Below are 72,089 nucleotides of genomic sequence, written 5' to 3'. Positions count from 1 at the left end.
AACACAGATGTCGGATCTGTGAATAATGAAGTTCTACTGTATACAAATTGTGTACCTACCTGAGGCAATACCATAAGAGATCCACCCACTTAATAAAGTTGGGGGGGGATCTGCAGCCATCCAAGAGGGAAAGGAAAACAATAACAAATATGGTAATTGCTTTCATGTGGATTCCCTATGGATGATGCAAAGCCACCTATGTTCTATTTCTTCATAAGGCCTGCTTCAACTATTCTGCTATGATAGGCTGTTGTAGAATAATAGCAGTTAGAGTAATAAAAGCCTTCCTTATATGTGTGAACAATTCTGTTTTCAAAAGGTGCTTGAGAAGCAGCTCATCTCTTAATGAGCCTCCCTACGGGCTATTAACTGACATCAGGAACCTTCTCCAGTTTGCTTCTTTTGCAGAAGAATCGATTTGAAAGGCTAAAGTCAGCTGTCAGGTATTGAAGAAAGCAGAGCGCCTCATGTTTGGCAACATTAGAAGCTGAACATAATGAAAGCATATTGCAAGTTCATACCGCAAAATCGCTGAAAGAAATATTTTTCATATGGGGGGGGGGTCACTCTATACTTTGCCAAATCCCATATTATATTTTTCATATTTTCATGCACTGAAATATTTATTCTAAATCCAGCTATAAGTTTACACATATTGAAGCCACAAGGAGGCTCTGGAGATGTTACATTTTACTATTAGGTTTACTGTGAACAAAATAGAACTCTCTTGCAGCACAGGATGAACAGGCTAGTTTGAATGAAGAGCAGCATGCCAAATTTAGGTCGTCAGTAGAGCATTTCAGGATAAATTTGTAGAGATATTATAAACATATTTCTAGGTTTTTTTCTTCATGTTTGATCACATGCACTGTAGAAACCATACAGCTGCTATTCTACTGAACACCTTCAACCCGTCACTCAGTCATGGCACTACAAGAGAACACTCACCGAATGAAAGAGATGGAGACCAAACTTTTGTAGTGAAAATGGATGCTTATGAAAATGTCATGTTGGACTAATTCATACAACCAAATCAGTGTGTTATATGAATTAGAGCACCTGGGAGCAGTGTAAGGCACTGTTTGGGAGACCTGCTTTCCCAGGTCTCCCAAAAATGAAATGTAGTCTGCATGGTAACAAAGCTGCCAGTAGCATAGTAAATGTGAACTGAATAGCTGTGAAAGCTATTCTGTGGTCTTTAAGAAAGCTATCATGCTGTTATGGCTGGCCAGTCATTCATTTATCAGGGAGATCAATTGTTAATGGCCCAAGATGGTTGGCTGATGTTTCCTTTATAGGACCTAATTGTTTAAAGATGGTTTCTTGACACAGAGATCCCTCCGGAACATTTGGAATGGAAAAGTCATCAGAGTTTGAAGAAAGTGACACATCCCATTGCCTCCAGCTAAGGGCAGTGGGCAGGTGTATATGTTTGTAGAAGCAGGTTAGGTTCAGACAGAGACAGAAGCATTGAGCTGAAGGAGTGCAAAGGGATCACTTTATGAGGATCTGATGTGAAGCAGTGAGTCTGATGCCTGGTAGGCATGCACATCCTAGTGTCTTCTATTGCATATTTGTAAATAAAACTAATATTACCCCAGCCCCACAAAACCCATAAAAACCAGGTAGTATTAGCCTGGAAGTTCTCACCACTTAGGGAACTGAGCAACCAACAATGTGACTTCAATAAATATGGAATACCACATGAATTCTCATCAGTTGGGTCATGTGAATGGTCTTTGAAACTATGATCACCATTCGTCTGTTCTGCAGCAGATCGACCTGAATCTTTGAAGGCAAGCAGTGGGTAGGGGAAAAGGTGCAGACAGAGAAATCAATCAAGAAGTTATATGAAGTTGATGATGGAAATAAAGGACAGATGCTCTGAGAGAGCAATTGTTTTGAAGTGGTAGTGTGGGAGCATCTGAATGTTACAAACAATTGCAGCTTGGCCTAGTAGTTCTGAGGTTCTACTCTATAAAATGCCAATTGCCGATATATATTTGGGACCCAACAAAACAGGGAGAGTAAAAGGAAATGGAAGGCCAACCATTTATAGGGTCAAACAAATCTCCTCATGGCCAGACATTGCAATTGGCTGCTATCACTCATCCAGAGAGAAGATCCCTTTCAGATTTATGGTTCTCTCTTTAGCCCTATTCAGTCATCCTAGACGAGTAGAGTATCCAAAGCAAGTCCAGACGTACTGCCCAGTATATTACCCACCCCTTTCCCATGCTGCTCACGGTTATAGCAGCATTCATCGGAAGAAGCAAATGCCATAACCACAATAGTGGGTGCTTCTGTGATCAGGTTGGGGTGCCCCAGGGTGCCAATCATGGAAGTGCCCACCATCACGGTTATGGCGTTTGCCTCTTCAGATGAATGCTGCCATAATCATAAACACCACAGACGAATGGTGAGTGACATGCTGGGCAGGACCTCTGGACCCACTTTGGATGCTCTACTCATGTAGAGTGGCTTTTGTTTGAATTACTGAATATGTCTTCTGTCTAACCCCCAACTGTTTCTGCAAACAGTTTGCAAACATTCCCCTTCCCTTAGCTGCAGGTGATGGGATGTGTCAACTTTTCCAAACTCTGGTGGCTTTCACATTCCAAACATTCCTGAATGATCTTTGTATCAAGATACCATCTTTTAACAATTAGTTCCCATAAAGGAAACAACAACCAATGCCCTGGGCCATTAACAAGAGATTTGCCAGAGAAATGAATGACTAGCCAGTTCTAACCATGCAATTTCCTCTTCAGAAGTCCACTTACCACAGTGTTCTTAACCAGTAGTGGCCCCCATCAACTCTAAGTGCAGCTTCCGAATTGTGTTTTGTATGGGTGTGCATGGAACTGGCTGGTCTGGTCCAGTTCGAGTCTGAACTGAACCTGAACCGGACCTGGCCAGTTTGGTCTGGCACCTGCTTGAACCCTCTTCCCAGTTCAGTCCAGTCTGGGGGGGGGGGAGGTCACAAGGGTTTTTTAAAAAAACATTTTCTTAACAACTTACCCCCTCCAGGGAAGTTGTCTGATGCAATGGGAGTGTGTGGTCCTCCATCCCCCCACCGGCCTCCCTTATGCCATAAATTGGCTGTTTGGCCACTCTTCATCCACTCTTCGGCTTTCCCCCCTTGGTGTGGTGGCCATTTTGGAGGCTGCTGTGCCTGTTCAATAGGCCTCTGCATGGCCTGGCATGATTTATGGCACAAGGAGGCCAGCAGGGGGAGGGGGAACCTCTGTGAAACCCCACCACCACCACCTTGGACAACTCCCTCAGAGGGGGTAAGGTTTTTAAAAAATAAACTTAATTTTTTTAAAAACTCGCAACTCTCCAGTGGGGGATTCGGTCCGGGGTCAGACCGAACAGGGAGTGGTTCGGTTTGACCCCAAATAGCCGAACCAAACTGGTTCGATGTTGAACACATTCAACATCAAACTTGTTCTCACATCCCTAATGTTTTGGGCCTGTATGAAGCTTTGGCGGAAGCTAAATGTTTCCCTGGCAGATGAGCATTCTCACTGTGCTTTGCCCAGAGCAAAGAGGCTCCTTTAATGGAAATGGGTCCCTAGACCATCTTGGAAGGTGTGCACAGAGTGCTGGGAAATATAGCCCTTGCTTTCCTTCTAGATCGCTTCTTCCTAGAGTGCTTTCCTCCCAGAGCTCTTAAGAGGGGGCTCTATCTTTCTTAAAGGGCCTCCTAGCACTGAGAAAAGTACAGTACTGTGTAGAGATGTGTGAACCAGCTCAAGGTCGAGCTTACCTGCTCAGCATGCAGTGCACTTCATGACCCTGAGTCTAGCACTCTGATAACTTTATTTTATTTATTTTAACCTCTTTATTTCCAACCATGAAGAAGCATTAACTCTTGAAGAGCTCCATTAGAAACATGGAGGAAGTGAGAAAACCCCCACCAGTGTTCTCTGTTACAGGGATTCCCGTATGTTGTTTACAATGCCCATCATCCCCAGCTGCAATGGCCTTTGGCTGGGGTTTATGGGAGTTGTAGTCAACAGCATCTGGGAATCCTTGTTACAGAGAACACTGGACACCATCCACATAAACCTCAAAGGGAAAAAGGAAACTTGCCAGCTCACTTAAAGCTATACACATACATACACTCTGCTTCCTCAGCTGCCATATACTGAATCAGAGCATTGGTCTATCTAGTTCATTATTGTCTTCACAGACTGGTAGCAGCTTCTCCAAGGTTGCAGGCAGGAATCTCTCTCAACCCTATCTTGGAGAAGCCAGGGAAGGAACTTGAAACCTTCTGCTCTTCCCAGAGTGGCTCCATCCCCTGAGGGGAATATCTTTCAGTGTTTCAGTGCTCACACTTCTAGTCTCCCTTTCATATGCAACCAGTGCACACCCTGCTTAGCTAACGGGACAAATCATGCTTGCTACCATAAGACACATTTTCCCTAATCTTTTGCTTCCTGTTCCAAGAATCACCATGCTCATCTTGCTGTCTTCTGTGGGTGCTAGTGCCCAACCATCCTTTTCCCATTCATCTGAAACACATCAGACCTGATGCTCCAATGAAATGATGACCTCCCTGTCATCATAGCAGTTGCCCTGTTTTAAGTTTATAAGTAACTATGGGAAGGCAGTTGTTTGGACTCAGCCTCTAAACTGTAAAGAACAAAGGAAGGTGAACAAGAACAGGATTTTTCAAAGTCCCTTAAAAAACAATTTTGTGCTGCTCTTCAATATGTAAATCGATTTGCCGATCTTGACTGCTCTCATTTTTCAACAGCAATAGTGAAATGAATATTTTCCTGAGAAAGGAACATGTCTTCACAAGATAAAGTTAAAATTACTTTGGCTCCCAGTCGACAAGTGCCTAAAGCTGAGGGTACCACGCCATGGTGATCCTTGTATATTCCTCTAAGCACATTCAAATTCCTCTTCACTTTCATATCTCTGCCCAGAAAGTATAACTAATAAGACAGTTGCATTTTCCCTTGACATGGACATGCAGCACTGTTACATTAATGCTAGTTAGCTGTGTGACTCATAAAGGAATTGAGACTTAAAAAGCAGGGGGGGGGACGGGACACATAAACCAAAATGTTGTTTGTGTGTGATTCACTACCTCCCCCCTCATCAAATTAAAAGCTGTAATTGAAAGCTCACATATGGTGGTCACAATGCCAGCTTATACACACAATATTTGACTGTGTGAATAGTAGCTGGAAGAATTTGTTGATTTTCTCTTTCCCTCAAGCTAAACCCCATTAGCCCTATTAACACATTATGCTCAATGCATTTACAACCTGTGTACAATACATACACATACAGTATATACACATACAGATCTGCACACATGTACAGTTATTCACACAGTATGTTCAATACACACACACTGATAGAATTCCTATCTGTAACCTGCAATTGGGAAGACATAGTATCCAAATTCATTTTTAAAATAAGGGCGAGCATGCCCTTAACCCTGGGGCTGGCAGCCCAAACATACACAGAGCTGGGCGGACAGCAAGAGTGTCCGGCTGAGGGAGCATCCCTCAATGCACCACACTCCTGACATCGGTCATGAGGGATGCTGGAGGACAATAAATAATAAATGAATAAATCACCAGGAAAACAAAAGGGGAATGAGAAGCAAAGTTTGTTAGGGCTGGTGATTTTCTAGAGTTTGATTTCTGGCTGGCTGGAAGTGTTTATGTCTTTGTCAGAGTTGTTAGCCTGAGTGGTGGATTCATTCCAGATGAGTGACATTCCAGCTTGTGAGAGGGTTCACATCCCTGACGAGAGTCAGTTTGCTTGCTGATCTTGAATTCCAAACTCAGACCAGAGGAGATTTGCTCCCAGGAATTTTGCTAACAGGAGTTTGCAAACAGATATCACAGGAGTTTTGCAGGAGTTTATTTTATTCATTCATTCATTCATCCATTCATTCGATTTATATACTGCCCTTCCAAAAATGTCCCAGGGAAGCTTACATCAAAATAAAAATAATTAAAATCAATTAACAATTAAAATCAAACCTATACAAACAGCACAAACCAATTAACAGTTAAAAACTTAAACAGTTAAAAACCCTGGAGAATCAGGCCGAACATTTACAACAGTTAAAAAACCCTGGAAGGTCAGGCTCTCTTGAAGCCAATAATGAGCTCAGATTATGGATTTCTGCCGGGAGTGTATTCCACAGCCCAGGAGCAGCTACAGAGAGTTGGCACCAGACAAACTGGTGGTAACTGGAGACAGACCTCCTCAGATGACCTTAATGTGCGGTGGGAATCATGCAGAAGAAGGTGCTCTCTAAGATAACTTGGAATTAAGCTGCTCAGGGCTTTAGATGTAATAACCAGCTCTTTGTATTTTGCCCGGAAACATATTGGCAGAGGAGACATCACAGAGGTATAAGTATAAGTCTCATCACAGAGGAGGCACCCAGTGCAAGTATAAAGTGAGTACTACATGGCTCAAAAATTTTAATTAGCTGACAACTGCACCTAGTACATAGCTTCAAGTGAACAAGCCTTATATACTCTAAATAGCCAATCAAACCAGTTATTAATGTAGAATCCTAGCAGGGGAGGTGGTGCTTCCCAGTGTATTACACAGAGTGTTGCATTTATGACTATTTGACCAAGGGGCAGAAATCCTGGGTGTGCGTTCAGCACAAAGTGCTCCTGGCCCTCAGGGAACAAGTTTGTTCCTTCAAAGCCAAGGTGGATAACCTGCAGAAGCTCAGGGAATCAGAGAGGTGTGTGGAATAGACCCTCAGGGATGTGATAGAAGCATCCCACACTCAGGCTGACAGTGCTTCTGCTGTCATGGAGAGTGAAGGTCTCAGGGAAGGAGGACATCAGCCTGAGGAAGAGGGAAAAACTCCCTTAGCAGGGACCCCCTTCCTTCAGTGATGCACCCATATCCTCTTGCACAGAGGATACTCCTCCAGGGGGTGGGGGCCTCCTAGTAGTGGGTGATTTGATCATTAGGAGCATGGAGTGATGGGTCTGTGAGCCGCATGTAGACCGCAAAGTGACTTGCCTGCCTGGTGCAAATATTGCAGACATCACGGTGCATCTACATAGGCAGTGCTGGGGAGGAGTCAGCTGTCGTGTGGCACCAAAGATGTTGGGAAATGAAGTTAACAGTTCCTGGAAGCCATATTTAGGCTTTTAGGTAGCATATTAAAGTTCAGGACCCCCAGGGTAGCATTCTCTGAAGTGCTATCTGATCCATGTGCAGGGACAGTGGGTCAGGCGGAGCTGAGGGGTTTCAATACATGGATGAGACGGTTGTGCCGGGAGGAGGGGTTTAGATTTGTTAGGCACTGGGATACATTTTGGAGCAAGTGAAGCCTGTTCCAAAGGGACGGGCTGCACTTGAATCAAGATGGAACCAGCAGCTTTTAAAATGATGCCTGGGGGATTGACAACAGAAACTAGGTGGTATCTCGTTCAGCCAGCAAAATCCCCTAAGGTGTGGGGGTGCACATGTTTCGGATAAACCAGAAGGGGACAGGAGCCAGGAGTTGAGCAGAAGGAAACACATGACAGCTTGCCCCCCAAAAGTCAAAGGCTGGTAAGGGGAATAGCACACACCAACACCAGGTGAGGGACTTGGCGTATAAATGTCTATATACCAATGCCATAAGCTTCCGAGCAAAGATGGGTGAGCTGGAGTGCTTGGTTACTAAATAAAACATAGATATAGTGGGTGTAACAGAAACCTGGTGGAACTCTGAGAACCAGTGGGACACGGTTATTCCTGGATATAAACTCTACAGAAGGGACAGGGATAGGGGGATTGGGGGAGGAGTAGCACTGTATATCAAAGAAGGGATAGATTCCACAGAAGCATAATGGGTAACATTATGAAGACTAAAAGGAAATGTGTTTTCTGAGAGTGACCTGGAGTTGGAGAAGCAAATAAGAGAGGTGTCAAAGAGGGACAGGGCAGTAATAATGGGTCACTTCAACTACTCACACATAGACTGGGTAAATTCACATCCAAGTAATGAAAGAGAGGCAAAATTTCTAGACATGCTAAATGACTGCCTTAGAACAGTCGTGAAACCAACCAGAGGGATGGCAGCTTTGGACTTAATCCTGAGTGGTGCCCAGGACCTGGTGCAAGATTTCAGAGTTGCAGAACTATTGGGTAGCAGTGGCCATAGTGTGATCCAGTTCAGCATATATGCAAGTGGAGAATTATCAAGGAAGTCCAACAGAAATGTGTTGGACTTCAGAAGAGGAAATTTCTCAAAAATGAGCAGACTAGTAAAAAGGTAGTTAAAAGGGGAAGTCAGGAGGGTCAATCACTCCAGAAAGCACGAAACTTATTTAAAACCACATTACTAGCTCAGTTGGCATGCACACCAAAAAGAAGGAAAGGTACCACCAAGTTCAGGAGGATGCCAGCATGGCTAACAAGTAGAGCCATGAAAGCTATAAAAGGGAAGAAGACTTCCTTCAGAAAATGGAAGTCCTGTCCAAATGAAGAGAACAGGAAGGAACATAAACTCTGGCAAAGGAAATGCAAGGAGACAATAAGGGATGCAAAAAGAGATTGTGAGGAGCATATACTGTAGATAGAAATCTCAAGGGGAATAACAAACACTTCTTTAAGTATATCAGAAGTAGAAAATTTGCCAGGGATGCGATTGACTCCTTAGATGATGAGGGCATGAAAGGGATTATTAAGGAGGATAAGGAGATTGCAGAGAAGCTGAATGAGTTCTTTGCACCTGTCTTCATGGCGGAGGATACTGACCATATACCACCTCTGGAATTGAGCTATTCAGGCATAGCAGCTGAAGAACTGGGCCAATCGAGGTGACCAGTGAAAATGTTCTAAACTGTCTTGAAAAACTAAAAATTAACAAATTGCCAGGGTCAGATGGCATCCACCTGAGAGTTCTGAGGGAACTCAAATGTGAAATTGCTGCTCTCCTAGCAAAACTATTTAATTTGTCCCTGCAGTCAGTCTCTGTCCCAGACGACTGGAAAGTAGCCAATGTGACTCCAAATTTTAAAAAGGGATCCAGGGAGAATCCGGGAAATTACAGGCCGGTCAGCTTAACTTTGGTGCCGGGTAAATTAAGAACAGCCCTGCTGGGTCAGGCCCAAGGCCCATCTAGTCCAGCATCCTGTTTCGCACAGTGAAATGGAAAGCATACTTAAGGACAAAATTGTTAAACGTGTAAAAGAAAAGGTCTTGATGAAGGAGGACCAGCATGGCTTCCATAAGGGCAAGTCTTGCCTCACAAACCTTTTGGAGTTCTCTGAGAGTGTCAACAGGCATGTGGATAAAAGTAGGGATGTGCAAACAGGTTTGACATTGAATGTATTTAACATCAAACTGGTTTGGTTTGATGGTTTGGGTCAAAACTGAATCACCCTCTGTTTGGTCCGACCTCTGTTTGGGACCGTACATCCCCCCGGCCCATTCAGGGGGTTTATGAGTTTTTGGGGGGCCATGCAGAGGACCATTGCGCAGGCATGGCAGCCTCCAAAATGGCCACCACACTAGGGGAAAGGCCCAAACGGGCTGAAGAATGTCCAAATGGGACAGTTTTGGACTGAAGGGAGGCTGGGGGGAGGGGGAACCCCTCTGCAGACCCACCCACTACCACCTCACAGAACACCCCTGGAGGGGGGGAAGACAGACAGACAGACAGATAGATAGATAAAAACTCCCTGTACTGGACTGAAACTGGGGAGAGGGGGTCCTGGACTGAACTGGCCTGGTACTGTCTGGGTCCAGTTCAGACTCAAACAAAACCAGCCAGTTCCATGCACACCCCTAGATAAAGATGATCTGTTTTACATAGTATACTTGGATTTCCAAAAAGCTTTTGACAAGGTTCCCCACCAAAGGCTCTTGAGTACATTTAGCAGTCATAGGACAAGGAGACAGGTTAATATGTGCATCGGTAACTGGTTGAAGGACAGGAAACAGAGAGTAGGAATAAATGAACAGTTTTCATCATGGAGGGAAGTAGAAAGTGAAGTCCCCCAGGGATCGGTACTGGGACCAGTACTCTTTAACTTATTTATTTATTTATTTATTTATTAGATTTATATACTGCCCTTCCAAAATGGCTCAGGATGGTTTACAGCATGATAAAAACAATTGAAACAAATTAACAATTAAAATCAAACTATTAAAACACAAAACCAATTAAGTGGCTAAAAACCATGGAAATCAGGGCAACAATTTAAAACAATGTAAAACAGTTAATCATTTAAAACCCTGGACGGCCAGGCCAAACAGGCTCTCCTGAAGGACTTGTTCATAAATGATCTAGAAGTTAGGGTAAGCAGCGAAGTGGCCAGATTTGCAGATGGCACTAAACTATATAGGGTAGTGAAATCCAAAACAGATTGTAAGAAGCTCTCAAAAGATCTCTCCAAACTGGGGGAGTGGGCGACAAAATGGCAAATGAGGTTCTTTGTAAGCAAGTGTAAAGTGATTCATACTGGGGCAAGAAAACCCAACTTCACATATACACTGATGGGATCTGAGCTGTCAGTGACTGACCAGAAGAGAGATCTTGGGGTTGTGGTGGACATTTCATTGAAAGTGTTGACTCAGTGTGCGGCAGCTGTGAAAAAAGCTAATTCCATGCTAGAATCATTAGGAAGAGGACTGAAAATAAAAAAGCTAAAATTATAATGCCCTTATACAAAACTATGGTGCAGCCACAACTGGAGTACTGCATACAGCTTTGGTTACCGTATCTTAAGAAGGCTATTGTAGAACTGGAAAAAGTACAGAAGAGGGCAACCCAGATGATCAGGGGCCTGGAGCACCTCCTTATGAGGCTAGGCTACAGCATTTGGGGCTCTTTACCTTGAAATATAGGCAACTAAGGGGAGACATGATCGAGGTGTATAAAATTATGCATGGAGTGGAGAGGGTGGACAAAGATAAATTTACTGAAGGTTGGGAAATTTAGGACTGACAAGAGGAAATACTTTTTCATCCAGTGCATAATTAATCTATGTAATTCTTTGCCATGGGTTGTGGTGATGGCAGCCAGCCTGGATGGTTTTAAAAGGGACTTAGACATTTTCATGGAGAACAGGGCTATCAATGGCTACTAGTCTGGTGTCTGTGGGCCACCTCCAGCAGAGGCGCAATGCCTCTCAATACCAGTTGCAGGGGAGCAACATCAGGAGAGAGGGCATGCACATATCTCTTGCCTGTGGGCTCCCCAGAGGTATCTGGTAGGCCACTGTGTGGAACAGGATGTTGGACGAGATAGGCCTCGGGCTTGATCTAGCAGGACTATTCTTAAAACTTCCCCCTGCAACCCCCTGCTTTGCCACTTGCCGCAGCACTGATTGTGTGTCAGGCGAGCAGCAGGGATGTGGTAGGCAGAGACAGTCTGCTTCCATTTCCAGTCATGTGCATGACCTTAATTTCTGAATACTGTTTTCATTTTTTTGGTATCCCCTTGAAGAATTCATATTGGAATTTTCTCCAGACATAAAAGGAACCCTAACATTTTCCTTAGAGGTATTCAAAGTGTACTATTTTTTTCAAGGTGAGTAGCCATTTTACTGAACTACCTACTCCTGCCAAACTAAATGACCCATACCTTCCCCCCACATAAAAAAGTGTATTTCCGTCCCTCAAAACATATTTAATTGAGGGGTTTGTTTTATAGCTGCTTCCCTCACAAACACAAATTAAGCATATATCGATTTAACTAAAAGTTTATTTTTTAAAAAAGCTTTTTTTCCCCCGCCCAGAGATGTAAATTTTGGGCTGTATAAAAATATGTTAAATAAATAAATAAATATTTTTTCTGCCTCCTCCTTTCCCTCCCTTTTCTTTTCTGACTCCACCCTCCTCTCCACACCCACCCCACTCCCTACAGGATCTGCAATGGGGCAAGTTTCAAAACAACAAAACATAAAAGATACTGGATAGAATACAACATATTTGCTACTTTAAGATTCCCCTTTGTCTGCAACCTGATGCACTGGTGCAAAAGAAAAATATATTTCGTTACCCCCTTTCCAGGCAAGCACACAAGGACTGCAGTACATTGATGGGGAAATGCAGCACTTCATTTTAGAATCTGTACTGGAATGTCCATGTCCCCTTGTAGAGAGGACACATTTTAAAAACGAAACAAATATATATATATATACAATCATCCCTCGCCAACTGCCGGTTTCCCAGTCATGGATTTGAGTATTTGCAACTGGGAAATTGTGACTGGTCTCTCCACCCGTGACCTGAGTATCCATGGTTTGGCAATTTTTGTTTGAAATTTGGGTATGTGGGAGGTCAGGGGTGATTTTCAGAGGTTTGGCATTAATTGGGGGGGGGGGGTTGGGGGTGATTTCCAGAGGCAATTTCAGGAGATGATTTCTGTAGTTTAGGGGGTGAATTCCAGAGGTCAGGAAGTCATTTCTGGGGGTCAGGGTGATTTTTAGGGGCCAGGGGTGATTTTTTCCTATTTTTAAACTGTATTTTGCAGTCCTTTCATGACCGCGATTACCCTAACCCCCTGTTTTCAATGCATTCATATTGCTTGTTAACCGTGAATTCACCAACTGCAAGGATCACACACAAACACACACACACACACAGAGAGAGAGAAAGTGTAGTGTAGCAGGTGTGTGCAGCTGCTGCAATTAACGTTGGTGAAATTCTTATTTCTTGAACATTCTCATGGTTGTGGAACCATTTCTTGGTTCCACAACTGGAGTGCAAACAGGGTTGGTATGGAATGGATCAGAATGGATCTGTTCAACTCTGCTTGAAAGCAAGGGAGAATAAGGTCCAATTCACATATAAGGTGGCATCTGAGGTTGGAACAAGCAGCTAGTTCCCTGGGAATCTGGGCTCCACATGTATGCCTCTACTTCTGCTCCACTTCTGATATGCTGAGACTGGCTGTGTCTTCCAAACCCACCAATGTTGCCATATCCTTCCCTACTTCCCTCAGGGAACCAAACACCTATAATTTAGATTTGAAGTAAGTTACAGGTGTTGGGTTTTCTGGGGCAAGTGGGTGGGGCTGGATATGTTGAGATTGGTGAGTTTGGACAACATGACAAAACATGGCACACTGGAAGCAGAAGTAGAGGCTTGCATGCGAGTGTGCACTCCTGAGGAACCAGCTGCTTACTCCAACCATATGTGCCGCCATATATGTGAACCTGGACTAAAAGTCCATTATTTGCAAAGGTGACTCCAGGGGGACAAGCACCCCCTCAGACATGTCCTGCCCCTCCCACCTCCATCCCCATTTCACTTTCAGAATTCTAATTTGTGGGACACAGATCACCCACACATACACTTTGCTCCTTCAGTGCCACCCCTCAGTTTTTGGTTTTCTTTCTTTGTGTGTGCCGTCACTGACCAGTTGGCCCATGCCATACATGGCTCATCTGTCAGCTGTGAAAACTAAATCATTGCTGTTTCTTCTCCTATAGATCACACACAAAGCAACAGAATTCTTATCACATCTTCTTCTCCTATGCTGTCCATAATGATTTCCACCCCCCATCTCATCCTTTAGAACAGAAAAAATGAGTAGCTGAGTGTCCCTCTGGGGGGAGGCATCTCAAATATATTTCTTCTGGATTTTGTAAACAACCTTCAAAGGGGAAGACAATATGAAAGAGCATGCACAAAGTGACTTAAGAATTTGCTTATCATATATGCCTGCTTTGTGCACATTTCTCTGTGAACATGAGATACGTTCATGTCTGAAGATGTACAATAGGATAATTCTTTTGTAGATGTTGTATGTGTGCACGTACTTTCAAATACACCCACAAGTCTGCCTTGCTTTCATTTTCTGAAAGTCTGTACAATGGTGAAATCCCTTCTTCCAGCAATGTCTTAAGAAAAAGAAAGAGCATTTTTGTTTAATTTAAAGCTAGCATAAGAAGATGCTATTAAGCAGCACCATTTAGATAAAGGGAATCAAGCTGCTTACTGAGTATCTCAATGGGATACCGAGTATCTCCAATTCTTAATTTCTGCTTTGTACTTGAGTACGGATACCTGTCTACAAAATGCACATACCTCTTATCTTGCGAAATCTGCATGTATGTAACATGTAGTGCATGCCCCTTTCAAATACTCAGAACCAGCACTAAGGAAAGGGCAGGGCCATTAGCATTCCCAGGAATTTCAAATTTCATATGCATTTCCCGTGTGCTCACCCTCTACCTGACAAGAGGTGAATGCAGATTGTAGTCAGATGTCTGTGATCAATAAAATGCTAGGGAAGTAGTGATGGACACATTCCTTGTGGCAAAATCGGATCTGCATTTATGAGTTTTCTTAGGTTACTCTTGGAAGGCTCTTCTGTTTTCTAGGAGTGCTCTCCCAGCCTGTAATATTGATTTAATCTTTTTAGGATTTTTCCATAATTTGTTATTGTCAAAAGAACAGCAAGTAGTTCTACTTTCCTCTTCTTTCAACATCAAAGTGACAAGGCAGCTTTAGAATGAAACATATTTGATGAATTAGTGTTTGATTACCATTCTTGGAAACTGGGTTTGTTTGTCAGAGATTTTTCCAATATAATTTTAAAGGAAAGGTGCTTCTGATGTGAATTATTGTTGTTGTTAATTTGATTTCTATACCGCCCTTCCAAAAATGGCTCAAGGCGGTTTACACAGAGAAATAATAAATAAATAAGATGGCTCCCTATCCCCAAAGGGCTCACAATCTAAAAAGAAACATAATCAACTGTGCATAACAGTCATCTGTTTTCAGGACTGCAGATTCAAAAGAAAAGACCCCCATCAGGATGTTGTAGGACACCACCCTATATGCTGAAAATTTAGTTTGTATTAGACAGTAAACACATGAGTTCCAAAGGGATGGTACATTCTGAAGCCCAATGAACAGTCCAAGGAAAGCTTGACCACATGCTTTTCCTGAAAATATTAATAGCCTTTTAATCAAAGAAACTGAGATGAGAAAAAATATGTAATGGAAGTACAGGAAGAATCCGCTCAAGGGAAACGGTTAATCAATGAACGAGGGCCCTGATGCTAGACAGCAATTAAACTTTCCTGAAGATCTTTGATTTAAATGTACACTAATTCTGGAATCTTTCAGAATCTACTGCAAGCAAATACCACATGAAGTCCAGCATGAGAAAGCCACTCCCCAGCCAAATCAGGGGCTCCCCAGTATATAACCACTATGAAGGCCATGCTCCAACAATGTTTAGGGCTCCCCAGTGCAAAGCCGTGAAGTCCAGCCATAGAAAGCTCCATCCCAGACAAATCAAGGGCTTCCCCCTGTACGTCCCTTAACAAGACCATGCTCCCACACAGGGGCGTAGCAAGGTTGGAGTGGGCCCAGAGACAAGATTTTAAAATGGGCCCCCCCCCAAAGTCCAGGGCCTCCGCACACCCCAGGCCCCCAAGGATTTAAGTCTGATATTCCAAAATAAGTATGCTGCCTGCAAATACATTTCACTGAACACACACACACACGTCACAATATATAGTGATATACATTGAGTACTATACATTTGTATTACTTTTAATGCCTAGAACACACTAGAAAGATGAATTATTAAAATGGGCCCCTCGCTGCAGATTAGCAAAGGAGACTTTCAACCATGCAGGGTGAACCTATGTTTCTTTTCCCAGAATTCTGAACAAATTCAGTCAAGTTTGATTGCAGGAGGTTTTTCACAGGAGGCTTTTAAAGCCCTTTAAGACACATCTCCTCTGGAATGGAGGTGCTGCATGCACATGTTGGCCAGATTGACCCTGAAGTCCCTGCAAGTTATTGAGGAGCAGTTCACACACAAGAAAAATAAAATAAAAGCACCACACATGCTTCACAGTTCTCACTCAGACCTTCTGGGTTGCAAAACAACTTGAACATAAGTGCATTTATAAATGAATGAATGAATAAATAAAATTAATAAAATACTGTTCCAGAAGTTTTTGCAATTTTCTGCCATGAAACAAGCCACTTATAGGACTTTTTAGATAGTTTTTTTAAGTCAGCAAATTTTCCAAGCTGTTTCAAAATAAATATTCAGAGACTTCTCGGTCCCCCCCCCCATATCCAAGCCCTATGGCAAGCAGATCCCTATATATGGGGGGGGGGGGGCGGGAAAGGTAACCACAAAAAGGAGTTCACACTCTACCTGGCAAATGCTGGTCTGGGTTAAGCAGGGCAGCAAGGGGTCTTCCGCTGCAGAGAACACTCTGGCTGCCTCCTCCTTCCTGGCTTGCTTGGGCCCTACTCGAGTTCAGGCTTCACTGCGGCCTACATGGAGGCCTCCGTGGAAGCCCCGCCCACCCGCCGATCAGCTGAGAGGCGGGAGAAAAGGAGCTCTTTGCAGCTTGCCTGCTGCTTCGATTACGGGCCAGCAGAACAAGCAGGAGAGACGGCGAAGAGGGCAAGTGGCTGAGAGGCTATGGGGCTGGGCAGGGGGCAATGGGGAGTCACATGAGGTGCCTCTGGGGTGCCCCTCCAGGCAGTGGGGCCCCCAGACAACTGTCTCCCCTTGCCCTATCATTGTTACGCGCCTGCTCCCACAAATACCACAAATACCATCTCAAATACCATGTTTTGGAAGACTGAAGATGCCAGTCAGGCTATGTAATGTTCCATGAAGCCCACCATACTTAACCGATTCGCAAATCTCGAGCTAAGTTCTCTTGAACCTCAAGCCCATTTACTGTGCTGGATTCAGGCTGAAAGATAGCCAAGGTATAATCAAGACTGAAGCACTGAAGAAATCCAGCAATGACCAGCCACCAATCGGCCATCTTTTGTATTTAAAAACTTTTCCATACTTTCATTTATCAGTGACACTGCAGAGAGGAGGGGGAACTGGCTGTGCAGGCTTCCTTCCTGCTTGAAGGACAGTCTGCACAGCTAATCACAGAGGGAGAGGCGGAAGAGCTTCCTCCCTCAACTCCAGTCTGGCTGAATGCAGCCCCCAGTGCTGCATTTGGATGTACTGGAGGCTCTATGAAACCCCAGTTTTGAGCAGCGAAACTCACAACACACTAAGGTTTGAAAGAAACTGGTATCTCCAGAGTGAAATCTTGGGTCGTGGAAGGGACGGGACTCGACTTGCAAGCTTTTGGACATAGCAGTAGGGAAACCGCTGGCCCCTGCAACTCCAGTTCCCTGTTACATGAGAATGCAACCATTTTAAAGACTTCTGGTTTGGACTTTGCCTTTGCCTCAGTAACAAAGTTGTCTTGGCTAACTTGGTTCCTATTGCATCATTGCTACTTCCTGCTTTGCTTGGCATTGACCTCTGGCTTCATTTCTGATCCTGGGTTGTCTGCTTCGCTTTGACCCCTGGCATAGACTCTGACATGCCTCCTGATCCTGTCTCCCCGCACATCACTCACTCACTCCTGGTTCCTTGCTTGACCCCCCCCCCACCTCTCCTGACTTTGGATTCTGAACTATCAGAATCCAACTATCACACTGAACTATCAGTGTGGTAGCTGCTCACAGCCCAGCTCTTACACCTATTCATGAGAAGTATTTAATTCAGTACTGTTGTGTCACAGGCTATTTAGTGGATCTATCCCCCCGCCACCTTTTGCTTGGCTGGCTTGGAGATGGACAGAATAAGGAGCCTTTCCTTGTAGAATATAAAATCCTGGTAATGGGAGAAGAGTGGGGCTGCTTCTACCCATCTCTTTGCTAAGAATTCTACAATATATGTCCATATAGCTCTCTCCCATTCCATCCTGAATTGTGCAAACACGTTTCATGGGCTAGGTAGGCATTCAGGCATTCAGTTGTTCTTGCAAGTGCCCAAGGAAAAGAAGGTAGGCAGAAGTTTATAGCATGAATTACCTTGCCTCCTGCCATTGTCTAATCAGAAATGCCAGCATAAATCAATGTATATTTTGCCCAGTAAGGAGATATCTGGATTTAGCTTAGCAACAAGGGAAGTGTTTTTTCTTATTATTTTATTATGAGCTCCTAAATATTTGGGCGTGGATCCAAAGATTTACATTAATAGATTCACATGCCAGGGGTGCCTTGGGCTTGTATTCCTCAAACAGAAGCATTCCATGACAAATGTATTTTATAAAATAGTTTGTGACATGGAGGAGAGGGGCTGTCCACTGAAAGCAATAGGACTCAAATTGCCTACTCACGTGGCAACTTCCACGAGTAAACCTATTACAGCTTTGTGAATCTTGACCTGGATTAACAAGCACAGAGGGAGGGGGGGATCTAATTTGGATTAATAGATCATGTCTAATCAGTTACCATCCATTCATAAACTGCTATCTATCTGCTAATGGGGTGTGTAGGTGGCACAGAGCCTCCCCTTCAAGTTAAGGGGGCATTTTGTGGGGTGTTGGAAGGAACTATACAGTATGCTCCAACATGCTACTTTTGGGGAGGAGCCCAGACCTCCCTCCCAGAACTAAAAACCAACACCCCCCCCCCACAAAACAGAGAGCTTTGCAGCCACACAGTGGGGTAGCCACCGTTGGGTAAGGAGGGACAAATGTCCCTGGGTCTAGGGTTGGAGGGCTGCCACCACAGTGTCTTCTTTCCCCTTCCCCAAAGGACCCCTCATCCTCCTTCTGCACCCATCCAGCAAATGAAGCACTCGCCAGCTGGGAGTACGAGGTGCAGCCTCTCACCCACTCCTTTCCAGCTGGTGAACAAAGGGCCAGCAGGGTGCTTTCTTTATCTCTCTCCCTTCCTTCATTTAACAGCCAGGAAGGAGCAGGAGATGGGCCACACAGCCCCCTTCCAGGTGTTGGCCATGCCTCCTGCATCAGTAGCAGCACACTAATGCAGAGGGCCCCGCCAGTACACAGAAGGGGGGATGTGCAACCCATCAACCTCTTTCTAGCCCATCCTTCATTCACTGACTAGGTGCCTTCTTCCTTTTTCTCCCTCACTCCAAGCAAGGGAGAGGAGAGCTGGTCATGTGGTAGTGAACATGAATTGTCCCCTTTGCTAAGCAGAGTCTGCCCTGGTTTTCATTTGAATTGAAAACTACACATGAGCACAAGAAGTTCTCTTGCAGAAGGTTCCAAGTTCCCTCCCTAGAATCTCCAGGTAGGGCTGGGAGAGACTCCTGCCTGCAAGGAAGCTGCTGCCAGTCTAGGTCGACAATACTGAGCTAGATGGACCAATGGTCTGACTTACTAAAAGGCAGCTTCCTCTATCCCTATGAGAGAAGTAAAGAAAGCACCCAGCAGCGACAAATCACCATCTGGTAGGAGTGTACATGGAACCGGCTGGCCCAGTTCAGTTTGAGTCTGGACTGGACTCGAACCTGACTGGGCTGGTTCAGTTCTGCACCCCCTCAAACCCCCCCCCCGTTCCATTCACTTTGAGGGGGGGTTGCAGTTTCCCCCCCAATAAAATTTATTTATTTTTACTGTTTGAAGCTCCTTGGGGCAGTGGGGGTGGTCCACGGAGATCCCCCCTCCCTCTGCAGGACTTCAAAATGCCCTCTCTGGCCTTTTTGGTCAGTTTTTTGGCCCGGTGACCAAAATGGCAGCCTCCACACATGCGCAAATGGCCTCTGTGAGGCCTAGCACAGCCCAGGGCCTCACAGAAACCATTTGTGCATGTGCGGCAGCTGCCATTTTGGGCAATGCGCCCAACTACGGAGGCCTGATCCAGAAGTAACTTGGAATTGCTTTCATTAATATTGTTAGTTAATGGTAACTAACCATTAGTTAATTGTACTGAAAACTGGCCTCAGCTCCCTCACACCAATCCATGGCTGGTTGCATCACACCAGGATCTTTGAACACTAGGATCTCTACAATCACAGAATACTCAAACTAAGATTATGGAAGCAGGTTCTTCTCTCATTAAGGAACAAGGCACAGCCAATAACATGGACAATAAGGGAGGAAGGTGAGCGGAAGAACTGGGAAAAGGGAGATGGGGGCAAGGATAACTATTGACAGCGTGTGATAGCTGTTGCAGAGGTACACCTAGGTAATTCTGGAATCTGGACTTTTAAAGGCCTTTGAAGCCTGCCCACCCCTGGTTGCAAGTTAAGCATCATCCCCTTACAGACACACCATAACACACACAGTATTTTTAACAAATGGGTTCTTGAGGGCACAAAGCTACTGAACTCACAATAATATAAAACAGGTATATTTATGCAAATATGCATTAGCAGAAACATTTCAACATTCAACTTAACATATTCCCATCCCACATGTTCCTTTTCCCACTCTCCCCTCTGTCTCTAAAGCAGAGGTCATGGTCAGCCACCCAGCACAGGTCACTGTCATGCTTGGCTGTCTGGCCCAGGGTGGGCCAGCAGCTTGGAGACCACACCACTCAGGACTAAAGAGGATTTTGGGGGGCCCAGGTGTGTTGAGGTCTTGGGCTTCAGCCTGGAAGTCCAGGGATAAGATCTGAGCTGGTGTTAATAGTGCCACAAGACACAGGCTACGTTAGAAATGGGAGAAGAAAAGGGCAAACTCAAAAACACATGAAGTTTGTTTCTTTTTAAAAATAAAAACCAACAAACCTTAACCAAAAAAAGCAAGAAAACCTTGTGAAAGCAACAAAATATGCAATACAAAGAAGAAATCAATTCTAACAGGACCCTCACAACCCAACATTTTACCTTCCAACTCCTCATGGATATAAAGCAGGAGACTTCAGATTTTGTCAGAAGTTCAATTTTGCCATAGGTACCGTGTGTACACACACACAAATGTCTGTCTGTCTGTCCCCTATGCATCCCCACACTCTTTGAGCTATCAGGACTAAACTTTGCAAAGTGACTTACAGGGACCCTACAAGAAACATAGGGTACCCGGGAACACTGACAACCACCTTGCACAGACAGACAAATGGATATACAGTGGGTATATCCACAAAATGGATTTGGATGCAATAACAAAGAGCCCATAACACCATAAGCCCGAGCAACACCGGGTACTTAAAGTTAGTATCCCATATTTGTGAAATGTTATAACTGAAGTTAGTCAATAATAATAAATAAAAAACCCGGAACCAAATAACTCCTCCATTCCGCTTGTGGTGCATACATACAGAAAACAACTCCAATTAGCCTAACTGGAGTTGAAGGAGAGTGGAGCCCCTCCAAGCCTCCAAAACAGTCTGTGGCTGTGGAGGGCATGGGTGTCATGAAATAGCACTGTAGCTGTTTTTCTGAGAACAGTTTGCAGGCTTGCTGGGATTACACAGAAGTAAATGACTCAGTTCAATAGGCTTCCTCTTAGGTAAGTATGACAGTTCTCTTTCCCTGCCCTGGATTGCTCCATTGCTTTGCAGTAAACAAATAGGGTTGTACAGAAGTAGATGATTTTGTTCAATGGGCTTCCTCATGAATAAGAATGCACAGGATTGCAGTTATAGGATTGCAGCTCAATATCAAACACCCTGTGCCAAGTCATTCCAGGTGATATAAAGGCTGGGGCTGGAAGGGGAGGGTGCTCTACCCTTTTTTATGAAGGCAAAGGGAAAATTCCTCCATGTGGGGGTGGAATGATGATCTAAGAGGGGGATTCCGTTCCAGACATTTTTGTAATTTTCTCCCATGAAACAAGCCATTTATAGGACTTTTTTGATTAAAAAATAAATAAATAAAGATTAAAAATTGATAAATAGTGCAATCTATTTCAAATTAAATAATCAGAGCTTCCCAATCTGCCCTACATCTGTACCTGATATCAAAGTCAATCCATAAATATTCAAAGGGGGGGGGATAACAAAAAAAATGATATCACATTATACCTCCATTACAAGGTCTGAGAAGTCTGGCAGGGCAGTGCAGGGCAGAGGGTGCGTACAGTGCTGTGGTGAGCATGGGCAGCCAGCACAGGCCACTCTGTCTCCTTCCTTCCTTCCTTGCTGCCTGCAGCAGGAAGCCTGCCAGCTGGCACTGAAAAGCTTCAGGCTTCAGGGAGGCCAGCAGCAAGAGACCTCTCTGGAAGCCCCACCCATCTACCGAAGAGCTGAGAAGTGGCAGTGGAGAGGGAAGGGACTGTAGCAGCATGTGTGCGCCATGCAGGGAGTCTTTTGGATGCTAAAAAAAGATTGGCTCTTGACATTGCTGTGGGGGAAAAGATGAATTGTTGGGACTGGGAGAGAGAGCAGGGCAGGCTGCAGGAAGTTACAACCCCAGGTAGCTCTAATGCCAGTTAAAGTATATGTGTGAACCAGGACCCCTCTCTTACTTGGCTGCAGTGGTACTGGCAAGGAGGGGTATCTCTCTTCCCTTCTTCTCCTTCTCTGGCACCTGGAATGTGCAGTCGGAGAATCAGGGGGTGGAGTGATGGAGAGGAGGGAGGAGGATGAAGAAGGGAAGAGAAATACCACAAGGAAGAGAGGAGAAGGGAAGATGGAGAACAAGAGGACATCACTGCAGGATCAGCAGTTGCAAGATAAGATCGTTTGTGGAGGGAGGTTCATTAAGAAGACTATTGGGTGCTGCCAAAAATCTGGCTACTATAAATATTTAGAACTCTTGGAAGAAAGAGAGTCCCCCGCCCCCACCCCATGCATTCTTTGCTGGTCCTGGATCAAATCAAGTCAAGGGAAACTCATCCATCATTAGATTAAAGTTAGCAGTTTTGCAGTACTTTCTTTGAATTGGTTGATACTGCTCATCTAAGACTGCGATCCTAGGCAGATTTACTTGGGATTAAAGCCCATTGAACCTATTGAGATTTACTTCCAAGTAAACATGCACAGAGCTGCACTGTACATGACTATCCCTGCTTCACAGTGCCTCATCCAGCCAGTCAATCTATTTTTATCTACTAGAAAGTCTATGAGGTCATTAATTTTAAAGAAATTGGCTCTTTCCTGCAGCAAAATTGATGTGATTGATTAATCTCCAGATCTCTCATATAACAGCATTGTTGTTAAAACAGATTTTTTTTCTTATATGCATCATTTGAGCTGATAATGTAACAATATTGCTTTAGCTGCCCTTTACAGTAGACCAGAGTATCAAACTATAGGCCCAGCATAAAAGCAACCTCATTTGAAGAAGAAGAAGAAAAAGTTAGACGTGAGCGATGCTATTCTGATGTATTATTCTTATTTATCAGCATGCTCTTTTACACTCTGTTTTAGCAAGTAGGAAGATTTGTAAACATCTCAGAAGGAGATCACCAAGGGAATGGCTAACTTTGCCATTTGGAGTGTGAAGATCATTTTATAATTCTAAAAGATGCCTACAGCATGAACCTTAATTATTTGTTCATACACCAGTATAGTTTTTCTTTTCTTTGCAGCATTATCTTGGTATAAAGTAGGCAAACCCCAGTGTAACTGCCATCTGTTCTACAATATGTTTTGGGGATATTGAATGCCATCCCATTGCTAAGGGGGTTCAGACCTGATCACTGTCTGTATGCATTGCCAGTGCAACTGCACAAGCCGGCCTGTAATATATAGAGCGAGACCATAATGTATTATCTCTTGTTGCTAAAGGAGCTGGTAGAGTGCACTCAACTCTATTGTAGGAAAGCACCAGAATGCTGAATAAAAGTTATCATTACAAGACAAGGTCATGCCAACCTGTTCCTGGGAGACCAAAGATATAATAAATCCAAACAGTTGCGAGACAACAATATCTTTGGGGTGAAAGGAATGCTGAGGTACTATTCTAGGATCATATAGTGCATCCATTTGGGACACCAACATGTAAGACTATGAGGAGCCCCATATAAGTTATTCTGAACTTATAACTCTAAATATAATAAATAAGATTACGACAGATATCTGCACATACTACTCACAGCTTCTGTTATTGGGCAGGTATGTCCTTTGGTTATGGGGCACCAGAATCTAGGCCACTATATCAAACTGACAACAGTTTTTATTTCATAGGCACAGAACTGGCACACCCATTGAGTTTCCATTAGAGACTAGTTTCCACACAAGAACAATCAGACTAGGCTTCCTTTGGCCTCAAACTGTTTTTCCTACCATCCTAAAACCTATATTTGTTTCCAGCACCTAGAATTTCCAGTGTCCAGAACTGTTGAGGCCCTGGCAAATCTCTGGAATGTGGAGACAGCTGGGGCTATTGACATGCTCACTCCTAAATGCCCTCTCCAGTTTGGGCGATGGCTAGAGCGCTGGAGAAAGACCCGTAACAAATATGACTGAACATGGGCTAGAGCCCATTTTAGGGACTACTCTGTGGCAGTGGGCAGCAAAGAAATGTTTCTTCTTCTGCCTGCATTGTGTCTGCCCAGTGTAGGCCAACCAAGCTGTTCTGTGAGGCAAAGTCACTACTTCACACAGGCCCCCGTATGATGGGGGAAGAACCATCAGCTGCCCACTGTAACCAGTTTGCTTGTGACTTTGCAGATAAAGTCACTCACATCTGTGCTGATTTGGACTCCAGGATTTTGGCAGTTCTGGGAGATATGCCAGAGCAACCATCTAGTCTGATTGTGATGGATTCTTTTCATTTAGTGCAGCCTGAGGAAGTGGACAAGAGCTTAAGCAATGTACAAGCAACATCATGTGCTCTGGACTCTTGCCCTTCATGGTGCTAGTAAAATCTACTGGGGAAGGAACAGGACAGTGGTTGCAGCCTATTATTAATGCTTCACTAATGTAGGGCAAGATGCCATCAAGCCTCAAGCAGACAGTGATAAGGACCACTATTTAAAAAAACAACAACACAAAAAACCACCCTCCCTTGATTCCACCAAACATGATAACTATCTGCCTTTTTCAATTTTTCCCTTTTTAAGCAAAGTGATAGAGTAGGTGGTGCTGTGCAGCTGAAAAGGTCTTGGATAATATAGATTAGACCCTTTTCAATCTGACTTTCACCCTGGATTTGGGACTGAAATTGCCTTGGTCATCCTAGTGGATGACCTACGCGGGGAATTAGACAAATGGTGTGTGTTCCTGTAGGTTCTGCTGGACCTCTTAGCGGTATTCGATACCATCAATCATGGTATCCTTCGGAACCACCCCTGAGGTATAGGGTTTGGGGTGTGCACTGGAGTAGTTCCTGTCCTTTCTGGGGGAGAGTTCCAGAAGGTGGTGCTGGAGGACTTCTGTTTGACTCCTTGGCTTCTGGCCGAAGGGGTCCCACAAGGCTCCTTATTATCCCTCATGCCATTTAACATCTACGTGAAACTGCTACCTTTCTCTGACATCAGATCCTAGAGGAGCAGTGGATGTACTGAACAGAGGGCTGGAGGTGTTGATGGACTGAATATGGGCTAGCAAACTGAGGTTAAATCCGGACAAGATGGATTGGTTTATGGTTTTTACTGTTTAACTGATTTTAAGGTTTTAAATGTGATTTTTATGGAGTTTTATTGCATTTTAACTTTTGTAAACTATCTTGGGATGCCTTATGAAAGGTGGTATAAAATTTATCAATCAATCAATCAATCAATTTGGTCTGACATGTTCCTAATTTCTCAGGCATGTTGGGTAGCATTTTCAGTTGTCATGTGCAAAGAGTCCTCAGTAGGGATGTGCTAAACGTTTCGGGTACAGAACAATCTGTACTCGCATCTGCCTGTTTCGGGCAATTTGTGCACAAAACAAATTGCCCCCCCTGCAAGTCCCGAAAGATTCAGCTCCAAAACAAATCGCCCAAATTTTGGAGCCAAATGTTTTGTTGTTTCAGACCTCCATTTTGTGGTGATATCTGTGTGTAGTCTCCATTTTGTGTTTGTCATCGATTTGAATTTCCCGCCCTTCCGGGCTTCAGATTGGTGAGATTTTCAACAACAAACCATGAAGCCACTCTTATCACAGTATCACATCACAGTATCACCCAAGTCCAGTTATGGGTCTGCTAAAATCTCCATTCTTCCCTATGGAGAAAAACCTTAAAGACACTTGGGGGGGTGCTGGGGTGGCCCAGAGTGAGTGGTGGTGTAGTGCACAGAGGGTGCCAACCACCCTCATGGGTTGCTAACCCATGGGGTACTGGTTTTTGTTGTTTCTGGGGTGTTCTGAGTGTAGATTCTTTGGTAGCATATGAGATTTTCAATGACAAACCATGAATCCACTCTCATTTGCTAACCTTAAAGACAAGTAAACTTTAAAAATCACTTAAAAATCAGCCTTTTGTCCAATTCCTTTCAAATAATTCTGATAGCTTCCTTGCCCCCCTTGGGCACTACCACCCACCACACTCTGCTCTAGGCCACCCCTTTGCCCCTGACGTGAAGCTATACATTTGCTGCAATACTCATTATTCCCTATGAGGAATTCAAAAATACTTTTAAAATCCACCAATAATCGGAGGAGTGTCCAATTGCCTTGGGGTTTTGTGGGTGTTAGTCACTCCAGGTTGCCTACCACCCACCCCACATTTGTTCCCCTAGGTGCTCCACAATAGGAGATAGTGGGCTGGTTCAAGTCTCATTATACCCTATGAGAAAAATAATTTAAAATATTTCAAATATTCATACAAAATCATAGGAGTGTCTGATTGCTTCGTGGTTTGGGTGGTTGTTGGCACCCATGGGTGCTCCACAATATGGAATAACGGGCTCGTTTGAGTTCCATTATACTGTATAAGAAAAAATAAAAATACATTTCAAAAATTCATAAAAAAATTGTACAAGTGTCCAATTGATTTGGGGTTTGGTTGGTAGGTACCCATGGGTGACAGCTACCATCACACTCACTTTTGGAGGTTCAAACAAGTTTGAACCAGTTCAAACTGGTTCAAATCGAACCACCCCCAGTTTGGTTCGAATTCGAACCTGCAGCTCGAACCCGATTGCTGGTTTGGTTCGAATTCAAACCATGAACTGACCCACTTTGAATTCAAACTGGTTTGAGTTCAGACCGGTTCGCACATCACTACAGGACAGGTTCTCTCTCTCTCTCTCTGTGGACTTTTTGCAATGAAGGTTAGGTCAGTTTGTGACTTCTAGCATCATCAGCATTTTTATGCAATCTAGATTGCTTGCATCTACAATAGGTTCTGCTGCTTGTGCCACATACTCCGATTCATTGCAGAAATGTAAAAATAAAATAAAATTGTGTGCCGTTGTTGTCTTCATCACGCTTCTGCTTGTGTAGGTGGGAGGGGAGCCAAACCTCGGTGTTACACTGGCAGAATGTTGTTTTGCTTCCTTACTTAACCCGCTTTTATGGCCGGATGCCACAGATTTAGTTGTGTTTTGCTTGTTGATAAAATGCTTGGGGGAGGGAGGGCAGGGCACATTTGATGCTCTTGTTGGCCCTAGTCTGCTGCATCTGTGATATCACACTTACTTACTTGCTTGTTGCTGGCTGCTGCTGTTACCCTGCATTGGGAGGGGGCACGTGCAGCAGTGCATTGCATTGTTGTTGTTTCACACTATTGTGTGCAAATCAATTGCATTTCTGTTGTGGGGGATGGTGGGACACAGTGGTTGTGGTGAGTGACACAGTGGATGTATGTGACCTTTGGGAACCTAGTTCTTTGCAAATCTCTGCTGTTGTTGTTGATGTGTGCTGCATCCACCCTATGGGACAATGGGGATAGACAGTGCTATTTCTGCCTATGGGTGCCTCCTAGGAGTGCCACAGTGGGCCGGATGGTCATGCCCCAATGGATGCCTGCTACCACTCAGGTTTCAGAGTGACTGGGCAAAGGGTTGGTTTTTAAAGAATTTCTGAAGTTTGCACATCTTTGGGGCAGATTCGGGGCAGAAAATGGGCTGCACTCTCATTTGCTACCAGAGAATCAACACGCAGAACACCTCAGAAACAACAAAACCCAGTACCCAATGGGCTTGTGGGTATGGGGGTGGTTGGCACCCTATGTGCACCACACCACCACTTGCTCTGGGGCCCCCTGGGGCCCCCCAAGTGGAGTTATGGGTCTGCTGAAATCCCTATTATTCCCTATGGAAGAAAAGCTTAAAGACACACAAACTTCTGCAATTCTTTAAAAATCACCCCTTTCACCAAATCCTTTGAAATCTGGATGGTAGCAGGCACCCATTGGGGAACTACCACCCAACCCACTCTTCTGCCCTTGAAACCCCCTTTCTGCCCCGAATCTGCCACAAAGACATGCTAAGTTAAAAAATCATTTAATAACCAGTCCTTTGCACAATTTCTTTGAAATATGGGTGGTAGCTTCCTTGCACCCATTGGGTACCAGCACCCACCACAACCCACTCTGGGCCACCCTGGTGCTACCCTCCTGGGGAGTTATAACAAAGGCTGCTGAAATCCCCATTATTTCCTATGGGAAAGAGCTTAAAGATGCGTAAACTTCAAAAATCATTTAAATATCAGTCCTTTGCCCAATTCCTTTGACATATGGGTGGTAGCTTCCTTGCACTCATTGGGAACTACCACACCCCACACCCCACTCTGGGCCACCATGGTGCCCCTCACGTGGAGCTATAAGTTTGCTGAAATCCCCATTATTCCCTATTGGAAAAAGCTTAACGATGTGTAAACTTTAAAAAAATCATTTAAAAATCACCCCTTTGCCCAATTTCTTTGAAATTTGGGTGATAGTTTCCATCCATTGGGCACTACCACCATTCCCACTCTTTTGGCACTGGGACCCCCCCCCCCTTTTTAATCTGAATCGATTCAGATTCAGATTTGGAAAATTCAGGTACAAACTCTTTTTTGAACCAAATTGATTTGGATTTGAATTCGGAAAATTCAGGTGATTCGGTTGGGGGATGGGGCGGTCATATTCAGACCAAAACCAAATTGGGAGTGTTTCAATTTGGGTACAAACTGAAACAAAAAATATCAATTCATGCACATTGCTAGTCCTCAGGGTGCCCCTGCACATATTCCTTCAATTCTGAGTTTGTACCCAGATTCCATAGTCCCCTCCCCTGGAATTCTAATGTTTATAGCCCCAGCTGTTTTATTGGCTATATAAAAATTTATGACTGATTGGTGGAACATTTGTCCCCCACTCTCCCAAGCTTATGATCAGCACAATAGCTTAGGCTATCATTGTAAACATTAGCAATCCCAATAACTGCTATGCATTAGAATATTTCAGTTTTATAGGTATGTTACTTGTGGGTGGGCTTGGTGGAATTACAACCTACCAACAACATTGATGGATTAACACAGAGCAAGTCAGTATTCTTGCAGAATATATACCTCAGGAATTTACTTAGCAATTACAAATCAATCTGAAAACTTCAAGTTGAACTATAGCTTATCCTTTAGAAGGATGGCTGATCTTACTTTATCAGCTTCAAGTGACAGAGCGTCAATTAGATCCTGGGCTAACCTGTTTCTGTATTTAATTATTACAACAGCATGAATAGAAGTGGCTTGTTTCAAGTCAAGATTTGCTTTGCCTTCATTTCCAGACATTGAAAACTTCTGAAAGGTAACCTACTAACATTTTTAAAAGGCATGCATGAGCAGAAATCTTGTCAAGCATGACGTCTTGGATAAATTTTAAGAAGTATCCTTTTTGCATGCCTTAAGAAGATGTATTTTGCAAACAGGAATTCCTACCATCATGGCCAAGGTCTAAAGAGCTCAGCTGATGCATCCAAGCACATTTACACGCTCATTAGGATTTCCTTGAGTTCTAGCTTTTTGAGTTCTAGATTCCAGTTCTAGCATTTCTTGATACATTGGGAGATTTCATGATATTCAGGAAGGTTCTTCAGCTTCTAGGGCAGGCCTGCTCAACTTTGGCCCTCCTGCATGTAGGCCTACAACTCCCATAACCCCTGGCTATTGGCCACTGTAGCTGGGGATTATGGGAGTTGTAGTCCAAAAACACCTGTGGGGGAGCAAAGTTAAGCAGGCCTGTTCTAGGGTTTGTTGTGGGAAAGGAGTCTTTATAACCTCAGAGAAGGAGGGAAACTGCAATGTATGGGCAAGATTATCTACCCATAACTTCTCAGACCTACCCCACTCTGGTTTTGTAAGGTTGGTACAAATTCAAACGTTGTGTCTGCGGTAGTGTAGCATAAAACTAAAAACACACATGCACAAAACATATTCCTCCCACCTGAGAGTTTGCAAAAATATGTAATGTTCATAATTATTTCCATTCATTCCAGTGATTTAATAATGAGCAGGATGTTCAATATGCTTGTCAATGCTATTGCTTCTCTTTCTCTGCTAAGGTGATAGTTGTACTATCTTTTGATACCTAGTTTTCTGTTTCACACGATTAAGTTGTTTTTTGAGCCAGAAGTCTGTGATTAAAGAACAAGAGATAGGTCTTAAAAGTATGGCTGATAACCCCATTCATCACTATCTTCCAAGCCTGTTGCTTGTGTCACTCGTACTGAATGATACTACAAGCTCCAGGCAACATTCAGTGGACCCAACAATGCTTATTTGCAGCTGAGCAAAATTCCCACTGGAATAATGTAGAGCTTGTTTTATGGAGGACAAATTATCCTGCATGACATCTCTGCTTCACATGGCTGCCTACATCATTTGCTCATAAGCAGAAATACAGCTGGATAGTAGCTGCAAAAGTGATGTAAATTAAAGCAGCAAACCACAGACCACGAATCCCTGAACAATCCTACTTACATCATTGGGACCAACCCAGATTTTAAGGTAGCAACCTAGATTGGGATAAAAATCTGCATTTCAACCAACATAATATTTTATGTTGCTAACTATACAGCTAACTACACTTTAAAAAACAAACAAACCATGGAATGTAATTATAGTTTCCATTGGAAGTTATTTTACCTTTTTACTTAGAGATGCTGGTGAAGTCTGGCAAACTTGAGTTTCAGATACTTCTAATGCTTCTCTCAAGGAAAAGGAACTATTGCAGGTGCCCACATTCTTCTGAACAGATGAAAATATCATCTGGAGAAGACTATTCAGCTTAACTCCCACACATAATTGGCACCAGGTGGAGCAAGCAAACCCCATTCAAGTTACTCACTCCACTAGCCCTTCCTGTAGTCTCCCATTACTTGAAGGAAAGGCACTTTTCACATGCTCCCTCCCTCTAAAATTGACCCCATCCCTACTGTGCCTACTTGTTTTTCTGCTGCTACCATTAACTCCAGTCCAGAGGCAGAGCCACCATTGAGTGGAAAGGTTCAAAGAATCCAGTCACGAGCTACGGAAGGGCCGTGCAAGCCCTCTGAAGTTCATTCCCAGTGCATTTATTTCCCTTTCTTTCCCATGTTGGAGAGAGAGAAAGGCAAATCAATGTATCCAGCTAGCAAACACTGGTTGGGAAAATGCTCCAGATGGCTCATGCAGGCCCTCTAGTAATGAGGCCATGCACATGTGCATGTGACATCACATGCAAGGGGCATCATGCACAGAGCGGGGCCACTGAGAATAGGACAGGACCCCAGCCTACATTCCTTGGCTCCGCCACTGCTCCAGTCACCCCCAAATTCTCTATTCCTCTTGCCTTTCAACAAAAATGACTCACCAGAGCAACTTTGTCCTTCAGATGCAGTAAAAGGGAACGAAGAAGATCTATCTTTTTTCTTCCACCCCTCTCTGGAATGCTCATTATGAGCATCAGGAAGAAAACATGAAGTGGCCTTCAGGAAATGTGGGATAAGTGGGTAGAAGGAGGTGACTTTTGAATGTTACATTGGTTCAGAAAATAAGTGGAACCAGATTATCCTCCTTTCCAGTTTGGGAGGAAATAACTTATTTTCTTCAGATAAATTCACTTCCAACTGCGAAGCGGAACTTAAAAGGAAACTGTTTTCCCTGGGGTTTGCTTCACAGTCTGTCTTGATTGATTGATTTAATTTATATAGTACCTAATATCGAAATCTCTAGGAGGTGTACAGAATTAAAACATAATATAAAATATAAAACATCTAAAATGCATAAAAAGAAAAAAAACATAATAGATAAAAACACATTAAAATTTGTAAAAGATTTCTTAATTTAAAAATTGTTGGCTATGAATCAATCAAGGTAGCCTGGCACTCTCCCAAAGAATTTGTGACTTGGTGTGGCAATCCAATAGAAGTTTTATATCAAGGAGATTAATGGTGGGTAACCAACTATTGAATATGAAACCTGCTAATTACTTAGATAAGCTTATAGTAGCAAAATACCGTGGAGCCTTCACGCTAGCCTGCTTTGACATTTTACCTTCTGCTGTATTTGAAGGCAAGATGAAAAAAGTCCCTTTTGTGGAGCGCTTTTGTCCTTGCAAGTTAGGTGCTATTGAGACACTACCACATGTGCTACTATACTGTAGTTTCTACAGGGACACTCGTTACGAACTAATAGTGCCCTGCCTAGCAAATTACCATGGCTGCCCAGATGAATTCTGTGTTAGCTTTCTTTTATCTGATAGTGATGACAAAATTACTTACGCAGTTGCTAAATTTTGTCTCATGGCTATTAGCATTTGAAGTGTGTATCTGTATAGCTGGACTCTATAAGGTCTATGAATAGCTGAATTGGCTATTGTTACTGTTTGAGCTGTATGTATATATTTCTCTGGTCAGTGACTGTAAAACTGAATTAAACTTATTTTCTGAGCTAGTCCAACACAAGCAGAGGGAGGTCTTCCATCCACTATACTTTATAGCATATAATCTCCTGGAACAACTCAGTGCCACTTGAAATCATGTGCCCCATGGAATAACAAGAGCAACTAAAAACTACATAAAAGTGAGTGAGCAAATGAGTGAAGCTGAAAACACAAGAACATAGAGAAAAATGACTTGTGGACACAAATTCTGGTGTGTGTATATATATTTTTATTGCTATATTTATCATAGTTTTGTGCATCTCTAGGCAGTGTACATAAGTTAAAATTAAAGTGTAAAGCCAAATAAAACGATTAAAACAATTTTATGATATAAAACAGACAATTTAAAATTAATTAATTAAAAGCCTGAGAAAACAGGTGTGCCTTAAGGGTATTTTAAAAAACAACAACCAGAGATGGAGATGCTCTGATTTTAAAAGGGAGTGCATTCCAGAGCCCCAGAGCAGCCACAGAGAAGGCCCAGTCCTGAGTAGCCACCAAATGACTTGGTTGTAACCGTAACTGGGCCTCCCCAGATTATCTTAATAAGTAGGAAGGTTCGTGACAAAGGAAGCACACTCTTAAATACCCTGGACCCAAGCCATTAAGGATTTTATAGGTAATAACTAGCACTGTATATTTCGCTCAGAAACATATTGGCAGCCAGTGCAGTTCTATTAAGATCTGTGTTATATGGTCTCTTTGGGTTATCCTGGATACCAATCTGGCTGCTGCATTCTGCACCAATTGTAGTTTCTGCACTATGTACAGTGGCAGTGCCACATGGAGTGAATTACAGTACTCAAGCCTGGAGGTTGTCAGCATATGTACCACTGTTTTAAGGTCATTTGCCTCCAGAAATGTGCATAACTGATATGTCAGCTGAAGCTGATAAAAAGTGCCCCTAGTTGCTGCCTCAACCTGAGAAACCAGAGAGTTTTTGATCCAGGAGTAATCCCAGGCTACGTACTTGTTCTTTCTGGAGGTGTGTACCTCATCCAGAAAAGGCAGATCTAAACCATCTCTCATTCCTGACCCCCCACAGTCAGTACCTCCATTTTATTTGGATTCAATTTCAGTTTGTTATCCATCATCCAGACCATTACCATTTCCAGGCAATTAATATGAGAGTTTACTATCAATGTAAGGTAATATGAGAGAGATTATCTACCATCAATGGAGTCACACATCCCAGATATTTACAAAATTTTATAAATAAATTTAGCTAGAATTTTACCATACAGTCAGCTGTTCCTAGCCCAAGTGGTAGACTTTTGTTGTTTTATAAGAGAGAGAGAGAGAGAGAGAGAGAGAGAGAGAGAGAGAGAGAGAATAGATCTATACACAAACTGTATCAATTTACACACACACACACACACACACACACACACACACACACACACACACACACACACACACAAATTTATAAACATAGAAATAATCTCCAAGGGGTTTACCTGAAAATTTAAAATATAGCAAAAATTAATAATAATAAAAACAATTTAAATTTTTAACTAAAAGCCTTGAACCGTTGTGTCTTAAGCATTTTTAAAAGGCAACCAGAAATGAGGAAGGCCTTCTGACAAGGAGCATGTTCCCAAACCCGGGGTGCCTATAGAGAAAGTCTAAATCTGAGTTGTCTCCATGAGTTGCTGGCAACTGTAAATTGATCTCTCCTGATTATCTCAATAGGTGATGGGGTTCATGACAAAGAATGCACCCTTTTATGCTGCAGTGTGTGACAGCTGAGAATGTTGATGAATATTGCAGTTTCTCATGGAAGAAACCTATCAGAAGGATTCTGAGGCATGTGCTCTGAGGGGTGTGTGTATGGAGTATTGAAGAGTCTGGCGAAAAAGACTGGGTGACTAAAAGAAGTGGGGTAGTGGTCTGAAAAGTAGTGATGAAAATAAGTGGTGGAGATGTGGAGCTGAAGAAGGAAAGAAAGGTCAGATCCTAAAAGGGTTGCTGTACCTTTAATGGCTGCATAAAAAGTGATTCCTTCCCACTGTAGTTTCTGCTGTCACTGCAGCAGAATTGGGATCTTGCACCCTAAAGGGGATGAATTTCACAAATAGATTTGAACTATTCAGCCAATTCTTTGGCTGCAGGATTCTAGTCTTTCCACAGCCACAGACCTCTAGTTCCAAAGTAATTCTATTTGGATTTATTTGGACTTCACAATAATACGCTGAGATTAAAACTATTTATCAATCAGCTAGAAATAAAATAGATTGTAGGAGTCTTGATGGAATTAATGAACGTAAATAGCTCTTTGTCATGAACTGATGAAACAATTGCAACAATTTCTATTGGAAGTGGATATGGCTTATTTGGGCATCAGCAGACATAACAGTGAAATTATAGCACAAAATCCAGAAACAACGCAAGTACCACCTATTGCTTTATTGCCATCTTGTATTTACTGCTATGGGTATTATGAAATTGGTCTGGAAAGCTTTCACATTGATTCAGTGTGATACAGCAAAGCACTGAATACCGATCTGACTTTTTATAAGCTTGTATTTTTCCCCCCCTCAGTTTGCAAGGTCCTTTATCATTTGAGTGACAGCTTTTCAAGGGCGTGTGCTGTCACCTTATATCACATCAAGGCAAATATGTACCCCGACTGGCTGTAATCAGGTATTTGTGGTGACTTGCCAACTAGTAATTTGTGTACAGATTGGCACATGTCAGCAGAGGTCACATGATACCTCCAGTATTAGCTACAAGTGGTACAATTCAGCATTAGTTGGGTATTTTCTAGTGCACGCATATGTCCTGTTTCAGGACAGAGTCTATGGCTGAGCCAGGGCTTTCGCTGAGGCAGGGATCCATATGCTAGTAGGAGGTGCAGAGTGACCACAGACCTCTTACAGTTCAAAAGAAAGCACAGCTGACTTGGGACCTCAGACAGCACCAAGCTGAAGGGCAGAGAGAGAAAGGGAGCTAAGTACAAGAGGGTAGTTGGATTTTGCTCCAGCAGATGCTTGTAGCTGATGGCTGGTTTATAGAATTGCTGCCCAGGTAGCGTGGTTTGACTCTACTCCTTCCCTGCAAAAGGCTCTGTAGTTTAAAGGGGTCTTCCACATCTTTGTAGGTGCTAACCCTGGCAATGCTGGAGGATCCAAGAGGAGGAGTGAGACGCCCTTAAGGGACCCTGGGACTACTCCTGAAAGCAGGGCTGTGTCCTCTTCTTCAAAAATCTAAATGATCCCATACAAAGCTCAGTGTATTTAAATCATTGGGTCTGAGCATGCTTAACTCTAGGGTATTGTGACAACAGTCTGTTCAGGGGCTACAAGTAGCACTGGTCTATATGATTTGGAACTGCAGGCTTGCAGTCTCCATCTTGGCTACCTGGACTCATGGGATTGCAAACCCTCCATATGCCCATATTTGGTAAACTCTCAAGTTAGTCACATAGCACAAGCAGCATGGGGCAACTTTACCCCAGGTCAAGTATGACATGCGGCTGCAAGGTATGCCCCATGCCTCTCTCTGTTTACAGTACAGAGAAGGATGCTGGCTGGGCAGACACGAGTTAAGGAGAACAGCTATTTCTCAAGAGAAGAGTAAAACTCATCTTTTCATTGGTGCAAAGGATTAGTCTTACTAATCACCTCAAAAGGAACTCAGATAAGGCTGTATCACTCCCACTTCACTATCGTAGCATTAATGGTGTGGTGCAGACCGGAGGAAGAGGCTCGTTAATGTAAAAAGAATTCTGATTTTCCCACCTGAAGGGTCTTCCTGACCCACAGGATAAGTTTTGAGCTTGCTTATTCACCGTATCCCAATGGTAGGGAAGAGAGCTGGTCTTGTGGTAGCAAGCATGACTTGTCCCCTTAAGCTAAGCAGGATACACCCTGGTTGCATATGAAAGGGAGACTAGAAGTGTGAGCGCTGTAAGATATTCCCCACAAGGGATGGAGCCAATCTGGGAAGAGCATCTAGGCTCCAAGTTCCTTCCCTGGCATCTCCAAGATAGGGCTGAGAGAGATTCCTGCCTGCAACCTTGGAGAAGCCGCTGCCAGTCTGTGTAGACAATACTGAGCAAGATGGATGGATGGTCTGACTCAGTATATGGCAACTTCCTATGTTCATATGTTCCTATGTTGAAGACTTTGGCCCAGAGACTTGAAGTCTGAATGGTTGAAGATGTCCCAGTTTGCTTTGCTTCGGCCCACTTAGGTCCACACCAGACAGTGCTTTGCTTTGGGCCAAAGTGAGCCAAACTCACATAGCCCTAATACCCACTCACCTGCTTGGTAATTTTTTTCTCTAGAGAATGACAACTCTAGCAACAAAATTGAACAACACATCCCCAAGGGCAAAAACATGGTCAAGGATTTATCATGGAGAGAATCCAGAAAATAGGGATTGCTGGAGCATATGAAACACCAGGTTATCTTTGTACTTCATTTTAGAAACTCAACTGCTAGTCATATCAAATAGTAGGGATAGAACCTTGCAGGGATATAAAGTAGGGATATATTCCTAGGAGTCAGAGAGGAGAAATCTCATCTTGACCTCTGCAGCTAGTTACCATGACCAGTTATTTAGGTGGCAGTGGCTAGAGCACCACAAGTTTGCACCATGGTCAATTAGCCCTATCCATGCCTATCATTTTATTTTATTATTATTTATTTAGCAACTGTATTTTCTGCCCTTTGTTATATAGTTCCCAGGGCAGCATAGTCTTTTAAATCGAACAGCTGCAACAACAATCAAAACAATAAAGTAAGCAATGTTATTCCTCTTATATCTATGAGGAAATCCTTTTTGCTTCTAAAGGGATACCAAAAACATGTACTAATCTAGACTGGGTCCCAAAAGAACGCCCAGGCTATACTAAGACTTTATTATATTGACAGTTATAGCAGATGACAGTCAACATATGCCAAAATTCTCTACCATGGTGATAAAGAACACACCTGAAACTTTAAAAGGCATTTCAGACTTGTAGGCTGGTATTCAAAGCAGTACCTGAGGTGTGCCCAAGGATCTGTCATGGCCTTGACAGATCCCTGGGTACACCTTGACAGATCCCTGGGTATGACAGATCCTTGGGCACACCTCAAGTACTGCTTTGAATAGAATATAGAACATCAAAGTCCCATCAAGTTTCAGAATATATATATATATATATATATATATATATATATATATATATATATATATGTATCACACATCAAAGTTTCTTTAGTTTCAAAGGCAGTTTTCTATATAACCATGTAGGGGGACAACTGTTCAAGAAACGCAAGCCTAATGTTTCCTTGGGGGATGGGGTTACTGTATGCCTCAATGGAAGAGCACATGTTTTGCACAGAGGAGGACTAGGTTCAATATGGCAGCTCCAGGTAGGCTGGAAAGGCCCTCTTCTGAAACCCCGGAGAACTGCTGCCAGTGATTGTAGACCCGGGCTAACCAAACTTAAGGCTTCCATCAGCTACTTCCGCCCCCCACCTTTTTTTGCTGGAATACATACACACACCTTGAAATCTTTTACGCTGAATGCATTATTTTAAGTATGGAACTATACAAAGTAAAACAACCCTTTTTGTTAAAATGGTTTCCCATCAAATGTCTTAATAAAGGTTAATTTTGATGAGTGATATCATATACTCTTGTTCTAGTGGCATGTAAATGGGGGATTACTGCCGTAAGAAGACCATGTTTGAACATTCGTAGCATTTGCATAACTGCTTGTGGCAAATAAAGCATCACCCATGAACAGCTTTGATCGTTACCTACAAGAGGGGATTGAGGAAGCACAAGTGACTTCTGCTTTGTATTTCTGGTCTTCATATGCAATATACAAAAGGGGCAGCAATGAATTCCCTCTATTTTATGGAGTGCACATTATAAAATTTATGAAGCTTGTGACTTCCTTCTCACTTTGCAGCCTCTGCTCTGTAGGATTTGTGAATGCAACTTTTTCCAGTGTTCTATGATCAGAAAAAAGCCTTTGGTTCAAGATCACAGTTAAGGGACTTACAAATTGCTTCCATGCCATACAAGGAGGAGGTGGCTGACATCCAAACTAGCACTGTACTAGTGCAAACATGTTGTGTTATCTGGTTCTGCTAAGGCAGGAGCTTGTGTTCCAGCCTAGGGTTTCACTGGTGCAAAAGGGTGCACTTGCTTCCTTGGTTCATATTCACTGCAGAGAATTAAGCTACCTCTTACTCTTATTGTGTAAACAGAAAGGTGCAAGAGACTGAGCAACTCTGAGCATCTGCTCAGACAGCTACGTGAACTTAGGAATATAGGAACATAGGGAGCTGCCTCCTACAGAGTCGGACTATTGGTCAATCTAGCTTAGTCTTGTCTACCCAGACTGGCAGCGGTTTCTCCAAAGATTCAGGCAGGAGTCTCTCTCAGCCCTATCTTGGAGAAATGCTGGATGGAGTGGTGGGGAGAGCGGGGGGACTTGGAACTTTCTGCATGCAAACATACAGATGCTTTTCCCAGAGTGGCCCCATCCTCAAAGGGGAATATCTCACCATGATCACACGTCTCCCATTCAAACGCAAACCAGGGTGGACCCTGCGTAGCAAAGGGGACAATGTACGCTTCCTTCCACAAGACCAGCTGTCCTCCCATAGACCAGCTCTCCACCTTCTTCCATGGGTGCATATTCATTTGTTGCACCAGCACAGCATTAGTCTGACTGTCAGCCACTGAGTTTGACAGTCTCGCATACTGTGCTCACTTACAGCTTAACTTCCATTCACTCACTTACAGCTTAACTTCCATTCAGCTCTGCTAATGTTCCTTTAGCAGAGCTGAGTTCTGAAGAAATCACTCAGAATCATAATTCATAACTGTAAGAAATTTTACTTTCAAAAAGAAAAAAACTTAGTTTAGTTACTTATCTGTTTAGATGGAGAGTGAAGTCTGTGCCTGTGAGTCTGTGTGCCTAGGTGGCACAAAGCTGTTATACAGAGAATGCATTTACATATGAAGCCCCCCACCCCCACACATGTTCTTCAGATCTAAGGTAGGATTAACCCTTTTCTTGCTGGCTGGGAATAATTCAACTGCTGTTGCAATTTCCAATGCCCTTGTTCTTTTAACTTTTAAAATAGCTGTAATTCAGATTTTTTTTCCCCTTCTCAATAGAGCTTTCTGAAATGTGGCTGGATGCTTATGTGGATGCTCATCTCATGGTAGATTCTCTGTCCTAAATTACATACTGATAGGGCAACTAATTTTCCTTTGAATCGGGGGAAAAATCATTTGATAACAAAAAGAACTTTAAGACTACACTATAACAGAATGCTAGAAAAGGCTCCTACCTTAACTATATACTTACTTTCACAACTCTGTATGTGAGAAATAATGTAGTTCTCTTTGACATTCTAAGTGGAACCCTTGAAAATATAGACAACTAGAGGGAGATATCCATTTTCCTACTTCTCTGACAACTTAAAGTACATTTTGACTGCTGATACTGGTTTGATAAGTGTGAGTTGCATTACCAGCTGGGCATATTTGAAGCAACCACACAAGCAGTACACCACCTGCCAAGATAGAGTGATCCATTTTGGGTATCTTCTCAGCATAACAATTGACTTATGATACAATATTTGAATTGAGCCATGATGAAAAGAACAACATGATACAATTATTCCTGACCTGTGCTGTTTCAGATCAGAGGTGGAGGGTGACACTTTTGAATGTTTTCACGCAGAAAACAACAACAACAACAACAACAAACAAACAAACAACCTCCCTGCACATACAATATAGCATTTTAGAGGGAAAGGTTTCTACTTTGGCTTTCTGTCTTATATGCTAATTTTCTTTGTCTGGGTAGAGTTTTATAAAGGGAAGGTTTCAAACATGCAAACGTGAGGAGAAGGAGGAGAGCTAGTCTTGTGGTAGCAAGAATGACTTGTCCCCTTAGCTAAGCAGGGTCTGCCTTGGTTGCATATGAATGGGAGACTACAAGTCTGAGCACTGTAAGATATTCCCCTTAAGGGATGGAGCTACTCTGGGAAGAGTATCTAGGTTCCATTTCCTCCCTGGCATCTCCAAGATAGGGCTGAGAGAGATTCCTGCCTGCAACCTTGGAGAAGCCACTGCCAATCTGGGTAGACAATACTGAGCTAGATGGACCAATAGTCTGACTCACTATATGGCAGCTTCCTATGTTTCTATGTTCTGCCTGATGCCTGAAGTGGCACATTCCAGCAAGAGCTGCACAATGTGATTTTGCTGTTAGTGTAGCTTGGCTCAAAGTCTGCCCAGGAGGAACCTATCTGAGTGACATTTATGCAGGTTGATGAAAACCTATATTACACTACTGCATGTTATTTACCTGATTACTGTGACAATAGTGCAAAGCAAGAGTAAGTCTCTAATCCCAAACATTTAGGTGTCATATCAATGTAAGCATAGTACTGCTGACCACACTGAAAATGTGGAAAGTCTTCTAAATAACCTTTACTACAAACTACAAATTGACTAGCTTTCTGAAACACCCTCAAGCTGTAATTTTAGGATGTGGCAGATTTATTTTTCCCACTTCTTCTTCTACAATGATAGCTAATTAGCAGCTTTTGAACGTTGTAACAGATTGGGCCCAATCCTTCCTCTCTTGCAAATGGATGTAAACCTTATGTGCACAAGGAGGCCTAATAGACCGAATGAGAGCAAATTCAGAATCATCATTTCCTTCTGTAGAACAGTATTTTAACATTAATTTCCTCCTTTAGCCCAAATGCAGCCACACAAGCTTTTAAAAGTAGTTTTAATCCAATAAAACATGAGCAGCATGGATCAAAGAACATCCCAGAGGCACAATTCACAGAAAGCAGCAAGTCTGAACTTTAACAACATAGAATCCAAAGCATATTTTCCATGTGGGTTTGCCAGTGTGTTCTCAGAATGCAAGCTACAGCAGCTCTGTAACCTTTCATCTGGTCAGAGGAAGGAACAAGAGCAAAACTAGCCAAACTAGCTTGAAAGCAGCTCTTGAAAAGACAAGGCTCAGACCAGGGGAGGCAGAAAACTTTTCTTTTCTAAAGAAGCAAGCAAGCAGTCAGGTGGGCAGGCGAGTAAGTAAGTAAGTAAATAAGTAAGTAAGTAAGTAAGTAAGAAAACAAGGGGGAAAGGATAAAGTAAGTTGGGCTGGCATTTTCTAGGGTTTGATTTCTGGCTGGCTGGGTTTTTTTTCAGGGCAGTTTCAGTTGTGGAGAGAGAGAGAGAGAGAGAGAGGGTTAGCTGCAGGTGAGTCACACAGCTTGTGGGAGGGGCCACATACCTGAGGAGGCTCAGTTTGGAAGCAGTTTCTGAGGAGACAAGGCTCAGACCAGGTGAGCTAACTGGAGCTTTGTGAACAGGAGTTTGCTAACAGATATCAAAGACATTTTGCATGGAGTTTAGCAGAGGGATATTTGGGGAGGCACACAAGCAGTCCCCCCTCTTTTCACCAAGGAGATACCCAGCATGAGGAGAATGTGAATACCACCCTACTTTTGTAATTTTCTTGGAGGATAGAGCTTAAAACCTTTAATTAGCCGACAACTGCAGCTAAGATATAGCTTTCAGTAAACAAGCTCCATATATTCAAGATAGCCAATAAAAGCAGTTATGAAGGTAAAATGCCAGCAGGGGAGTGGATGTTTCTCAGTGTATTGTTTATAAAATAAATAAATAAATATTGCACAACATATTGCATGTATGAATATCTGCCTGAGGAGCAAAAGTCATGGGTGTCGGCTCAATGCAATGAGCTCCTGGTTCTCAGGGAACAGATTTGTTCCCTCAGAGCCAAGGTGGCTGACCTGGAGAAGCTCAGGGAGGCAGAGAGGTATGTGGATGACACACTCAGGGATGTGATAGAGGCATCCAAAACCCAAGCCAACAGCTCCTCTGCTGTCATGGATAATGAAGGTCTCCCAGAAGGAGGACATCCATTTGAGAAAGAAGGGAATGCTCCCTTAGAAGGGGCCCTCTCCTTCGGTGATGCAACCATATCTCCTATCACAGAGGATACTTCTCCAGGGGTTGGAGGGGCCTCCTAATAGTGGGTGATTCTATCATTAGGGCCATAGAGAGATGGGTTTGTGGCCCACGTGCAGACTGCATGGTGACTTGCCTTCCCGGTGTGAAGGTTGCGGATGTCACACAGCATCTAGATAGGCTGGTAGGCAGTGGTTGGGAGGAGTCAGCTGGAGTGGTGCACATCGGCACCAAACATGTTGGGAAATACAGTCAAGAAGTCCTGGAAGCCAAAATTTAGGCTGTTAGGTAGCATATTGAAGTCCAGGACTCCCAGGGTAGCATTCTCTGAAGTTCTATCTGTTTCACACTCAGGGCCGGTGAGACTGTTGGCACTTAAAATAATAAAAGTCACAGGGCAGCTTTTAAAATGGATCGCTGACAGGAACTTGGAGGTGTCTGGTTCAGCAAGCAAAATCCCCTAAGGTGTGAGGGTGCATACATTTCAGATAAACCAGAAGGGGACAGAGTAGAACCAGGACTAGAGCAGATGGAAATACATGACAGCTGGTCACAAAGGTAAAATGACAGTATGGGAGATATCACACACTAACACCAGGTAAGAGACTCAGTATATAGGTGTTTATATACAATGCCCGAAGCCTCAAAACCAAGATTGGTGAGCTGGAATGCTTGGTTGCTAATGAAAACATGGGCATAATGGCAACCTGGGGGGAATGGTGAGAAACAAAACGGGTTTGCCCAGTTCAGTTCGAATTCGAACCGGGTTCAAACGGGGTGTGTGTGTTTTGGTTCTGCTTGAACCTTCCTGGTTCAGTTCAAATTTGAACTGTTTTGAACCAGTTCAAACTGGTTTGAACCTCCAAAAGTGGGTGGGGTGGTAGTTGGGACCCATGGGCGCCTACCACTCAACCCCCAAAGCAATCGGACACTAGTATGATTTTTTATGGATTTTTGAATTATTATTTTTTTTAAAAAAACAACAACAACTCTCATAGGGTATAATGGGACTCGAACCAGCCCATTATCCCCTATTGTGGAGCACCTAGGGGCACAAAGGTGGGGTGTATGGTAGGCACCCAGGGGCACCTACCACCCACCAAACTCAAGGCAATCGGACACTCCTCCAATTATTGGTGAATTTTTAAAGTACTTTTGAATTCCTCATAGGGAATAATGAGGATTCCAGCAAATGTATAGGTTCACGTCAGGGGGAAAGGGGTGGCCTCGAGTGGAGTGTGGTGGGTGGTATTTCCCAAGTGGGGCAAGGAAGCTACCAAAATTATTTCAAAGGAATTGGGCAAAGGGCAGATTTTTAAGTGATTTTTGAAGTTTACGTGTCTTTATGGTTTTTCTCCATAGGGAAGAATGGAGGTTTCAGCAGCCCCATAACTGCACTTGGGGGGTGTTGGGTTGTCCCAGAGTGAGTGGTGGTGTAGTGCACAGAAGGTGCCAACCACCCGCATAGGTTGCTAACCCATGGGATACTGGGGGTTTTGTTTCTGAGGTGTTCTGAGTGTAGATTCTTTGGTAGCATATTAGATTTTCAATGACAAACCATGAATCCACTCTCATTTGAAGCTATACATTTGAGAAACTATAGGCTGGCTAGCTTAGCTTTTGTTATGGGTAAATTGATGGAAAGCTTAACAAAACATTGTTAAACATATAGAAGAACAAGTCTTGCTGAAAGAGAATCAGCATGGCTTCTTCAAGGGCATGTCATGCCTCACTAACCTTTTGGAGTTCTTTGAGAGTGCCAGCAGGAATATGGCAAGGCAAATTCCATACTAGAGATTATTAGGAAAGGAAAATAAAAATAAAAATCTTAATATTATCATGCCTTTATACAAATTGATGGTGCTGCCGCATTTAGAGCACTATATACAATTCTGCTCACCATATCTTAAGGAGGATATTGTAGAACTAGAAAAAGTGCAGACGAGGGCAACCAAGATGATCGGGGGCCTGCAGCACCTGCCTTATGAGGCAAGGCTACAGCATCTGGGGCTTTTTAGTTTGGAAAAGTGGAAACTACAGGGAGAAATGATAGAGGTGTATAATATTATGCATGGAGCAGAGAGAGTGGACAGAGAGAAATATTGTCCCTCTCTCACAACACTAGAACAAGGGGTCATTCCATGAAACTGAAGGTAGGGAAATTTAGGACTGACAAAAGGAAGTACTTTTTTCACACAGCACATAAGTAATTATGGAAATCTCTGCCACAGGATGTAGTGATGGCCAGTAGCTTTTTAGCTTAAATGGGCCTTAGACTCATGGAGAACAGGTCTATCAAAGGCTACTAGTCTGTTGACAATAGGCCACCTCCAGCCACAGAGGCAAGATGCCTCTAAATACCAGTTATGGGGGGGGCAACAGCAAGAGAGACAGAGGCGTATCTAGGGAAAATAGTGCCTAGGGCAAACACTGAAATTGCGCCCCCCTGTCCAAGCATCTGACACCCAGCTTTCAGATAACTTTACCATAATATCAGCTGAAAAATACAAGTCAGGCTCGTTAATCTTTTAATATTTCAAAAACTATTTTAGCAGTGGACCTAGCCAGACCAAAAAATGCTGGAAACCTACAAATTTCAGTATGCTGGGGCTCATGAAATACCCAAATACTATCTGGAGGTGTACTTGGAAAACTAAACAGAAGTGCCTGTCTAATTCTCTACTATGCATTGTAGCATCACCATTACATAAGTTTTAAAAATCAATGGAGAATTTGACGTTTCGCAGATACTCTGTAAATAATTAAAGAATACGCAGAGTAAACTCTGTCACTGCTTGGAATATATTCTAGTCTTTCAGAAAGACAGTTAAAATGAGAGAAAGAGAGCAAGAAACTCCCAGTGGGCCTTAATATTAAGGATTTCACACTGATTCAAAGACAAACTCACCATTAATAGCCATATTATTAAGACATCACATTTAACTCACTTATCACAAGAAGCAAAGTAAGAGCAAATGAATACAATCCTAGCTCATAAGTGTCAGCTCAGTATTCACAAGCCCTGATTCTCTGTACATAGTGCCAATCTGAATATGTGTACAGTGTCTCATACACACACACACACACACACACACACACACACACACACACACAAATATAACATGTAGCCCCTTTGGGGGGCTTCCTAAAGGCTGTGGGGTTTTTTTTGCAAAGGTTCCCCCTGACCCCTCCGGCCTCTAGGGCCTCACAGGTACCATTTGAGCATGTGCGGTAGCCATTTTTAAAATTTTGTTTTTAAAAGGCCACTGAAAACAAAATGGCCACCGTGCATGCTCAAATGGCCTCTGCAAGGCCTGGCATGTCCTAGGACCTCACAGAGGCCATTTGAGCATGCATGGTGGCATTTTGTTTTCGGCAGCCATTTTAAAATATTTTTTCAATTTTTCAAAATGGTGCCCCCCTTCAAGTGGCACCTGGGGCACATGCCTTGCCTGCCCTACACTAGATACGCCCCTGAAGAGAGAGGGCATGCCCACCTCTTGCCTGTGGGCTTCTCATCAGCATCTGGTGGGCCAAAGTGATACAGGATGCTGGACTAGATAGGCTTTGGGCTTGATCTAGCAGGACTGTTTTTAAGTTCTTATAGCTAGGGAACCTACCACTTGACAGTAATAAGCTAGGGAAGAGGGTTGGTGGTATTGCGAGAGGCCTATACATTTTTTTCTTGTTGCTGGTATAAATCACAAGAGGACTCTGGCACCTCTGTCATCCATTGTTCTTCCCTTGAGATTCACAATTGGCATGAATCTGCAGGGTTAGCCCTGCAATTAAGAAGGGTAAGGTAAAGATAAAGTGTGCTGTCAAGTTGATTTCCTGGAGCCCACAAAGCACTGTGGTTTTCTTTGGTAGAATACAGGAGGGGTTTACCATTGCCTCCTCCCGTGCAGTGTGAGATGGTACCTTTCAGCATCTTCCTATATAACTGATGCCAGCGGGGATTTGAACCGGCAACCTTCTACTTGTTAGTCAAGCATTTCCCCGCTGCAACACTTAAGGTGATAAGAAGAGTAAGGTCGCCTATTTCAGGCATTGGCTTTTGGGATACTACTAAAAGCGGCAAATAATCGATTTATTATTCTATGTCTATTAACATTAGTGCACCATTTGTATTTTTTGCCTTAGGCATCAGAATGCCATGGGACGTCTCTGTGCACAAAGAAAGATGTGATCCATCTGGAAGGCTTGCTGTCAGTTTGGTCCAATTTGTTATACTGGAAGAACTGTAAAAACTCATGAATTGTCTCTCCTATAATAATGAGACCGAGGGGTGGGGAGAGAAAAAGGTTCAGTAAATGAAACAAACCAGAAACCTTTATTAAGGTGCTGACAGCTTGGCTTTTGTCATGCAAACTGCATGGTCCCCTCCCACTCCTCTGTTGCCACCATCTATGATTCCTATTAAATATACATTTGTTGTACCTTTGTTTCCAGTTCTCATCATCACAAGCATGCAGGCACACCACAGGGGTCTAAAATAATTTGTCTTTGGACAGACTGTCTGGCTGTCGCATCTTGCAAGTCAGGAAAATCATAACTGCAGAAAGCATGGTGATCATGAACATGGCGATCCCTTCAGACAGCCGTGTTTACTTTGTGGGGTACAGAAAAGTCACTAAATAGGATGAAAATAATAATAAGGATCTCTCTACATCTATGCCAGCCTCTCCTGCATGAGTAGATCCAAGTTGGGATCTCAGTTACTAGAAAACCATGTTTTCTTCTTTGAACGGAAGAAAAGATTGTTCTACTTGAATCAGCATTATCTTTTGTTAACTAGTTGTCAAGCTATAGTATAGCCAATAGGATCATCACTGAGTTTTCTTCAAGTTCATAGTGTATCATTGGTTCTCTCTTTGTGACAAATGCCTCTGGTGATAAACTTGCATCTGGGCTGTACCTCTTCAGATTGCAGGTGGGAACTCTCTTGACTAAATGTTAAAAACAAACACCTTCTACATAGAAACTGGATGTCAGGGGGAAGGGTTCTAATCTGGTCTTCTCTCAAACATGCTAGTTTCCTGTGTGTAAGGAATTGATTTGTATGGAGGGAAAGCCACCTTTCTTTGTTGCCACCAACAGAACCATGATATAGAACCTCTTTAAATATAAAACGTTTCTTCCTGAAGCTAGTTTGGGCCTTAGGCATTGAGGCTATTCACACGGTCACCCAAAAGCGGGCTAAGGGAGCCTAGCCTGCTTTGGGGCAATTGTGTGCTGCAACGGGAGTTGTGCAGCTCCCAGCAGCAAACCTCGCTAAGGACTCCTCCACTTGTTTGTTTGTTTGTTTTATTGTTAAATTTATATACTGCCTTATATTAAAATAATCCCAAGGCAGTTTACAGCAGAATTTAAAACAATATTATAAAAATGACACAATTAAAATATAAGCTAAAAATATAAAAACAAATCTGATAAAAAATTTAAAACACAATCATAAAAACAGTACAAAAAACAAAGAGCAGCAGCATAGACAATCACATAAACGCCTGGGTAAAAAGCCAGGATTTAACATGCTTTCTAAAAGCTGTGATGGAGACTGCGGAGTGAATAGCCACCAAGAGAGAATTCCAGAGTCTAGGGGCAGCAACAGAGAAGGCCCTGTTCTGTGTGCACAACAACCGAGCCTCCCTCGTTGTTGGCACCTGGAGCAGAGCCCCCGCAGAAGACCTCGTCAAGCAGGCAGCAACCCTTGGAAGCAGGTGGTCCCTCAGGTATCCCGGGCCCAAACCGTTAAGGGCTTTACAGGTCAAAAACAGCACATTGAATTGGACCCAGAAACAAACTGCCTACTCTTTCAAAATGGGTGTGATGTGCTCCCACTGGGCAGCTCCAGATAAAACCCTAGCTGCCGCATTTTGCACTAGCTGCAGTTTCCGGATATTCTTCAAGGGCAGCCCCACATAGAGCCCGTTACAGTAATCCAGCCGTGACGTGACTAAGGCATGGGTAACTATGGCCAGAACTGCCTTCTCGAGAAAGGGACGCAGCTGGCGCATTAGCCAAAGCCATGCAAAGGCACCCCTGGTCACCACCTCCACTTGAGCTTCCAAAAGTAGAGCCAGGTCCAGTAATACCCCCAAGCTGCATACTTGCTCCTTCAAGGGGAGTGCAACCCCATCCAGAACTGGTAAAACCTCCTCATCCCAATTGGCTCTCCTACTGACCAACATTACCTCCGTCTTGTCCGGATTCAATTTTAGTTTATTAGCCCACATCCAACCCATCATAGCCTCCAGCCCCCGATTCAGGACATCCACTACCTCCCTAGGATCAGGTGACGAGGAGAGGCATTGCTGAGTGTCATCGGCATATTGCTGACAACTTAGTCCAAGTCCCCGGATGACCTCTCCCAGCAATTTCATGTAGATACTAAACAGCATGGGGGACAAGATCGAACCTTGTGAGAACCCACAGGCCGATGGCCAAGGAGCCGAGCAGTAGTCCCCCAGAACCACCTTCTGGACCCTCCCCCCAAAGAAAGGACCGGAACCACTGCAACACAGTACCTCCGATTCCCATACTCGAGAGGTGGCCCAGAAGGATACCATGGTCGATGGTATCGAACACCACTGAGAGGTCCAGCAGTACCAAAAGGGACGCACTCCCCCTGTCTAGTTCCCGGCATTGGTCATCCACTAGAGCACCCAAGGCAGTTTCAGTCCCATATCCGGGGCAGAAGCCAGACTGAAAAGGGTCCAGATAATCCATATCATCCAAGACCCTCTGCAGCTGGGATGCCACCACATGCTCTATCAACTTGCCCAAGAAGGGAAGGTTAGAGACCGGTCTATAGTTGTCCGGGTTGGAGGAATCAAGGGAGGGCTTTTTAAAATAATGGTCTTATCATTGCCTCCATGAGGCACGATAGCATCCTGCCCTCCCTTAATGGGGCATTAATAATCACCTCCAACTTTCTACCTGTACGGTCCCTGGCAGCTTTTATTAGCCATGAAGGGCAAGGGTCAAGAACACATGATGTCGCCCGCACACTGCCCAGGATCTTGTCCACATCTTCAGGCTGCACCAACTGAAAAGAATCCAACACAATAGGACCAGATGGTACCAGAGGCATTTTTGCCAGTACTACCAAACCTCTGGAGTCCAGGTCAGCACGGATTCGAGCGACTTTATCTGCAAAGTGGCAAGCAAACTGATCACAACGGGCTGTAGATGATTCCTCTCCCATTACCTGGGGGGATGTGTGGAGCAGTGTTTTTGCCACAGGAAACAGCTCTGTTTGTCTGCACTAAGTAGATGCAATGGAGGCAGAGAAAAAACATTTCTTCACTGCCCCCACCGCCACAGAATAGTCCCTAAAATGGGTTCTGGCCCGTGTTCAGTCGGATTCGGCTCAACTCTTCCTCCAGCATCGTTCATGCTGTCGTCCAAGTTGTTTCATCACCCTAAGCTCCAAGGAAAACCAAGGAGCAGATCGGGCTCCACCAAGCCGGAGAGAGCATTTAGGAGCAACCGTGTCAAGAGCCTAGGCCATCTCTCCATTGCAGAGATCGACTAGGCCCTCGACAGGGTCACCAGCTCTGGACACTGGAAACTCTCCAAAGGCCATCTGAAATCCAAGTGGATCCATTAGCCTCCGGGGTCGGACCATTATAATCGGTCCACCACCCCTGCAGAGGGCAAGCGGAGCAGTCAAACTAAACCCCACCAGAGGATGATTTGTCCATGACAAGGGAGTTATCTCAAACTCCCCCACCTCCAGATCATTTATTCCCCATTTAGCAAAAACCAGATCCAGAGTATGTCCAGCCATGTGGGTAGGGGCTTAGATGAGGTTAATGAAGCAAGCAATGTTGCTGTCAGTAACCTCAGATGTATTTTGACATCTACATGAAACCACTGGGAGAGATCATCAGGAGATTTGGTGCAGGGTGTTATCAGTATGCTGATGACACCCAAATCTGTTTCTCCATGTCAACATCATCAGGAGAAGGCATAACCTCCCTAAATGCCTGCCTGGAGGCAGTGATGGGTTGGATGAGAGGTAACAAACTGAGACTGAATCCAGATAAGATGGAGGTACTTATTGTGCAGGGTCAGAACTCAGGAGATGATTTTGACCTGCCAGTTCTGGATGGAGTCACACTTCCCCAGAAGAAACAGGTACACAGTCTGGGGGTGCTTCTGGACACAAAACTCTCCCTGGTGTCCTAGGTTGAAGCAGTGGCCAGAGGTGCCTTTTATCAGCTTCGGCCAATACATCAACTGTGTCTATTTCTTGAGTTAAATGACCTCAAAACAGTAGTACATCTGCTGGTCACCTCCAGACTTGACTATTGCAATGCACCCTATGTGGGGCTGCCTTTGTTCGTAGTCTGGAAACTGCAGTTAGTCCAGAATGCGGCAGCCAGGTTGGTCTCTCGGTCATCTCAGAGAGACCATACCACTCCTAATCTTAAAAGATCCATACTGGCTGCCGATAGGTTTCCGGGCAAAGTACAAGGTTTTGGTTACAACCTATAAAGCCCTAAACAGCTTGGGCCCTGGGTATTTAAGAGAATGTCTTATTTGCTATGAACCACACTGCCCATTGAGATCATGAGAGGTTCATCTGCAGTTGCTCATCTGCTGGCTACTCATCTGCTGGCTACTCCTAAATGCCCTCTCCGGCTTGGTGGAGCCCGTTCGGCTCCTTGGTTTCTGCTCAGAGGCTCATCTGCTGGCTACTCAGGGATGGGCCTTCTCCATTGCTGCCACGAGGATTTGAAACACACTCCCTGCTGAAATAAGAGCCTCTCCATCTCTTACAACTTTTAAAAGGGCAGTCAAGACACATTTGTTCACCGAGGCTTTTAATTAGATATTGTTTCAATTGTGTTTTAATCGTGTTTTAATAGTTTTAACTTGTAAAATTCTAATTGTTGAAATGTTTTAATCTTTGTATTGGTTGTTTTTATTTTCTTGTAAACTGCCCAGAGAACTTGTGTTTTGGGCAGTATAAAAATATGTTATTATTTTAATAAATAAATAAACCTCATCTTTTTGCTCCTGTGTTGCCATGGTGTATGGCGACACAAGAGTAGACCCTTGACCAGGAGGCTGCAAGCAGCCTCCCAGGCTCGGAGGTCTCTCCAGGATGCCCCACGTGCTCGCGCGGGACATCCAGGAACTTCCAGAGGCCGCACGGCCCCAAATCCCCGCAGCCCCCACTGGCTCCGTGATGGAGCCGACAGTCATGTGGGTGGCCAATCTGGCCGCCCAAGGCTGCCTTCTGATCTTCATGCCCTTTGATCATCCCTGCAAACCCCCTTATGTCTCTTCACACTGATCATGTGAAGAGCCTCACTGTTTGGAACCATAACAGATAACACTTTTTTAAAAAAGTGTTTTTAAAGCTTTTATCTGAAAAAAGTAAAATGGCTGTTTCTTTTCCTTCTTTAGTTGCAGAATATTATGAAAACCTTTACAGGGTATTCCAGCTGCCTTCTAGTAAGTTGGTAAGGCTGTGGCTTCACTGAGAGGATCCAGTCCAGTCCTGCCCACTGTTAAATTCCACTTGCCAGTTCCCCCTTCATTTTCAAAGTTATTTACTAGTTATTTTTCTACACTCTCTTTTCTTAGTTGTCCAATTTAGTATGTTTCTTTCCCCCTGATAATAGCAAACTGGTCTGTTTGTTTATGTGTTGAACTTTTATACCAGCTTTCATAAGACATCCCAAGGTGGTTTACAAAAGCTAAAATACAGTCAAACTCTATAAAAATCACATTTAAAACCTTAAAATCAGTTACACAAAATAAAACAAACACCCCCCAACACACACAAACACACATACAAAAAATGCAAGTAGAAGCAGGAAAACAGTCGAAGCAGCCCTTGAGGGCCAAAAGCCTGAACAAATCAAAAGGTCTTTAGTTTTTTAAAGCAGCCACAGACATCAAAGAGTGGACATTCCCTGGGAGAGCATTCCTGAGCCTGGGGGTAAGAGAGAAGCCCTTATCCCCTGTGCATGACAATTTAGCCTCTCTCAGTGTCAGCACATGGAGCAAAGGCCTCTCTGACAACCTTGTTGGGTGGCAGAAACCCTTGGGAGCAGTCGGTTTCTTCCTATTACCAATACTTCCTATACTGTCACTTTATCAATAGGGATCAGGTTCTCACCTTAGGAAGCTCTTGCCATACTGCTCTGGGAATTATCACTTGCCCTTCAGCATTTCGCTGGGCTTCTCTCCTGCTGACCTCAAACTTTTCCCTTTTCAGGTTTACCCTTCTTGCATTGCATACACCACCTCTCCCTGGCCATCCTCCGGCAGCAGTAAACCTCTGACTCAGGAGTTCTCAAATGTTTTGAAACTATGAACTCATAAGGTAATATATAAAACTATGAGACTCCCCCATTGTTTAAAGCTACTGAGGCTATTCTCACAATGGGAGGGAAACCGGGCTAAAGGAGCCCAGCCTGGTTTTCCCCCATTGTGGGAACCACTAGGCTCACAGGCAAGCCCGGTGGCTCTATGATGGCTATGCCACCTAAGAAGCCCTCCCCTTAAATGGGGTTAGCGGAGTAAGTGCTCTGCTAACCCCATTTTCCCAATCGTGAGTCACCACGGCATGGCTCTGAGGTGACTCACAAGGAGACCCCCGCTGGGAGGCTAAAATGAGCCTCCTGGTGTTGGGGTTCTCCCCAGGATGCCCTGTGCACTCGCACAGGACATCCTGGGACTTCCGGGTGCCAGGCAGCCCCCGATCCCTGAAGCCCCTACCGGCTCCATGATGGAGCCAGTAGTCATGTGAGCAACCGATCCGGCTGCCTAGCAACGAGTGTCTGCTCGTCTGCGGGGGAGAGCTGGCTAAGCCTGCTCTGCCCGCGAAACCCTCCCAGGCTCTACACACGGATCGTAGGCTGACATCCTGACTAATGTGTAGACCAGAATCATGGTGTTGAGGGTCAAGCACCATGTTTCCAGTCTAGCAGAGTGCTCCTGAATCACAGGCAAGCTCAAAGTATTTGTACTCTTTCACAGGAACACATGCACTTTGGAAGCACAAGAGACCACCATAGGGGGGTAGTGTTTCATTGATAGAAGCACATATAATTTGTTGCTCAGAATGTCAGCCACTGATTTGATCAGGTAGAGATAAATAAAGCATATTTACCTCTTAAATGAGTGCGTTTGCTTTTTCCTACTTGGTTTTTCAAACCTGGACTTCATGTGAGGTCCTGACCCCTAGTTTGAGAACCCCTGATTTATCTGATAACTTCTAACTGTGACTTCTCTCCCCCAACCCACCAACAGTAACCTCACCAGCTCAGTTGAAGTCACATCTCCTAGCATCTCCCCTAGCAACAGTTATTAAGTTGGACATAACAATGTAGCACTTTACCTGTAAATAAACACACCTATCCCCAAACAGGACAGGGTGTAAAAAGGTTGGACAAAAAGTACAGAGGGACCCCTGCCTCCCCACTCTCTCTTTTTTGGGGGGGAGGAAGGTGGGGGGAGGGAGCGAAGAGCAAGTTGTTGCCCAGCTGATTGGCCCCCACCCCTCAGAAACCCAGGGACATTTGTCCCCTCCCGTTCAATTATAGCTGTACTCAACTAAACAAGCACATTCTCCATAGTAATAATCATTTTTTCAAGTCCCCACCTGCAGCCTGGTGCATCCTAGTCACAAGTGTACCTCCTCAGTGAGAACTAGGCCTTACTTACAAACTTAGAAAGAGCAGCCAGGAGGTGTTGCCAACATCTCTATGCTTGCAGTTTGAAGAATTCTTAAGTCAGTCCTCCGTAGTATATGCAAAATATTCAATTTCATCTCACAGTTTCCATTGCTAAGTTACAAAAGGGAAGCAATTACACCTAAATATTCTCTTACACTCAGTACAATTCCTTGTAAAATTGCTTTAAAAGGGAGATCCAATTTAAGTGTCTGCTAGAGACACTGCTTTAAGTCTCTCTAGAAGGACAGCCGTTCTCAAAGTGTGCTGTCTACAAATTCTAATCTCCTCTACAATACACTGTTGCAATAAAGGTTAATAAGATGAGGAAAGCCAGGCACAGCGGGAAACAGAAGCTACCATATCCAGGCAGCTACGCCTGTGCTGGCTTGTTGTCAGTTTTGGAGGAGAACTTACTCACTGAGGCACATGGAAAAAGAAAGATGAGTGCTTGTTGACTGTCATCTCACCATGCTCATCATAGAACTGTCAACTCTTGGAGATAATAAAAAAGAAGCCACCGCAGGATCACCTAGCAAACTAACACTAGCCACTGTTCCATTTGTCAGAAAGGTCAGCTGACTAGGAAAACTGCAAATCATGTGCATACAGTGAATTTGTGTGTACAGTATTGTTATGTCTCTGTCAAAACTGCTTCCTGGTTCTTTCTGACTTGGGAGCACTTCTTGTACTTTCAATGTCATAGTTAGAGATAAGTTTAGCCTGCTATTTGGTATCCATCATCATCATCATCATCAGACTTTAAAAGGAAGCAAAACACTTCTACACTCCAATCCTAAACAGGTTTAGGCCACATTTGCATGTAAAGTGAAACTGGAGGTTGCCAAACCTGCAGTTAATTTTTCAAACCATGAATAGCATCACAGACATTGATCCAACTACAGTCCGGCAACCTCCATTTTCAGGGCAGGGGAGCCTCTCCCTCTTCCTGGTCTGCTGAGGCCACATCACACCATGTTTGTAGACTGTGGGCAAGGTGACAGCATGTCTCCAGGGAGGTAGCCATTGGCCATGATTTTCAAGGGGTGTGTGCCGAGTGCAATTGTGCCTTTGCGGAATAGTCCACCCACCCTCGACAGGGAAAAGACATGTAAATGCCTTTAAATGCCATGACATGCAAGCCTTTCTTCTGACAGTAATTGCACCGTCACACTTGTTAGAACCTCACAAGGAGATTGTCCCACACAAGCACAATTTCGGGGGGGGGGGGGACTTGGGAGGCATTGTTTCCTTCCCTCTCCTGAGTAACAGGGAAATATGATGACTTCCTGGGAGGGGATATGTATATAAGGGTGGGCAAAGGATCCTGGGGTCTGGCCTGCTGTGACCAAGTATCCTCTTGCAATGGCTCACATGGGCAAAGCAGTCCATGGAGTCCAAACCACTCTCCTGCCCCTGTGGTGGCTTGCCACCAGGGGACTAGCACTCTTATGAGAGGACCAGTCTACTGGGGAGGGCCTTGGGCTCATCAAAAACCTTTCCTCTTTGGTGGTAGGAAGGAGGCGATTGGCTGAGTTTACAAGCAGAAGCACCTGATTGGGCAGTGGGGATTCCATATGCAGAGTTTGCAAGCAGAAGCACCTGATTGGGCAGTGGAGATTCCATATGCAGATAGGGAGAAGGAGCCTGTGAGAGCAGAAGCACCATGGTGATTGGGCAGTGGGGATTTCCTATGCAGATAAGGAGGAGGGGCCTGTGATGGTTAAGGTCAGTTGGAATGCAGCTGTTACTGGTCGGAAGATGTTCTGGATATAAAAGGATAGCAGGCAGGGGGCTGCAAAAAGACAGGTCGTGAGGGAGGAAAGAGCCCCTTCAGGAGAAGGAGGATGCTGTTGTGTAAATGAACAAAATCTGTTAACTCAGGGAGGGAGGAAGAAAAAACATGAAGGGAGGGGGAACAAAGAGTGGGGAAGATCGAGTAGAGGAGAGAGAAAGAGAAAAAGAAGGGAGGGGGAAGAGAGACAGAAGGAAGGGCAAGGGACGGGCCTGAGCCTGTCAGCAGCCTGAGGGGGATGAGTGGCCATGGCGGCACTGGCAGCAAGGAAGGGTCCAGTCAACCACTGCTGCTGTTTGGGGCTACTGAGGCCATTGTACGAGGCAGGCAGGCAGGCAGGCAGGCAGGCAAGGGATGGGCCTGGGCCTGGGCCTGTCAGCGGCCTGAGGGGAACGAGCGGCCACAGTGGTGGCAGCAGTGAGGAATGGCCCAGTCAACCACTGCTGCTGCTCCTGAAGGAAGGAGCAGGAGCTGGCTTGGGTGAGGGTGGGGAGGTCTCTGGGGATAGGGGGCTGCCGCTTGGCCAATAGATGGCAGCAATGCTGCAGCCACAACCCAGAAGGGTGAGGGGGATAGAAGCAATGGGATGGAGGAGGAGCAGGAGTACAGACCAGGTGAGGGTGGGAAGATCTCTGAGGTGAGGGGAGCAATCAAGTACTAACACGCAGATGCTCAAGAGTGTGCAAAAGTTCCAACATTGAAGCAGAGAGAAATAATGGCAGTGGTCAGGATGCAGAGGTGGAGGGCCGGCAGGCAAAACCCCTCCGGCCAGAAGAGGTGGGTGGATGGCGGGCGAAGCCCTACCAGCTGGGAGGAGAAGGTGGGAGGCGGTGGTGGGATGCTCTTGCCCTGGCCTACCCAATGGTGAGAGCTGGGGGCGAGTGAGCGAGCGAGCTGCGGGAGGGAGAGCGCGAGCGAGTTGCCGGGGGAGAGCACGAGCAAGAGAGCTGCGGGGGTGAGAGTGAGTGAGCTAGCTGCAGGGGCGAGAGTGAGTGAGCGAGCTGCGGGGGGAGAGCGAGCGAGCGAGCTGTGGGGGCGAGAGCGAGTGAGTTGCAGGGGGAGAGTGAGCAAGCGAGCTGCGGGGGGGAGAGCGAGCAAGCGAGCTCCAGAGGGGAGAGCGCGAGCGAGCGAGCTGCAGGGGGGACCGAGCGAGCGAGCTGCGGGGGGGGAGATTGAGCTGCGGGGGATGTCACAGGCTCAGTACACAACTGCACAGATGCTCTGTGCGGGGTCAGCTAGTTAAAAATGTATTTTGCATAGATTTTGGAGCAACAGAAAATATTTTGAAAAACATTAAACTGTTTACTGATTGAATAAGGATTACAGAGTTCTGATTTTTCTCACTTAAGGTAGAACTTTTTCTGCTGAGGGGAGAGGTGTTGCAAAAGTGCATTTTAAGCTACCAGATGGACAATGTGTGGCTGTTACTATTAAGGAAGCATTATTTGTGCCATCATTGGAGAATAATTTGATTTCTGTGAAATATGGAGTTGAAAAAGGATGCAGAGTTGAGTTCAAAAACAAGCTTTGTTGTATTAAAAATGGGAGTGATTTGACCATGGCTACAACTCTAAGAGAATGGATTGTGTGAACTGGACTCTATAAATGAAAGAACAAGTCTAGCAACAGGGTGTAATCACAAGTTGTGTGACCTACTTTGGCACCATTGCCTTGCTTATCATGATGTTAAAGTGATTCATGAGCTTGAGAAGGGGGAATTAAAGACTTTCAAGTACAGTCATGCAGGGAGGCTTCATCCAGGTGTGACTGTTGCCTTCATGCTAAAGCTGTGCAGCCTACCTTTTATAAGAAAGAGGAGAAAGAGTCACAGCATCCCCTAAAGTTGATTCACAGTGATCTTTCTGGTCGTTGGAACATAGCATGGGTGACAATTGCTACATGCTCACATTTATTGATGGTTTTTCAATATTCGCTTATGGTTATACTCGGGAAGAGTCAACTATTTCAGAAATTTCAATAGAACAGAGCTCTTCTCACAATCTGTGAGAAAAGTTCTGGGGTGGCCTGTGGGAATGGAGGGTTTAACTTACCTTCTCCACAAATGATCTCCTTTAAGCCCCTCAGCAGGTGGACCAGCTGCCCAGACGAGCAGCAGCTCCCAGGGTTGGGGTGCCAGGATGCGCTGCAGTGTGTCACCCCACCCCGGAACCCAAATAATGTACTGCACAAGTGCTCAGAGTATTTGGATGTGAAGTATATGCATATGTACAAGTGTGTGGTGCATCACTGGGATCCTCCCCCCGTCCCCAGTGTGCCAGGAGCTGCTGCATGTGAACATAGGGTGCCAACCACCCCCATGGGTTTCTAACAAGGTTCTGTTGTTTCTGAGGTGTTCTGAGTGTAGATTCTTTGGCAGCAAATGAGATTTTCAATACAAACCACGAATCCACTCTCATTTGCTACCAAAGAATCTACACTCAGAACACCTCAGAAACAACAGAACCTTGTTAGAAACCCATGGGGGTGGTTGGCACCCTATGTGCACTACACCACCACTCACTCTGGGCCACCCCAGCACCTAACCAAGTGCAGTTATGAGGCTGCTGAAACCTCCATTATACCTTATGAGGAAAAACCTTAAAGACGCGTAAACTTCAACAAATCACCAAAAATCAGCTCTCTGCCCAAATCCTTTGAAAAAATGCTGGTAGCTTCCTTGCCCCCCTTTGGCACTGCCACCAACTCCACACCACTCTAGGCCACCCCTTTCCCCCTGAAGTGAAGTGATACACCTCCATTATACCTTATGGGGGGAAACCTTAAAGACATGTAAACTTCAACAATTCACCAAAAATCATCCCTTTCCCCAATCCCTCTGCAATTTGTGTAGTATTCTCCACCCATTAGGCACTACCACCCCACCCCACTCTTCTACCCCAGATCCCACTTTATGCCCCAAATCTGCCCCAAAGACACTAAAACTTCAACAATTCACCAAAAACCAGCCGTTTGCCCAATCCCTTTGCAATTTGGTTGGTAGTCTCCACCCATTAGGCACAACCACTCCACCCCACTCTTTTGGCCCTGAGACTTGAGATTTCTTGATACAAATCTAATCAGATTCGGATTAATTCAGTTCTGAATCAAATCTGGGGTGATTCAGATGGGTCAGATTCAGATGCAAAAATGAATTGGGGGTGTTTCAATTTGGATCTGAATGGAAACACCGAAAATCCAAATTGCACACCTCTACTCTATGTTGCACTTATTGGTAAAAGATTTGGAAGAAAGCCTCCGAGACTAAGGTCAGACAGTGGGGGTGTCTGACATGTGAAATGTGAAATTACATGTGAAATGACAGGAAAACATCCCTGAAGGAACTGGGGATTGAACATGAGACTATGCCCTCACACATACCAGAATTGAATGGTGTGGCAGAGAAGAAAGAATCTTTTTTTTTTACTAGAAATGGCCGGATGCATGTTGCAAGATGCAGATTTGGCAAATAGGTTTTGGGGAGAAGCAGTGATGATTGCCAACTATTTACAGAACAGATTGCCAACCAAAGCAGTAGAAAAGACACCATTTGAACAGTGGTTTGAATACAACCCTAACCTAAACCATATCAGAGTATTTGGATGTGAAGTATGTGCATATGTACCAAAAGCAAGGAGAAAAAAGCTGAACCACAAAAGTAAGAGGGGAGTACTCTGTAGATATGTATTAGGAGGAAAAGGATACAGAATCCTTAATGTTGTAACTAGAGATGTGCACAAATCGATTTTTTTTTTCATTTCAATTTGTACCTGAATTGAATCACTTCTGATTTGTTTTGGGTCTGAATCTCCCCTACCCCCAAATCACCCCAGATTCAATTTGTATCCAAATTTTCCAAATCAAAATCTGAATTGATTTGGGGCAAAAAAGGGGTCCCAGGGGCAAAAGAGTGGGGTGGGTGGTAGTGCCCAATGGGTGGAAGCTACCACCCAAATTTCAAAGAATTTTGGCAAAGGTGTTCAAATCATTTTTGAAGTTTATGCAGCTTTAACTTTTTCCCATAGGGAATAATTGGGATTTCAGCAGCCTTATCACTCCATGTAGGGGGCACCACTTGGATATAAAGACTGCCTTCCTACATGGAGAAATTGAGGAAGATATCTATATGCAGCAACCACCGGGCTTTGAGGACTTACATACTAACTTTTGTTCATGACCTGATAACTGCATATGAAGAAAAGCAAGACAGCCACAAGGTTGTACAGCACCTGAACAAGGAAATACAGGTGAAGGAACTTGAAAGCATCTTCTACTACACTGGCATTCAAATAGAAGGAGGGGGGTGGGACATTCCTTCTCAACGAAAAGCAGAAAATAAAGGATCTTCTAGAATACCTGGGATTGACAGATGCCAATGCAGTACACCAATGGATACAGATTTCCTGAAGCAAGATGGTGTTGCCAGTACCACTATTCTGAAGACTCCTAGAAGCCACTCTGCTTATATTTGGGAATACAGGCTTGTAGTTCCCACTCTTAACATGCTCAGGAGTTTCCCTGTTTGTTGGCATATTAGGGACAAGTTACTTAGCAGGCCTTGGGAAGATCACCCCCAGATTCAACCAGCTGCCAAGCAAATTGAAAGGGGATTATCCTCACATCTTTTCCTATATTAGGGAATGTCTAAGTAGACTGAGTTAGCTTCCGAGTTAGCTCCATGCTCAAGGTCTTTCTGCCTTTCAGTTGCCTAAAATCAACTAATGTTAACCACCTTAGCAGGAAAACTCAGATAAGGCACTGTGAATGGAACTCCTTTTTCCATCACAAAAGGACTAAGTGAGCAATAGGAACTCAGAGGTGTGCTCATTAGAATTATTGATTGGTTTACTGGGTTCTTCTGACCTAACATATACAATCCTTGCACGTCCATTGACATATAGGTTGTTCATGAACATTCATGCCATTGTGTTTTACTTAAGCACAGCAAACAAAGACAATGGATCCTTTAGAGATCCATTGGAATTGCCCTCCTCAGGAAGAAGGAGTGGCTAGCATTTTGCCTCAGGGTCCATTTTGGGCTAAAACTGACCCTGGTTTCTTGAACCAGTGTGCTTCCTTTGGTCTTTGTATCTTGGAGTCACCAGTCCTCTGAGCGATAGACTGGGCACCCGCCATACCATTGGGCTGTGCCTTACTCTTAGCACTATTTTCATTCACAGCCTCCAGATCAGTCTTTCTTGCTGGCCTGATCAAACCAGCTCACCTCATTGCTACAAGAAGCTGGCTACACAAGAACAGACACCTTTTGGATTAACCCTTGCTGCCTAATCCTCGTGCCACTTTTGGTTTTTCATAGCCTGTCTCCAAACTTGAAAAAGAGGTCCTTTGATTGCTCTTGAGCCATGATTGTCCAATCACCCCTAAAGGAAGGAAGAGGTTGTATGATGATCATTGTGCCCCTCTGGGCTCTCCCTATCCCTGCTCTTTTTTAAAATCCAAAAACCTGTTTCTATAAAGCCTTATTTTCTCTAGCCAACCCAGAAGTCATTTAATTCAGACACTATTATTTATTTTATTATTTATTTGATTTCTATATCGCCCTTCCAAAAATGACTCAGGGCAGTTTACATTATAATAAAAACAATATAAAACCAATTAACAATTAAAACATTTAAAACAATTTTAAAACCCTGGAAAACCAGGCCAAACATTTACAGTAAGCTAAATTGCCTCTTTGCATGTATCTGGTTAATCTTTGTCACATATTTTTAATAGTAATATTGCTTTAATCTCCTGTTCCACTGTACCACTGGACCTCAAATAAAACCTTTCTTTATTTTGAACATCCACCTCTGTCAGTTCTTTTCCCCGGTACCAGAACTTTGCACAAAAATGATTCTGACATGGGACAGCTCCACCCCAGCTCACTAATTACCCACACAAAGACCGAACACATTAAGGGTTTTTCACCAATCACCCTGGAGCAGTTCCATTAACAATTGAGATAATGAACCTTTACCAACCAACAACCAATACAGAAAAGCAACTGGCAAGCTTATTTTTATAGCCACAGTGAGAAGGCCAGATATTGCTGCAGTGGTGGGAATCCTAATCAGAAAAGTAAGTGCAAGAATAACTGGACTACAGTCAAAAGACTGGGGAGATACCTGAAGGGAACTGTACATTATGCATTAGAGATTCCAGCAAACAACAACCCCAGACTAGTGAGATACCCCAGACTAGTGAGATACAGACTGGGCTGAAGACCACAAGTCTACCAGTGGATATCTGTTTTTCTATGGAAACGGAGCCATAAGTTGGATAAGCCGGATGCAGTCACTTGTGCTCTCAACCACAGAAGCAGCCACAAGTACATATCAGCCACTGAAGCATGCAAGGAAGCTGTGTGGATACACATGCTACTGCTGAACTTTGGGATTGAAGAACCAAAGCCTACTGGGATGTTTGAAGACAATGAAAGTTGTATTCAGCTCCCGCTTATGGAGAAAGTTGTCTTGAACAAAGCACATTGACACAAAGCACCACTATATTTCAGGGGCACAAGAGAAGGGACTATTCAAGTTGAAGTACTGCACAATTGAAGAGATGGTGGCAGATGGACTGACCAAGCCACTACCAAAAGATTGGTTCCTGATGCTTCATGAGAAGATGGGAGTCATGAACTGGTGATGAGAATGGGTACTGAAGATCCAGATCCAGCTGTCATTGACCTTTTGCACCAGTAACCCTAATAGCCACTAGGGGCACTGGGAGTAGAGATAGATAAGGAGGCTATTCCTACGAGCAGTAAAAATTGGTCTAGGAGAGCCTAGCCTGATTTTTGCTACTCGTGTAAACCACCAGGCTCGCAGGCGAGCCCAGTGGCTTACAAGCGGCTAGCTCGCTTCGGTAGACCGCCCCTTAAACTGGGTTTGTGGAACGAGCACTCCACAAACCCAGTTTTTAATATTGTGAGTAGTCACGGCACAGCTACTCATGAGTAGACTCCCAGCTCGGGGGTCTCTCCAGCATGCCCTACAAATTGTGTTAAGAGCCTCAGGGTCTCCTTCTTTTTCCTGTTTGTTTCTGCCTCTATGACCCCTCTATTGATAGAATGTACTCAGGAACTTCCTGGGAGTGACATCCTTCTTCTTCCCAGAATGCTTCTAGATCACTCTCTGAGCACCATGGTCTCTCTCTGACCACCATGTAGCCACCAGTTAGATATAGGTATTTTCCTATCATCATGTACTTCTGAATAAAGTAGATTAATTTAACCTTACATGAATCTCCATGCTGCTGTAATGGGAGTGTTAGCTCATGAAATACTTTGCTATATAAGTAATTACCCTCAACATTGTTAAGGGGTATCCCCATGGCCTTATCACAGAAAAGGAATCTCCCCTGTCAGTGTTGGCAGTGCTGATCCTTCTGCCTGTCCCTTCTCATGAGTAAGCCTAGGGACTGCACATGCTCCCCCAAGGGGAAGAAGTTGGGGCCCCCCTTTCCAACATCATTGTACCAAAAATAGACTTTTAGCCATTCAAGAATTGTTGGCTGGTACTGCCTTTAAAGCCAACCCCAGGTGTCACCACCCTGCCATATGTTGCCCTCTCAGTGCTCTAATGGGGTTGCCCTGCTTACGTTGCTACCTTGAATGCATGTGCTTGTGTTCAATCATCATTGTTGCTTCATTTTGGGGGAGCAAAGCACATAGTGTCTGTCTTGCCATTCCATCCCCTTTCTCTCCTGATTGCCAGGAGGGAGGGAGTAAGGGACAGAGTGGGAAGAGGGCATGTCTCGGTGTGACTTTGCCATTTGACAGGCTGACAAGCTCGGGATGGGACATGGCTGTGTCCCTCTTACTGGGCAACTGCTTTGTTGGATTAGAGACAATGGACAGGGCAAGAGCTCTGAGAGGCAGTCTGCTAAAAGTGCTGCAGCATGGAGAAGATGTAATCCTGGGTGGGGTGGGGGTGTCTGCACCACCGTCTCTATGATTACAGTTCCAGAAACTGAACAAAATTGCAGTTATGGTGCGGCCTGCATTTGGACATAATGCAGCCGCCAAAAAACCTCAGGTTATGTGGGCAAAAATCACTACAAACCAAAGGTTTAAATTGGACTTTGGTGAGGCAAACCTCAGGTTGCTTTTGCCCTGAAACCATGGTTGCATGCATTTTCAGACATAATGGAGTTTCAATCTCTTGATTTATATTCAGCCCTTCCAAAAATGGCTCAGGGCGGTTTACAATATGCTGGTAACTTCCAGGCTTGACTAGTGTAATGTGCTCTATGTCGGGCTGCCTTTCTACGTAGTCCGGAAAATACAGTTGGTACAGAATGCGACAGCCAGATTGGTCTCTGGGACAACTCGAAGGGACCACATAACATTGGTTTTAAGGGACCTGCACTGGCTGCCGATATGTTTCTGGGTGAAATGCAAAGTGCTGGTTATTACTTATAAAGCCCTTAACAGCTTGGGTCCAGGGTATTTAAAAGAGTGCCTCCTTTGTCATGAACTGTTGCGACTGTTAGGGTCTTCTGGAGAAATCCGGTTACAGTTGCCACTGGCTCATTTGGTGGCCAGTCGGGACCGGGCTTTCTTTGTGGCTGCCTCGGGGCTTTGGAATATGCTGCCTGCTGAAATAAGAGCATCTCCTTCTCTGTTCGTTTTCAGGAAGACCCTCAAGACTCACCTGTTCTCACAGGCTTTTAATTAGAAAGAATTTCAATAATTTGTTTTATGCTACTGTTTTAATTGTGTTGTATTTTAATCTGTGCTGATTTTAAAATATTGTGTTAAATTTTGTACACTGCCTAGAGTGGTACATATTATTGGGCAGTATAAAAATATGATAAATAAAATTGTTTAAATGTTTTGTAAATCGCCTTGAGATTGTTTTAATGAAAGGCAGTATGAAAATCTAACAATACATTTTAAAAAACCTACCTTCCTTCCTCCAAATGACCAGAACTTGACTAGGGCTCCATCACCCATATGCCCACATGAGAGGAGTGGTGCTGAGGCAATGGGGTGGGGGAGGAAGCCAGGCCACCAGATACCCCACAATGAACCACATGAGCAGCATGATGCATCGAGAAGGCTCCATGATGCCTGGCCACTCCTTCCCCCTGCCTCTGTGATCAATATAGCTACCAGTAGTGGGAGTCCCCATATGACCAGGGAGTGTGGTAGGAGGTGCACATTTGTTCTCTTACCTCACTTTACACCTGGGTTCAAAACCAAGGCTTCCAGGGGAGGAGCAGAGGTATTGGCAGCAATCCAGGCACTTCACATGACTAACTGTACCCAGGATAGCCCTGTCTTCCCCTGTAGGGCTGGTCGTGTGAACAACTTTAGTGTCTTTCTCTGACCCATGGCATGGTTCTGATTTGAACAGCTTATTCAATATCATTTGAAAAGAGAAATCTGAAGTACTAACTATACTGAAACCATCCGATTCTGTTCATTGGCATGACAAAAAATGGCCAGAGGTTTCAAAAATGATTTTGAAATCACAAGATTTCATGACACTCTTTTTCACCTAGGGATGCAACCATGTAAGTTTAAAATCAGCAGTTGAAAAGTGGAAATATAATTGCTAATATTTATATTCCACTTTTTAACAAAAAGGTTCTGAAAGAAATAGTTGAGATAGTTCCCTGTCCCAAAGGGTTCACAATCTAAAAGAAACACAAACTAGGCACCAGCAACAGGATGGATGTTGCTGTAGGAAATGCTGTGCTGAGATTGGATAGGGACAGCTGTTCTCTCTGCTGCTAAATATATAATATTCACCACTTTAAAAGGTGGCTGTTTGCTTAGTTAGTGGGGAAATAGACAGTTACATTACTACTAGATAGATAGATAGATAGATAGATAGATAGATAGATAGATAAATCTTTATTGTCATTGTCCTGTGCAGAACAACGAGATTGAAAAGAATCTACAACCACTACTACAGGACCTAACAAGAATAATCTAAACATATACCCATACGCCCCCCTCCCATCAACCCACTAAAAACCCAATAAAAAACTCTAAAAACTAAATACAAAAAACCCCTCAGAAGCTGTGTTTTGCTGTGTTCAAAGCTGAGACCGCTTTTGGGTAGAAGCTACTTCTCAAGCGGCTGGTCCTGGTCTTTAAGACCCTATACCTCTTTCTCAAAGGCAGAAGCTGAAAGAGATCATTTCCAGGGTGCGTGGGATCCTGCGCTAGCTCTACAGCTTTATTATAACACCTAATGGCATAGATTTGATCTAAGGTAGGAAGAGTACAATTATTTTCTCACCCAATTATTTTCTCCACAGTCTTAACAACCTTGGACAGCAGTGTTCTTTCTCTGGCTGTACAACTCCCAAACCACACACAGATCCCATAAGTCAGCACACTCTCTATAGCACAGCGATAAAACACCAACAATAGATTACTTGAGAGATTAGTCCTCTGGAGAACTCTCAAGAAGTATAATCTCTGCTGTGCTCTCTTCACCAGATCTTTGGTGTTTGCTCCCCATGTCAGGTCATCTCTCAGCTCTGTTCCCAGAAATCTAAACACCGAAACCCGTTCCACACAAATCCCTTCAATAATGAATGGCTGGAAATCCAATTTGCATTTCCTGAAATCCACAACGATCTCCTTTGTTTTCTTTAAATTGAGGAATAAGTTATTCTCCCTACACCACTCTGTCAGCCTCTCCACCTCCTTCCTATAGGCCGACTCCCCTTCTCCAGCAGTAATCAGACCAACCACAGTTGTGTCATCTGCAAACTTAATAATCCTATTGCTGAGGTAATTGGGAACACAATCGTATGTGTAAAGCGTGTACAAAAGTGGACTCAACATGCACCCCTGCGGCGTCCCTGTATTTATACTGAGATCCGTCAAGACATGAGAGCCCATCCTGACCCATTGAGAACGATCTGATAGAAAATTCAGTATCCACCTGCATAAGCACGGTGGAAGCCCCAGGTCCAATAATTTTGGCACCAATCTATATGGGAGAATAGTATTAAATGCAGAGCTAAAGTCTACAAAAAGCAGTCTTGCATAATTCCCTTGTTTCTCCAAATGGGTCAGGACAGTGTGTAAGGCCATAGCCACAGCATCCTCTGTGGATCTCTTCTTCTTATATGCAAATTGATAAGAATCAAATCCATCTGGCAAACAAGCCATAATACGATTCCGCACCAATTTCTCAAAGCATTTCATTATGATGGGTGTAAGCGCCACAGGTCGAAAGTCATTCAGGCTATCTATATTAGATTTTTTTGGCAGAGGTACGATAGTAGAGGATTTCAGACAAGATGGAACAGTGGCTTGGGCCAGAGATCGATTGAAAATCCTCGTAAATACTTCTGCCAGTTGTTCCGAGCAATCTCTCAGCACCCTACCAGCCACTCCATCAGGGCCCATAGCCCTCCTCACATTTATTTCCTTTAGTACCCGCCTCACTTCCCCCTCTTCCACTTTAACAGCATTTTCCACTCTAACAACATTTTCCTCGGGGAGTAAGAACAGTGACTCCGGCAGCACTCCTGGAACCACTGCCGGTGTCGCCTCAAACCGGGCAAAAAAGGTATTCAGCTCCCCCACCAGGGAGGCACTACTCTCTACAGTTGATGGATTGTTAGATTTATAGCCAATAAGTTGCTGAACCCCCTGCCACATTTGTCTAGTGTCATGGCTGCTCATATAATTCTCAATTTTCCCTTTATACTCAGCTTTTTCCTTCTTAATACCCCTCTTCAAATTCGCCCTTTCTATGCTATACAATGCTCGATCTCCAGTTCTAAAAGCAAAGTTTCTGGCCTTCAACAGCCTCCGAACTTCCCCCGTCATCCAGGGCTTCCTATTTGGATACATCTTCACATACTTTTCCCTGGTGACGTTGGCTGTACAAAATTTAATATAATCCAGGACCGTTGATGTGTGGATCTCCAGATCTTGATGGTCAAACACATTCCAATCAGTCTCCTGAAAACAGTCCTGCAGCTGTTGAGAGGCTCTCTGAGGCCACACTATAACAGTACGTGTTGATATCGGGGCTTGCTTTCTGAGAGGTATGTACGCTGGTGTCAAAAGCAGGGACACATGATCTGACCTGCCAAGGTGAGCCAAGGGCTTAACCTCAAATGCCCGTTTAGTGTTCGTATACACCTTGTCAAGCGTATTTCCCTCCCTCGTTGCACACTTGATGTGCTGATGAAATTTTGGGAATACTGCCTTCAAATCTGTGTGGCTGAAATCCCCCGCAATAATCTGCACCGCCTCTGGATATTTGCTCAGTTTACTATTAATGTTCTCATACAAAATACTCATGGCCTCATGTGCGTTTTCAGTCGGTGCCACATACACCACCGTCAATACAACTGCTGTAAATTCCCGGGGGAGATAAAAAGGTCTACATTTAATCATTAAAAACTCCACATCCGGGGAGCAGTGGCTATCCAACCTAACAGAGTTTGTGCATCATTTGTGATTTACATAGATACACACACACCCACCTTGTTTCTTGTTGGAATTCTCTGTTCTATCGCACCGGTATACCGTGTAGCCATGTAATTCAATAGCTGTATTCGGAATATATGAGTGAAGCCATGTCTCTGTGAGCAGCAACAAACAGCAGTCTCGGATATCACCTTCAACTCCAACACGCAGCCTCCACTCGTCCAATTTGTTTACTAAGGACCTCACGTTAGAGTAAAAGATACTTGGGAGTGATAATTTATGTCGTTGTTTCCTTAACTTTGTCCTCACTCTCATTGGACCCCGTCCTCTGCAGCCTCTTTTCTGCTTTCACTCTCTCCGTCTCCTTCTCCTCCTCCTCCTCCAACTCCGGTAATTTATGATTTCTGGAATCTTACAAGCCCGCAGACGCTCCCACACAACACAGCTTCCACAGTTCTTCCTTCTACTTCTAAAAAACAATTCCTGATGACTGTAAATCAATCTCCGTCTCCAAGTCAAGAAGCTCTCAGCCGCAGCGTCCGAATGCGCCGCCATCTTGATTGCATGTTAACAATTGACTAGTTAGTCAATTGTTACTAAAATCTATTTCTTTTAGATCAGACTGAAACTATAGAAATGCATAGTGTGTGTGTGTGGGGGGGGAAACACAAGCAAAAACCAAAACCAAAACTCATATCGGCAGGCTTGAATATTATATTTACATCAGTTTGTTGCCTATATTATTGTTTTTAAAGGAACCCCCATTTTAGGTAGATTCTGCGTTGTAGAGAATGATTGTAGTTTCAATTTTTTTGACAATTTCAGAATACATACAATGAGGTAGTTCTCATGACCAGCCCCACCCAGGTAGTGCAGCACTAACCTAGGTAGGGCTGGTCATGAGAAATGCCAGGATCAGTCCTGATTCCAGCACTCCTCAACCAGTTAGCCTGGGTTTTGTTTGGGTGGTCTTCGGTTCATTCTGGGCCTCACCTCCATGCTGGCAGCCTCCAAAATGGCTACTGCCACGGAGGTGAGGCCTGAAATGGGCCGAAGATTGCCCAAACTGGGCTATTTGTGGATAAATGGAGGCCAGCAGGGGGGACCTCTGGAGACCTCCCTGCAGCTCGTAGAAGCCCCCGGAGTGGAAGGCGGTGAGTTTTATAACTTTAAAAAATGTTTGTGTTTAAAATCACATGACCCCCTCCCCCCAAAAACCCAAACCAAACCAGGGGGTGTTCAGGGGTGTCCAAAACCAAACATGGCCGGTCTGGTTCGAGTCTGGTCCAGACTTCTTATATGGAAATATAAGCAAGATCACACTTACATCACACATGGAAAGTGGGAGAAAGATGCAGTAAGGCTTGTTTTTGTGTGCCCAGCTCCACATGTGGTTAGGTCCTTGATATGGAATGTTTTTACTAGAAGCAGAGTCATATAAGTCAGAGGTTCCTAAGCAAGGGTCTCTAGATGATGTTGGGCTACAGCTCCCAACATCCCAAGCCACAGCAGCCCTAGTACAAGAGGTTGTCTGTTTTCACCCCCAAAGTTGAAATTGCTTCTGTATTGCTTCCGCAGGCTCTCGTCCAGTGGAGCTATTCAGGGTTGTGAGGGGGCTAGTCGGGCCCCCTGCTCCCCTGAATTTGAATTTGGAACCATCAGTTGCCCACTGTGACGCTTTTGATGATTTTTTTGTGGACAAAGTATCTCGTATTTGGGTCGATCTAGATCTAGATTTAGACTCGACAGTTATCGCAGTGTCAGAGGTATCCAGCAACTCCTCTTGTGTGGTTAGGCTGGATCAGTTTCAGTTTGTGACTCCTAAGGATGTGGACAAGCTGCTCGGAATGGTGCGTCCTACCACCTGTCTGCTTGACCCTTGCCCAACGTGGCTTATACTATCTGGCAAGGGGGTTGTTGTGGAGAGCCTGGTGGCAATTATAAATACCTCTCTGAGGGAGGGCAGGATGCCTCCTTGTTTAAAGGAGACAATTATTAGACCTATTCTTAAGAAGCCTGTCTTGGACCCCTCGGAGTTTAGTAGCTACAGGCCTGTCTCCAACCTCCCATGGTTGGGCAAAGTGATTGAGAGGGTGGTAGCCTCCCAGCTCCAGGTGGTCTTAGAGGAAACTAACTATCTAGACCCATTTCAAACTGGTTTTCGGACGGGCTATGGGGTGGAGACTGCCTTGGTTGGCCTGATGGATGATCTCCAATTGGGACTTGACAGAAGAAGTGTGACTCTGTTGGTCCTTTTGGATCTCTCGGCAGCTTTTGATAATATCGACCATAGTATCCTTTGGAACGTCTGAGGGAGTTGGGGGTGGGAGGCACTGCTTTGCAGTGGTTCCGCTCCTACCTCTTGGACAGATCCCAGATGGTATCACTTGGAGACTGTTGCTCTTCAAAATCTGAGCTTTTATATGGGGTCCCTCAGGGCTCCATACTGTCTCCAATGCTTTTTAATATCTACATGAAATCATTGGGAGAGATCATCCGGAGATTTGGTGCTGGGTGTTATCAGTATGCTGATGACACCCAAATCTATTTATCCTTGTCAACATCATAAGGAGAAGGCATATCCTCCCTGAAGGCCTGCTTGGAAGCAGTAATGGGCTGGATGAGGGATAACAAACTGAGACTGAATCCAGACAAGATTCAGGCACTTATTGTGCGGGATCGTCACTCGGGAAGTGATATTAATCTACCTGTTCTAGATGGGGTCACACTTCCTCAGAAGGAACAGGTACGCAGTTTGGGAGTGCTTCTGGATCCACACCTTTCCCTGGTTCCCCAGGTTGAGGCAGTGGCCAGAAGCCCTTTCTATCAGCTTCAGTTGATAAGTCAGCTGTGTCCATTTCTTGAGGTTCATGATCTCAGAACAGTAGTACACTTGTTGGTAACCTCCAGACTTGATTGCTGCAATGCGCTCTATGTGGGGCTGCCTTTGTACGTTGTCCAGAAACTGCAATTAGTACTAAATGCGGCAGCCAGGTTGGTCTCCAGGTCATCTCGAAGAGACCATATTACTCCTATATTACAGGAGTTGCACTGGCTGCCGATAAGTTTCTGGGCAAAATACAAAGTGCTGGTTATAACCTATAAAGCCCTAAACAGCTCAGGCCCACGGTATTTAAGAGAGCGTCTTCTTCTGCATGATCCCCATCGTCCACTGCGTACATCAGGGGAGGCTCGCCTGTGGCTACCTTCATGTCATCTGGTGGCCACCCAGGGCCAGGCCTTCTCTGCTGTCGCCCTGAGACTTTGCAACACGCTTCCCGTGGGAATAAGAGTCTTCCCATCTCTAGCAGCTTTAAAAAAGTGTCTAAAGACTTATCTTCTTACCCAGGCCTTTTAGCTTTTTAACTTTGTAATTTTTTAAATTTTGGATTATTTATTGATTTGTTTTAAGCTGTTCTTAATATTTAATTGATTTTAATGTTTTGTTCTTGTTTGTTGTGAACCGCCCTGAGACCTTGGGTTAGGGCAGTATAAAAATGCACCAAACAAACAAATAAATAAATAAATAAAGGTGCTGTTTTATCTGACAGTAGGTTGCCTTCTGGTTTTGCTCAGTCATCATCTTCCTGAAGAAAGATGATATATACAATGTCCTGCTTGCAATTACAGTGAATGCAATGAAAGGAGTGCAACAGAGGAGAAAATGGAGCTGTGCATTTGGAATTAAGTTAAAAGTCTGTCTGATGATGAATGAGCCAGAACAGAATATAGCTTATCCTCTCACAGCTGTGCTCACTTGGCATGCTAAAGAAATTTGAGAGGCATTTA

This window comes from Hemicordylus capensis, chromosome 3, assembly GCF_027244095.1.
Source record: "Hemicordylus capensis ecotype Gifberg chromosome 3, rHemCap1.1.pri, whole genome shotgun sequence".
Lineage (NCBI taxonomy): Eukaryota > Metazoa > Chordata > Lepidosauria > Squamata > Cordylidae > Hemicordylus > Hemicordylus capensis.
Note: the sequence above shows the minus strand (reverse complement) of the source record.